We start from the raw sequence: 72089 nt of genomic DNA, 5'->3' as shown, positions 1-72089 counted from the left end.
AATTTTTTTTTTTTGAAATGGAGTCTCATTCTGTCACCCAGGCTGGAGTGCAATGGTGAGATCTTGGCTCACTGCAACCTCCGCCTCCTGGGTTCAAGCAATTCTCCTGACTCAGCCTCCTGAGTAGCTGGGATTACAGGCGCGCGCCACCATGCCTGGCTAATTTTTGCATTTTTAGTAGAGACGGGGTTTCACCATTTTGGTCAGGCTGGTCTCGAAATTCTGATCTTGTGATCCACCTGCCTCAGCCTCCTAAAGTGCTGGGATTACAGGCATGAGCCACTGAGCCCGGCCAAAAAATTTCTTGAAACAAATGATAATGGAAACACAACATACAAAACCTATGGGATACAGCAAAAGCAGTACTAAGAGGGAATTTTATAGCTATAAGCACCTACATTAAAAAAGAAGAAAAACTTCAAATAACCTAGTTTTTGTCATCACTGGTTTAGCTTTTAGTGTAGAGATGTTGAACATATTTCATTAAATTTGTCCCTAAATATTTTATGTTCTTGACACTACTATAAATGGCATTTTAAATGTTATTTTAATTTTACAATTACTAATTGCTGGTATACAAAAGATTGAATCTTGTATATTGGCCTCGTATCCTGTCACTTTACTAAATTCACATATTAGCCCTAGATTTTTGTTGTTTTGTAGATTACTTGTTTGTTCTTTGAAAATAGTTTTATGCCTTCCTTTCAATCTGCATGACTTTTACTTTTCTCATCTTATTGCATTTGCTGAAACCTCCAGTCACATAATAATATTGCATGAACTGATACCAGACATCCCTGCCTTGTTCCCAAACTTAGAACGTTTCAATATTTCATCACAAAGTATGATATATGGTATTTAGGGTTTTGTAGATTCCATTTAGCAGGTGGTTGAGGATGTTTTCTTCTATTCCTGCTTTTTGAAAAGTTTTTTTTTTTTTGGTCAAATATAGGTGTTGAATTTTGTAAAAATCCCCATGGTTTGTCTTCTATGCACGCTTGAGAAGAACAGTCATTCTGCAGTTACTGAGTGTTGTGTTCTGTAAATATCAATTAGGTCAAGTTGATTGATAAAATTTTTCAAGTCTTGCATATCATTTTATTTCCCATTATGTGTTACATGTTCCCGTTTCTCTGCATATTTCATAGCATTGGTTGAAAACTGGATATTTTAGATAATATATTCTAGCAATTATGAAATCTGACATTTCCCCTCTAGGGGTTGTTTTTGCTTGTTAGTAACTTGCCTAGACTAAATCTACGGAGTCTGTGGTGCGGGACCATTGATGTCTCTCACTTGTTTCATTTTTGTTCTTAAATTCTTGTCTTTATTTTTAAGCCTTGCTGCGAGGGCTTATGCCCATGTCAGTATTGCTTAGTGGTCAGCCAATGATTGATCAGAGGTTGTGCTCAAATACCTTGAGCCAGTAAGACTTCTACTTTCCACAATGTCACACATCTACATGTGGGTTGGGAAATGCATAAAAATTCAGGCAGTTCACAAGTCTGCCTCAGCATTTCCTTTCTGTTGGGCACTCTCACATTTCCTCTACCTGTGTGCATGGCCTCAAGTTCTACCAGGTGTATGTGGATAGCTAAAGCACTCTTTGGTCTCTCCTGCACATGTGCTTTGATAGGGATATGTGGCAGCTTATAGAGGCTCACTATGGCTCTCATTCCCATTATCTTGCTGGTCCCTTGCTTGCTCCAACCAGGACCTCAACTTCAGGCTAGCTGAATTGTTGGTTTTGCTTGTTTTTTGTTAGTTTGTCACTGAGACTGCTATTATTTCTTTCAATACCCCTGGGCGTGCAGTTTTTCAAATTCTGCTTCAAATCAAGTGAGCCCCTTCCCACAGCAAAGCTGCAGGTTTTCGTGATTTGTCTTTCCTTGTAGCACAATTACTATGGTGACCAAGCTGGTGGGGAGCAGAGGAGAGCAGGTGGGTTGGAAGCAGCCCCAGGTTAAAACACCACAGACTCCCACTATTTTTACCTGAGGGTCAGTAGTTTTTCATGAATAAATGCTTCTCAATTTGTTGTAAGCCTTTAATCAATTTTTTGACAATTTCTTTTTAAAGAGGATTTTCTGAGCTTCTTCTCTGTCATTCCAGAAGTCCTGCCTCATCATTCTATATTCCCCTAAATTACAGATTCATCTACTTGTTTTTAGTTCTGTTTTATTTCATGTTAAGTGTGTGCACGTTTACAAGTATTATATCTTCTTGATTAATTCTCTTATTATGTCTCTTTACATCTGGTAATACTCCTTGTTCTGAAGTCTACTTCATGTGATATTAATATAGCCACTCCAGGTTTCTTATGATTTGTGTACGCATGGTCAATCTTTTTCTATCCTAGTACTTTTAACCTATCTGCATCTTTATGTTTAACATGCTTTCTTGTAAACAGCATGATATAGTTTGGATGCTGTCCCCTCAAAACCTCATGTTGAAATGTGATCCCTCATCTTGGAGGTCGGGGCTGCGGGGAGGTGTTTGAGTCATCTGGGGGGATCACTCGTGGTTTGGTGCTGTCCTCTCAATAGTAAGTCCTCATGAGATCTGGTTGAGCAAAAGTGTGTGGCATCTCCCCTCCCCTTCTTTCTCTTGCTCCTGCTCTGGCCATGTGACATGCTTGTTCCTGCTTTACCTTCTGCCATGAGTAAAAGCTCCCTGAGGCCTCCCCAGAAGCTAAGCTGATGCTGGCACCATGCTTGTACAGCCTGCGGAACCATGAGACAATTAAACCTCTTTCCTTGTAAATTACTCAGTCTTAGGTATTTCTTTACAGCAACGCAAGAACAGACTAGCACACAGTATCTATTTATAAAAAAAAATCTAGCCTGATAATTTCTGCCTTTTAATTGTTCATTCCATTTACATTTAATGTTGATATGGTTAAGTCTAATGTCTTTTTATTGCTTTCTATTTGTCCCACCTATTCTTTGTCCTTTTTTCCTTCTTTTCTAGCGTTCATTGGTAATTTTAGTGTTCCATTTCATCTCCATTATTGGCTTATTAACTATACTTTTGAGTTACATTGTGGTTTTCAGTGGTTGCTCTCAGGTTTACAATATGCATATTTAACTTAAAACAGTTAAATTATTTAAAAAGTTATTAACTTAAAAATAATATACCACCTCAAGTATAACATAAGAAGAAGAGTATACTATACTTCCACACTCCCTCCTCCCATCCTTTGTGCTAGTTTTGTCAAGTATTTTATTTCTACTTACGTTATGGGCCACACTGTGTGTGTGTGGGGGTGTGTGTGTGTGTGTGTGTGTGTGTGTGTGTGTGTCTCTTAGGTATTTGAAATACAACTTTATTCTGTTTCTAAATGAAAAGGAATGGGAATGGCAGTCAAATAAGATCCTCACCACTGAATATTATGATGTGAAATATTAGGTTGGTGCAAAAGTTATTGTGGTTTTTTGCAATACTTTGGCAAAAATTACAATTACTTTTGCACTAACCTAATATACATGAAACTCCAGAAGGAAACAACCAAAACAGCTAAATATGCAGGTCCAAAAATTGAAGGTATTTTTGAAGTCCATTCATCTCCTTCAGCATCCCAAAGATAAAGCACATGTTCTGCTTAGCTACACAATAAAATGGCAAACACGCTACACCACTGACAGCACAGCACAGATGCTTGTAAAACTATACTTCTGATGCTGGGCTCCAGATTCATTTTCTTACAGATCATCATTCTCATTCGGGAGAACATCTGAACAACCTGTAAATCATGACATATTGTGCTGCCAAAGCTGGGTCCATGACAACCTCTGGTGGGGCAAGGGCAAGCATGGCAACAAACTCCAAGTTAGGATCTCCAATTAGTTTTCTAGCAAGCCAGAGGAAGGGCTTTTCCAAGTTGGAGTTACTTTTAGCAGAAATGTCACAATGCTGAAGATTCTTCCTTTAGTAGAATACAATCGAGTTTGCCTTCACTTTCCTGTCTTTAATGTCTATGTTGTGTGCCTCTTCACAGTGAACAATGCCTTGGGGAGTTTTCTGCCTCCTTTGGGCACTATCTCTATAGCTTCATCTTCTTCCTCAATTCAAATTGCCAAAGCCTGGTTGAGTTTCCTATCTCTAAGTGAACAAAATATGTACAATTAGAAAGTAAGCTCTATTCAGTTTTGCTTAAATTAGAGTTGGTCTCTACTACTTGAAGCACTGAGAAAGTCACTGTCATATACTGATGATGATATGCAACCTTTGGGAAGACAAGTTGGCAATATGTATGAAAAGTTTCTTAAAATGTATATCCTTTGACACAGTAATTCTATTCCTAACAATCTATCCTAACAATAATCTAAAATGGGCATCAAAGATATGGTTGTAGTTACCCAAAATGCAAGCATAATGCTCTGGAGGGATTTGTCGCTAACAGACTTGCTTAAAAGTTGCTTTCGAGACATTCAATTTGCAGATGAGAGCTGTTATTACAAGGCATTTAGGTCTAAAATTTGGCCATCTAGAGTATGTGAAGGGAAAGAAAACCCTCTCAACTTTGTAATGTAATATAGTATTGAGAAAAGTAGACTAAAATTTTAGAGATCAAGTTCTACCACTGACTTGCCTAGTGGTCTTGGTAAGTTACCTATCATCCCTGGGGCCTATTTCCTCAGCTACAGAATGGAGGTACTATCTGCTCTATCTACCTCTGACAGCCATGTAAGGCTGAGTCCAGTTTTCCCCTCTGTATGTACTAGTAAAGCCTTTGTAATGACAGGAATTGTTTTCAATGACTTCCCTTTGTCTTTAGATACGACAGAGTCCTTACCATAGCCGACGAGGTTCTGAACCATCTGGCCCAGCCTCCCTCTCTAGCCTGATCTTGGCATGACCTCCCTGTTGGTCACCAGGCTACAGCCACATGCCCACCCTGGACTTTCACAAATGCTCTTCCCTCTCCCTGAAATACTGTACCATCTTTGCCTGGTCAACTACTTGTCTGTAAAGTCTGACTTAAATGTCACTTTCACCAAGAAATCTCTGACAACCCCCAACATGGCCCTCCTATGTGGTTTTTCTCCTAGTGCCCTGTACAGATCCTTTTATAAGGCTTATCACAATGGTCATTACATAATTGTTCATGCAATTCTTTATTTGGTTGTCTCTCTCTTTCAAAACTCCTTGAGGGCACGTTCTGTTTCTGCCTTGTTCATGACTGTGTAGTTTTAGGGCTTGGCAGTACCCTCTATGGAGACACAAGGTAATTTGTTAAATGAATGAATTCTTAAACTCTTACAGCATCAGGGATAGAGACCTAATGCTTTCAACTGAGTTGATAAAACTGAAGCCCAGAGAAGAGAATGACTTTCCCAGGATCACATGGCCAGTGAGTATAAGAGGCAGTTTTATGATTCATTAATTCATTCAATAAATATTTTCTAAGAGCCTACTATGTTCTAGGCACTGTCCTAGGTACTGGAGATAGAATGATAGACAGTCCCTGACTTCCTAAAACTTATATTGTGGTGGAGGAGATAGCCAATAAGCAGATAAACAGATACACAATTAGCAGAGATAGTGATAAGTGCTATGAAGAGGTGCTCTGTAGACAGAAAGCACATAACGACCAAGCACTCAAACCCGTGCTTTCTGTGTCCAAGTGCAGGGCTCTTTCCACTACACCACGCTGTCTGCCCGAAGTAAACAAACAAAACCATAATTTATGAGGCTCCCTCAGCTGCCTGTGTGTGCACTTGGTGGGGTGAAACCCTCATGCTGTCCATGAAGAAGAGCCAACATCATCAGAAGCAGCAGCTGACTGGCTTGCCTGCTAAAGCAGGTGTCATGGTACTAGCCAGCCCGGCCTCTGCTGCCTTGAAACTTCACATCTGGCACCCAAAGAGAGAGAGAGTGTGTGTGTTTAAATAAGACAGCTATTGAATGAGTGGACTGAGGAGGGCTGGAGTTGGCTGGTCTTAAGGAATGATGCAAACCACAAGGGGACAGTGCTCAGGAGGTGAACAGAGAAAACAGATGGGCTCAAACTGCAGGCGTGACGATAGCCCAAGCACCCCATACATCACTGGGAGAGGCTTCTTTGCTGCTAAAGATCTGTTTATTTTTTCATTAATAAACAGCATTCTCTGATGTCTGTACTTGAGGAAATAGAATGCATGCTCAGACCTTTGGCTTTCCTCTAAATGACTTCAAGTAGAAATGTTGGTTGAAACAAGGGTGTGTTGTGTAGCACATAGAATGACACGCAGCCCACCTGAAAGGTAGGGGTGCTGATGGGACAAAGGGGAGTCAGGAATTTGACAGGTGAGCAGAACCGCAAGGAAACACTGGGTCCATTAGCTCTCCCTCTTCACTTTGTTAGAACCTCAGTTTTGACAGTCTGATGTGTTGTCTACAGCACAAAGTAGGCACTCCAATAAAGGTTAGTTGGCAAAAAAATTAACAAAGTATGGCAACTCATTTTTCTCACACAGGCAAGATTAAAGCCCAAAGCATTACTCTGAAACAATAAAAACCCAACCACTATAAACTGGGCACTTTACATTTGTTATCTCTAATCCTCACAATAACCTTGAGGTAGATACAAGCTTCATCTTACAGATGAGCAGACTGAGGCTCAGAGAAATTCGGTGATTTTCTGGGAGTCACACTGATAGTAAAAGGGCATGAACTCCAGTTTGCCTCACTCTATAAAGTCCAAGGACTTTCTACAACACCAAAAAGTGAGCCAGTCTGCTCTCCAACTGCAGCCACAGTACTTTCCAAAATGTAAGTATCTCTCTCTCTCTCTCTCTCTCTCTCAAATAAATAAAGATGGGGTTTCACCATGTTGGCCAGGCTGGTCTCGAACTCCTGGCCTCAAGTGATCTACCTGCCTCGGTCTCCCAAAGTGCTGGGATTACAGGCATGAGCCACTGCACGTAGCCAAAAAGCAACTGTCTCTTGCTGCTTTGCTGCTTCTAAAGTGTACAGGCTGGGAAGACACATAACACATATTATGAACTATGCACAATTCTAAGATAGAGTGGGGGGTTTCATGCAGGAGCTTCAGGATAGCTGTTCCTGTATTTTAGGGGTGAGCTTTGGAGTTCACAGCAAAACTTACTGCTAGAGAAGAATTAAATCATTGGTACATTCCTAAGTATAATGGTCATTCAATGTCTAATATGAATGTCACTTATGATATGTAAGAATGTTTACAACACTTCACGCCACTGGAAAAAAACTTACACTAAGAATGGATGACAATAGGATACTCTGCCTCTCAAATCCCAGCTCTACCACATGCTAGCTGGACAGCCTTTCTACCATTGAATTTCCTAATTCATCAAATTGGGCTGATACCTACACCTCACAAAGTTGTTAAGGGATCAAATGATATAAAGTATATGAAAGCATCTGGCATAGAATACGTGTATAGTAAGACTTGGGATGGATTTAGTTTATCAGTCTAGGACTATGGGTCATTTTTGACCCAAAGAATTCCAGGGAGATGCAGTCAGTTCCAGGTCTGAATCAGTGTGTGTATGTGCGTCAGAGGATGGCCTACATGAATCCTTGGTGAAACTGTGGAACCAATCCCATCTCCATGGTTTAACTAGGACCATGGCTCAGGCAAGAGCCAGAGAATTTCCAAGCATGAGACAACCTAGCAAAAGGCTAATCACTCCACATTTGAAGTCACTCCTAATACTCTCCTCTCCTGAGTTTCCAAGGGGATCAAAGGAGTCATCTGCCTAAAACAAAACTAGATCTAACTTCAAATTATTTTCCTCTGCTTGTTCTAACTCAAGATACAGGTTCAATTTGGCTCTTACTTATGATCTACTTTATACCTTTAGGCTACTAAAGCTGATCTTTCTAATGTACGAATCTGACATGTTAAAATTCAGTGGCTTTCTATTACCTATAGTGCAAGGTCTAAAGTACTTGGCAAAGACCTCTGTGAGCTGGCCTCTGCCTACTTATATGGCCTCACAGCCAACCATTCTGCCTCTCACTAAACCACTTACAACTCTCTAAACAGTCTGTGCTTTCTCGTGTGTCCATGGCTTTGCATGTCCTGTTTCTTCTGCCTGGAATGCCCTTCTCACTTTCCATCTGGCAAACTCCTATTTTTCTCAAGACCTGTTTAAGCACTTCCTCCCCTGTGAATCTTCCCTTAATCCCTCAGGCAGTCACAGGCAACCCTTTCTTGGGTCCACACTGACCTATGGACACACACCTCCTTTACACAGGAGGAGGAAGGACATGGTACGGTAGTCAGAATATAGACTTGAAGTCAGAAAGACTAGAGTTCAAATGTGGCCCTCTCCCCAGGCCAGCTAGAACACCAACCAGAGGGGAGAAAGCCTTCATCTCTAGCCTAACATATAGTCCACTGGTGTGGTTTCCTTATGTGGAGATACAAGCTGAAGATCATAGCCAAAGGACTCAGACTTACTGGCAAGATCACACCTACCTGAGAATGACAATTGTAAAGGTATAATTCATTTTGCTCCTTTTGATCCACCCAAAGGGAAGTTGACTTCCATGCAAGTTTGCTAATCACAAGCGTTCAAATATACTAGTTTCTCTAACATTTCATTATAAATTATTAAACAGAGACATGTCTCACCTTTGCCACTTATTGGGCAAATCATTTATACTCTCCGAGCCTTCCTGTCTTTATGTGTAAATAAAGTGTTGTGAGGATTAGAGAAAGTGTGTTAAATATCTAGCAAAAATTTGGGCCCATGGTAAGCACTTTTATAAATATTATTATAATATAATTATAGCATATTTGTCTGTCTCTCTCCTCACTAGATAGTAAATGTATCAAGGGCAAGAAATTCATGTTTGTATCCCCAGTATTTAATGCACCAGTGCTGGGTACATAGTAAACTTTTAGTCAAAAATCTGTGAAATGTACAAATATGTACATGTTTTTTTGCCTTCCCAACAGATGGTCAGTCCCCGGAAGGCAGAGAACTTGTCATGTACTTTTCTTGAATCCACAGTAGCCACCACAGTTGTTGGGCAAATAAGCAAGCATTTAATGACTCAAGCCACATTTGTAAGTGGACCAATATATTCTTCCTAGGGGTTGCCATACTGTGGGAACGTCACATGATGCAGAGTCTGAAGACACAAAGTCTCAAGACCTAGGTTCTAGCCCTGGCTCACTTTCTCACTGTGAGATGCTGGCCATACTAGCTCAACTCCCTGGGCTTGGTTTCTGCAAAATGTGGGAGAGAAAGACCTTGCAGGTTATCATAAGGATGAAGTAAGATAAAGTAAAGCACCATCTAAATACATATAGAATACAACGAAGAGGGACAAGGGAAAACACTCCTATCAGGTTTGATGGTTTGCAGGAAAATGGTTCTGCCTTCTGTATGTCCCATTCCAGGATAGAACTTTAAAAAGTACTATACCAGCGGTCCCCAATTCCCGGGCTGCGGACTGGTTCTGGTCTGTGGCCTGCTAGAAACCTAGCTGCACAGCAGGAGGTGAGCAGCAGGCAGGCAAAGAGCATTACTGCCTGAGCTCCGCCTCCTGTCAGATCAACTGCAGCATTAGATGCTCACAGGAGCACAAACCCTACTGTCAACTGCACATGCAAGGATCTAGGTTGTGCACTCCTCTGCAAATCTAATGCCTGATGATCTGAGGTGGAACAGTTTCACCCCGAAACCATCTCCCCTATCTGGCCATGGAAAAATTGTCTTCCATGAAACCGGTTCCTGGTGCCAAAAAGGTTGGGGACCACTGCACTGTACCATCGTTATGCTATGTTTATGTAATCTTCACATACCTTATAAGCTTGAAACCAAGTATCCTAGGAAAACAAGGTTTTGACATTCAAAGTGGAGAACACCACCCTAGCCCTAACCCACTTGCAAGCACCCTAGGACCACTTTTCAACCTATGAACCTGCAGCATGGCTTAAACAGGGCACAAATGCCAAATGTCCTCTTGATTTTCTTCTAAATGTTAAGTCAGAGGCAAGGCCAAAAATCGGACAAACTTTTTCAAGGAAAACAATGTTCTCGACTTAAACTGAAAGCAATTAAATGGACTGCTTACGGCAGTACGCTCTAGTTGGAAGTTTCCTGGTGATCTAAAATTAATCAGAAAACTTAATTTTAGTCCAGCCTCTCTTTAAATTCTTAACATTTATTAGCCTACTTATCTAACTTTGTAATTTAGTTAATATGGTATATTGAACATAATTGAATCTTGGTTTATAGATTCCAGACCACTTGGCAGGGATGCTATGGAGAAGATGCAGACATCAGATGAGAGGTTGATTTAGATAAACATTAAGATTGCCTTCAAATCTGACAATCTGGGATCTGAACAACCAGCTGCACTTTCACTTATAAAAATGAAAATCAGGCCGGGCGTGGTGGCTCACATCTGTAATCCCAGCTCTTTGGGAGGCTGAGGCAGGCAGATCACCTGAGGTCAGGAGTTCGAGACCAGCCTGGCCAACGTGGTGAAACCCCGTCTCTACTAAAAATATAAAAATTAGCCAGGTGTGGTGGCATGCGCCTGTATTCCCAGCTACTCGGGAGGCTGAGGCAGGAGAATCGCTTGAACCTGGGAAGCGGAGGTTGCAGAGAATCGCTTGAACCTGAGAAGCGGAGGTTGCAGTGAGCCAAGATTGTGCCAATGCACTCCAGCCTGGGTGACACAGCGAGACTCTGTCTTAAAAAAAAGAAACATCGATCATCACTGGGTGGTATGGAAGTATGAACTAATATATAGCCAAGAGGCGATATGGCACAGTGGTTAAGACTGAGGGCAATGAAGCCAAATTGTCATGATTTATATCGTGGCTCTGACCTTGGGCAGGTTACTTAACCTCTTTGCCGCAGTTTTCTCATGTGCAAAATGGGAATAAAAGTGCCTATCTCACAGGGCTGCTATGAGAATTAAAAGAGGTAAATGTGAGTTACTCTGCTTTGTATTAGTTTAATATGTGTCAAAATACTGGGGACTGCCCATGCATTATTTCATTAACGCCCTAAAGCAGCCCTTTAAGGTAGGTGGGTAGCTCATTTTTAAAAATGAGGAAACAAGTTCAGAGGATGCATACCTTGCTTAAGGTCAGGGCCTCAGACAGGGTTTGCATCCAGTGTCCTCTGTCTCTAAAGCCTGTGTTGTTTCCATCCCGGCATCCTGCCTCCCTAGTAGGTCAAAATTGTTGAGTGTGTACAAAACTGAGTGGAGCCTATACAGACTTTATATTGTATAAACTGCCTTTTGAAGTAATTCCTGTAACTGCTTGCTTTCTCGTCAATACTCTCATGCTTAAAGCACAACATAAATAATTCCATTAATTAAAGATTCACTAAATCATGGTTTACTTACACCATGAATGTACAAGTGGCAAGTGAAGTTCAAATAGCTGAATAACACCCAGTAAAATGGTGAGCCTACCTCAGCCTGTTTCTTTCTTTAAATCTTTTATTGTTCTTTGCATAGGAATATAACATTTTGCCCATAATGATTATCCTAATTCATTCCTAAATTATTAAGTCCCATGTCTATCACTCATCTAAGCATTGTCTCAAATGCTAAATGCTATATAGTATGTTTGTCTTGTCACTCCAGAATGGTAACTTATGCGCTCTTACAATCCCCGAAGTATTTTATCCAGGACTAAACATAACTAGCTTCCAATAACTGCTTTATGCTTTGGATCTGACTGATCCCAAACAGACACTAAACAAAGTAGTTTTTCCATTCTTCAAGAGAGTCCAGTAAAAGATATGCCACGAAGAGCCTTGAGAAAGCCTAAAACACCAAAAGAATGAAGCTGAAGAAGCAGCCATGAAGAACTCTGAATATTAAAAAAGAAGGTACGGGGAGCCAAGGTGAAACCTCAAGAAACAGGGAGTCTGGAAAGAGAAAATGAGAACAGTTAAGGGGAGTGGGTGTTCAGAAAACATTAAGGGTTTGAAGTAGAAGGGGAATTGTAGAGTTAAGGTGGATTCTGATCCAATGGAAAAATATTGGATCAGAGCCTTACCAAGTTTCTCTGGCTAAAGAGCCTGGGTGGCAATCTGTGGGTGGTCCCCAAGTAAGAACACAAAAAACTGGACACAGATACAAGTGGAGAGAAGTGTCATGCAGCAAGGAGTGGTAAGAGTCAATCCTAAACGCAGTCATTTGGGTACAATGTGCCCTTCAGAGAGGGCATGGTGACAGCATGGGCTAATTTACAGAGCTGCCAGGGCAGTAACTCAGAAAGCAATACTGCCTTCTCACAACAAAACGAGGCAGCCCCAAAATGTTTCATGGTGGTAAAAGCTGCATTACAGCATACTGAGATCCTGGAACCAATGAAAGGAGACAAGTTTACCAAAACGAGTCCTGACACAGAGTACGTTTCTGGCAAATACATTATTAGGCACTCATTCTACTCATGTCCTGGAGAAACTATTTAGTTTCCTTATATGGCCCTTCTCTTCAGCCCTCTCCTGTATAATAACTAATGTCTTCTTAAAGAAACAAAGATAGAAAAGGAATAGAGAACTGTTTCTCTCGTTTACCAGCCCCCTCTGCCCCCAAATTCCCAGTTTTTTCCAGGGAGGTGAATGGAGGCTCATCACTGAGAGTGTCAAAGAAGAAATACCAGCTTTTGAAATCACTTTAAAAAACTGATTCTGCTACAGAAATCTATGTTGACGGGGGAAGACAAGGGAAACACTGCAATTGTCTATGCTGACTGCCAGAATTATACAGCCTTGTTTTAACCAAGATGGTTTTCTTTAATCCTGCTAGAATTTTAAGATACAATGTGCATATGCAAGGGTAGAAATACTATCATGGATACAAAATCAAAGTAAATACTGGCTGTCACTCTTAACTGAGAACCAACTTCTGTTACTCTTCTTAAATTTCTTCAGTTGGCCCCCATTATCTACAAATCAAATCCAAACTGCTTAGCAAGGCCGCAACTTCATTTCTGAATACAGTTTCCTCCCTATTCTCAAGTTCTACAGCCCACCTCTCCCAAAAGCCATGCTCCTCTGCCTGGAAAGTCATTTCCATTCCTCTTTGCTTGGTGAAATCCTGCTCATCATTCAAAGAACTGCTTGCTCCAGGAAGACTGCCTTGATGCCCATCCTCCTGGGAACTCTTGGAGGACCCTGTACATTGCACTCACATATGGCACTGTCATTTCATTTTACTGGCTTTCCCTTCCACTAAATTGTGAGGATCAAGTGCCAAATTCTATGGTTTCTATTATATCCTCTAGTCCCCAGGTCATGGGCTCGACACACAGTAGATACACAATAAATGAACAGTAAATATAGCCATCTATAATTCCTTCAATAGGAAAATATCTACTCTCTTTAAACCTTTCATGAAATAGGACAACATCTTCCCCTTTTTACTACATGTACAGCCAGAATGACTGAAGAATATACCACCTGGGTCGTATAACTGATAACATTTCAGGAAGTTGCTAGCTGATTACATCACTTACGACATCAGAAAGAAAGCCACCATTTGTAAAGCGCATATGTGACCGCCATCACGGACCGAATTCATGCTACATACACTTGACTTTAGTCTTGACAACCCTTGGTAACTCATTTTAGTTTTATTTTGATAAAGAACTTGAGGCTGTGAAACTTGCCCAAGGTCATACAGCTAGCAAGTGATGAAGCCAAACTAATACAATGTGCTAGATTTTCTTCTAGATGAACTAAAAAATGAGGTTGGCTGAAACTAACATTTCCCCAGTGCTGAAAAAAACAATGAAGGCAGCAAATAACTTGTTCATCTCAGACTATGGGTATCCAGTTTTAACAACATCAACTGAAAACCAGCCTTCTTCCCATTCAGAGTTTAAATAATTGCAACACTGTTACCATCCGTCAAATAAGAGACTCATCAGATACTCAGTTTGAAGCCTGTTTTAAAACAACTTCTCAAATTTATTTAACTCATGTGGTTAACATGGTATTGTATAAAAAGAAAAAAAAAACCACCACTCAATACTTACTAAGCCTTGCAGACAACTCTGAGTTGAGGCAGCATATTGGGCATAGAGATCATGGGATTTGTATTATCCCTTGCAAGATGGAACTCCAACCAGCACCAGAATTTTCCAATTCAAATTCAGTTTTAGTTGAGACCCCAGCATAATTTTTAGAAAAAAGATTGGATTGTTGCTTTTAATTTTCCATTCCTATTTAGACAAATGACCAGAGGCAATGACAAAAATAACTGTTTAAAAGGGATTTCTCTCCAGAAGTTTTTTCTAAAGGTTTAAGTCCAGGCTTTCCATCCTTCTCTCCATCCTTTTTCATTTTAAAAAGAAAGGGTTTTGGATATGTCAACCTTTACTCAGCTTGCTATACAAAGCCACTGCTTTAGTCCTAGACATAATGCCAGGACTCATCTCCCAAACTTCTGGTCTTAATCAAGTTAATGCTTGGTTGCTAAAGAAGCTCATGTTAATCCCAAGGTCAGCACAATCCCAACCTTAAAAAGGAGACAGCTGATTGCATCACTTACGACATACACCATCCTGAGGTGGAAGAAGCCGGTCAGACACCCCTTGTCTGCTACGTGTGAGACACATCAGCAGTTGAGCCTGACCCCTTCCACAGAGCTCACTGTGCAAAATCACCAGCACACCACTGCAATCCACTGAGCTCACCGCCTGCCCAGCCATAATGGAAGTCACTTGAAGGTTATCACTATAATAGATGATTTTCCATAAGTAACTAATAAAAATGTTTTCTTTGATATTTAGACCTATTAACAATTCAGTCTCTCCCTCTCCATCCTCTCTTGGGGAGCCTGTACTTTTAAGCAAATAGGGGAGCTAAAAATACAAAGGAGCAACATCCATTTATAAATAAATGTGTGCCTTATCTTCCTCACTAACTTCCTGGAAAAGTGCTGTTTTTGAATATTCTGTTTTCTTAAGAAGGAGAAATTTTATGTAAATGTAGCACACTGTATATAGGAAGGGATTTCTCTTTTTAGTCTTTATCTCATTGTACGGGTTTCACTCTCTAGGTACTGAGAGTGGTGGAGGGGGGAATCAACAAACCGCAAAGAGCAGCATAAAGCACGCCCCGTGTCAGCAGCACGGCAGCTCCTCCAATATCGTCAATGCTGACTCGAGGTAATTTCTGGTGGAGTTGAACACATCATTAAATTTCTATTTGTGTTCTGCCTGAGGCTTTTCCCTAACCACTAATTGCAAGTGAAGGTCCCAGAGAGCTTTTGTGAAAGGAACAGAATACAAGCCATGTCCTGGTTTGTAGCCAGGTGTCCGTGTACTGCATAATGGAGGAAGAGGATTACAGGGAGATTTTCACTTCAGCCTTTAGTCCAATCAAAACTTAAAAGATTTACAGAGAACAGCCTCAGGAGGTTAGGGGACAGAAGTGTGGTACTGGAGGAAGACAAGAGGGGTAAATGTATCCAGCAGAATGTAAGGATAAGAAACACCCACATGAATTCTCAGAATACAGAGGAACAAGAAGGAACAGTTCCTGTGCCATATGCGGACCAGGGCATAGGGTGAGTGGGGCACAGTGGATTAGCCACTAAATGGCTTCAGTGAGAATTCTGAAAACTGTTCCAGTATAATTTTGGAGTAAATCCTTCTCCTGGACAGGTCAAAGATTGTGCTTTTTAAATGTCATTAGAAGGTAACAGCTTTTTGCCTCCTGCTTCCAGATGATTTCCTTTTGGTTAAAAACCAGAAATAGTATAAACCTCACAGGATGAAAGAACAGTCTTTTGATACAGGTGAGGTGGAGATCTAGATGAACTTACATAGTAAGTGAGGAGTACATTTCTTGGTCTTCTCCCTTGACCACTCCAAGTCTCTGATCTACCAGAGATGGCAGTTTATTTCCTCTGGAAGAAGCCAGTAATGGACACCTGTCTGTTGGCTTTGCCCAGAGCAGCAGTCCCTTTCTTGGGGCCCTTTCGTTCCTCTTTGGGTTCTTTTTTCACAGTCATGGCAGGGGGTCTGTGTACTGAGGATGTCTTCATCTTAAGCTCCTCTTCACTATCTGTGCAGGATTCACTCTCGTAGACTTTTTCAGTCACTGGTAGGATGAGAAAAAAAATGGAACATGGGTGGGTTGAATCATTTACTCTATCAAGAAAATGGGATGTCTTGCTAACCCCAATCATTTCAGACTCTCTGATCAAGGCAAATATGCTTACTTATGACTGAATCTTTCTCCCACTGGGAGAGCAGATCTAGCCTAAGGTAGGAAGTATGTGGGATCCTGAGCTCACACAGTCTCTATTTGATACTTAGAATTAACATTCACTTTTCTCCCTCACAGCTATATCCCATGCCTTTAAATGGCCCTTTATCAGTGAATTGCCTAAATCCTTTATTTGGGTCCTGGCCTATGCTAGCTAACTTCCTGAACTCTATATCCGAATTGTCTATATCTCAAATACTTACTTCTAACTCCATGCTTTAACTGGCTTAAGTATCACCTCTCTGACCCACAATGCCTGCCTATTCCCGTTACTGGTCTTAAACTGCTGGCCTATCTGCCTGCCTCCATTCTGTTTAGCCAAGCTCACCATGGACCCTCCTGTCTAGCTCTATCCTGATGCCACCCACTCTCTGCACATCCTAGGTACAGAGAATTGAAGATTAGTTACTCAACTGCTTGGTTCTTAGTTCTTAATGGCTGCAAATTAACCCAAGATTTAGTAGTAGTCTATATCATGAAGGTTAACTATCTCAAGCAAACGCTATCGGATGACACACGTGTTAGTTTTAAGGAATGACAGTGATAAAATGAGAAAAAAAGTTACCAGTTTTCTTACTCCCTATCAGCCAAAGGCAGAAATTGCCTTTCCCCTGCTATTAAAACTCACTGAACTCTTCCCAAGGGAAACTTGGAAAAGAGCTATAATAGTAAGCAGTCATTATGAGCAAGCCCCAAAGGACACAGGCACCGATAGTGGCTTCCAGCCATGACGTCACATAACCGAGGAGGATCTACACTACTGCAACACATACACCAACCACAAGAAACAGCACGCCACCTTTCTGTAATTTTAGAGAGCTGTGGCAGCTGTATAACCAATGCTATCTAAGTTCTTTCTCAGCCTTCCTGATTGCAGCAAGTGATAGAGAAACATTGAAGGCAAAGAGCTCGTTCTTAGCCGAAAAGCGTAACCTAATATGCATAATAAATGCTCAAATGATTAAAGTAAAAGGTGTTTTTTTTCCATTAAAGAACAATGACAGTCTCAAGCTTTTATTGATAATTCTTTCTAATAAAATATATCAAATTGTTCTAGAGGCATAAGCTTTGGAATCAAATGTATCTGTGTCCTAATACCTACTCTGCTACTTAAGATATCATCTCAAACTTTACTGTGCATCAGAACCACCTGGAGGGCTTGTTAAACCATAGATTGCCAGATTCTGTTTCCCAAGTTTCAGACTCAGCAGATCTGGGGTGGGACCTGAGAATTTGCTTCTCTAACATGCTCCCAGATAATGCTGATGCTGCTGGTCTGGGGACCACACTCTGGGAATTAATGTTCTCTCCTTCCCTGTTTTAAATGTTGAAGTGCAATTGCCACTGGAGCATTCCTTCCCTCTTATCCAGCTAATCCCATTAAGGCTGCATAATCAACAGTCCCTTCCCAGAGAGTTCCCAGAGTTTGTCTTTAATTTTGGAAGAGCCCAGAATTCACTTTGATGTTCACTTAGAGGCTAAAAAATACTGATAAACTTTAGATATATATTAAGTATTCTGAAAGGCCTTACTACTCAAATTATGCTCCACACACCAGAGGCAACGGAACCTCCCATGAGATTATTAGGAATGCACTCTCAGTTCCCACTCCTGGCCTACTGATGCACAATTTCAATTTTAGCAAGATCTTCAAGTAATGCACATAGTCGGCAAAGTTTGAGAAACGTTGCTCTAGGATAATTAGAGAATTCCCATGGCATACCTATTCGTTCAGCAATTAGACCCCAGAACACCACCTCCGTCTCACATGCATCTTCAAAAACATTATGTAACTGAATTAATGGGACAAAATTACGAGCTGTTATTTATTCAGTATCTTAAATTAGAAAAGTCTGAAGAGCCATCTACAGATACAGAAAGGAAATTACTTTCCACTAGTTTGTGGTATAAGACTTTGCTCCTTCATAAGCTATATTCTGTACTCAAATGGTAGCATGTCTACATTATACTTCAGCATCAATTAGCTTATTATTACATTACTTATTAATGAAACCAATGGCTGTCTCATTGCCAATTTTGTGTGAGACATTGCTCAGGGGAGTTAAAAAACAGTCAGGGCAGCACCAACAAAATTTCTTTAGCAGCATATTCAGTATACTGTAAGAGCTAAAAGAAATATTTCTATATTCAAAGCTGTAGCTACCTCAAACCCCAGGAAAAAGGAGGTCTCCATTAAAAATATAGGGCCTTTATTTTAGCTGAACAACATGCCACTTTTCTGGGTTGCCATTAAAAAAAGGCAAACAAACCTGGTTTTCGTAGGTAACATCAGATTTCTTTTCCATTTAACTGCTTTGCTCTTAGAAACCCATTCCCTTGTCCAGGAGTCTACTCCAAACTTATCTCAGGGGCCCAACTCCCCAGTTTCTGCTGCAAACTCACAAAGAAAGAAAGATGAGCTTTCTAAACCCACAGAACAAATCTGACCCAGCACAGGACAGGGCAAGCCCCCTATGCTGGTACATTTGGAACAGTCTGAGCAGAGAGAGGAAAGCAGAACTCCTTTGTTGGTAACCAAAGCCAAGATTCATTAGGTTGAGCTTGGACCAAAAACCTTTTAAAAAAAAAAAAAAAGTGCAATGTGAGCACTGTTTTCACTGTTGCATCCAAGGCTCTTAACAGTCCTGTCTGGAGACAGGAGTGCAAAAAAGTCCACATCACACACCTGGCCAAAAATCGAGTACTATATTTTAAACAAAGCAATAAATAATTACCCACAAATTCCCAATGAACTCTCACTCTCACAAAGACATTTGACTTTTTTCTTTTGGGGCAGAAAGAGGAGGAAAAAACTTCTGTCCTCTTAAATTTAAAAAATACACTGTTGAATTAAGAAATTCAACAGTAAATACATATCACCCATGGCCAAACCAAGAGGCTTGAAAATGGCAACTATTAAAAGACTGAAAGCCAAAAAAAAAAGAAAGAAAAAGAAAAAAAAAAACCCATTCAAAGTCCAGAATTCACAGGTTCACAAGAAATTTGGCACTGAAAAGACAGAATTTCCACATGTAAAGAATTTTACTCCCCAATCACATGCTACAATTAAAATGGCAGAGGCCTTTTCAGAGGACTGGGAGGTGGGGAATAGTGGGACAGGGAACACAGATGACAAAATGTCTTCACTAGTTTTAAGAACCTGGAAAGGTTGATTCTTCAGAGCCAATCTTTTAAAAACAAGTCTGAACTAGAAAAAAAAAAAAATCAGTAACAGGGAAAATAACCTTCTCTGAAGATCCAAGCTGTGGCAGGTGCCACAAAAGGCAAAATGACAACCATGGGCTATCCAACTAACAAAGGTAAGAGCCTAAACCCACAACTCTTTTCAAACACAAAAATACAGTACCAGGATCTGAGCATCCCATCAAACCTCAAGTGCTAAATCTTAAAAGCTCCACAGAAGTCTGGTTTGATTATGGAAAGGGTAGAAGAAGCTAAAACATGGCTGAAGAACTAGCCAAAGACTCAAAGCCTGAACTCTAATTCCTCCCTAGGCCTTCATAACAAGCACATGCTTTTACCTAACATGGCTTACAAATAGGAAACATAAAGGAAGCAATCTGGATGAGTCATACCCTTCTGAAGAACAAATGGAACCAAATACCAAAGATGACTCTTGATTACAGTCTAATCATTGTAGCTTCTTTTCCACTGTTCAAATTTATAAAAACAAACATTCTAGAAAAAAAAAAAAAGCTTCTCAATGTCTATGATAACATCTTAAGCCCGTACTGTGGTTTCCATCTTGTTTTTGGATATATTTATGCCACCTGAATCTTCATAACAACCGCACATTTAGGCAAAACGGATATTCCATAGATAAGAAACTCTTCACCAGAGACGACATAACTTTTAGCCAAGATCTCTGTGCTTATTTTTATAGTGTACGACCTAAATAAGAACCTAGGGGTTCTGACTTACACTGTGCTACACAAAGTGTATGCCATAGACAAACAGCATCAGTACCACTTGGGGATGATTCACATGTAAATTAAAGTTTGAGATGTACCTGTTCTAAAAGGGATTATGGTGCCTCTGTGGTAATAAGAGATTCTATCTCTGGATTTGGAGCCAAATATTTGTCTTACCTATGCAGCCTTCCCCATCCACATAAGTTTTAGATTTTAGTACGCGTTTTCGTTTTCTTTTGTTTTCTCCACTTGAGCTCTAAAAGATGACAGGATACAATGTTAAGCTGATCAATTATGTTATACAGAAAAACAACAAAAGCTTTTACATCTATACTAATCACTCTCCAATACTCCATTATGATAAAAAGTTTAAAGAGAAACTCTACATTAGTTTTAGACAACCAACCCCATCACACAGACAAGTTACGCCCACTATATACACAGGCTTGATACTTCATTGTTCATAAGAAGCAAAGTAGCACACTGAAGAAAGAACTGTGTTCTGTTCATTCAGTCAATAAACTATTGTTAGGTAGTGCAGGCAACATGGTTAAAAAGACAGATAGGAAAAGGACTTTAATGGAAGAAAGAGATAAGGAAAGCAGACCACTGCAATACAGTGTGGTGAGGGCTGAGGCAGATATTATGGGAGTACACAGGGATGGCCCCTAAACCACACCAGGGATTTCTGTGGCATATGCCCTTGCTGTAGATACTTGCTATGTCAGCCTTCACATTTGTCTTCTTTTTTTGTCTGTTTGTTTTTTAGAGACAAGGTCTCACTCTGTTGCCCAGGCTGGAGTGCAGAAGTGCAATCATAACTCACTGCAATAGTCCAACTCCTGGGCTCAAATGATCATCCTGCCTCAGCCTCCCAAGTAGCTGAAACTACAAGGCATGTGCCACCATCCCAGATATTTTTAAAGTAGAGGCAAGGTCTCCCTGTGTTGCCCAGGTCTCAAACTCCTGGACTCAGGCATTCTGCCCACCTCAGCCTTCCAAAGTGCTGGGATTACAGGTGTGAGCCAACACGCCTGGCCAGCCTTGACACTTCAACATTATAGCTGTCTAATTTAGTCTCAAATAGGTATTACTAATATCAACTTCCTTTTATCTCCACTGGTCTCTTTCATCCCATTTTCTCTTCAGCTAATGAGGAATCAGCGTAAGATTTAAATGATGGTCTTAACACAACGAATTAAGAAAAACTAACAGAAACGAAGGAAAAAAAAATTGTCAGCAACTATTTTTTCAACTCTTCATTATCTACACTAATGGATGTAGATAAGATGCAGCTGAAGAGAGTTCAAAGCTGTATTTCCCCTTTGGTTGACAGTTTTCCCATCCAGCCCTTTTCCAGAATTGCTTCTGAAGAGCAACAAACGTGTTAAGTTGTTTGTTCCCCTCTGTCTTTCACATGTTGCTCTGATGCAGGGGGGATCTCTTTTTACACCACTCTAACAGGAGCTGTACAGCAGAGCAGAGATGCTGAAGGTCATGAAAACAGAACAGCTCCCAGGTTCCACCTCTGCAACGTTCCTGAGACTATACCCGCTAGCGAAATCTCCCTTCATCTAAGAATGGAGGGAACGCCCATTCCGTACAACCTGTAGGAGAGCAGAATGAGACAAGAGCCATCTACTGGCATTTGTGAAGTATATAGCAAGGGAACTGATTTAGCATAGTGGTTGTAGGTCCTTAAGACATAAAGGATACATGGATATGCAAGAATCCCAGTATAATTTTACCTTGACAGAAGGAGGTTCAGGCTCAGTCTTTGGCACTGGTTCAAGAGGTGGAGACGGAGGAGGAGGTGGGGATGGTGACTCAGCTTCATAAGCCGCAGGAGAGTCTGGGAAGACTGAAATAATGAAACAGACTTAGATCAGAGAACTGCAAGCACTATCTGGTATAATGCCTTCTCCATTGGTTCTCTAAATTGACATGTCCAGCAAAGGGGATTTAGCAAGCAGTAATTCATGATAACCAAGAACTTTGCAGTTATATAGTTATCTCTAAAATACATATTTTATTAATTTTATACAAATAAAATCAGAGAATCAAGAATTATTACAGCCAGAAGTATCTTAGCTAAATTTTTCTTTTATAGCTAAGTCAGATTATGAAGTTGGTTTACAAATATCCACTCATCGCCTTCCATATGCCATGTATTTCACTTTATTCTTACAACAACTCTAAGAGACAGATTTTCTTATTTGCACATTACAGTAAACAGAGGTTCAGAGGGGTTCCTAAACTTGCCAAGGTCACACAGCTTATAACTGAGACAAGAGGTTTCAAGCCTAAGTCAATCCAATTCTACAGCCTTGCTATTCCAACTATCCCATGCTACCTTACCATTGAGGACAAGACATTCTCTCTCAAGATCTACGTGCAGATAATCCTCAGGTTATAACAAATGTTCCATGCCAGAGTCTTTCACTGTGACCTAAGGGTTACTTTTAATCACCTGAGATGTTTGTTAGACTGAAAATTTCCAGCTGATGTTAAGAGTATAAACTTGGAGGTGGGTGAAGTCATCTTTTAAAGGATTATCATTATTTAAGCTCTAACGACTAGGACCTGCTTAATATTTTGCATATTTCTAGTGACTGCTTCACTGATAAGTCTTGTTCTGCTACAGTGAGGTTAACAGGAAAGAACGCTTTTAGGAAAAAAATACTGCTGTGGAAGTGGCATCACCCAAGATATGAGCACCACCAGAAGGATCCCATCATTTCTCAACAATTGCAGAATTGGTGGTCTTAGTAAACAGCCCATGAGAGGGGAAGTAAAAATCCTCAACTGACCTACTACTCAATCACCACAAAGAAAGTGCTGGTCAGGGGACTGGGTAGCAACTTAGCCTCACCTGCTCCCTGAATCTCCTGGCTGTATTCAAATTCTTAACACAAGTCTTGGATCTGAAATTCTCCCAGCTGATTAGGTCAGTGTTAAAAATTATGACAGTGAAGAGTTCAAGGCCAAATGGCCTAAAGAGGTGAAGCAGAACAAGAGCCAGAAAGAACAATAAATTACACACTTTAAGTATAAAATGGGCCCCCAAAACTTTATAAGCTCTAGGAAACAAGAGAGAGAAACACAAAAGGAAAGCGGTCCGGCTATTAGCCAGCTCTGGGAGGCTAGAACATGATGGGAGCTCAGGCAAGAGAGAAGTCAAACCCCAGAAGCAAGCCTCCATTGTTCTGAAGGAACAGCTATGAAGAAAGCTGGGCCACAATGGTAGATGTGTTATAATGGGAGGAGGAAAATTTAGGCAATGAGAAAGTCAAAGGAATTTTGAGACTCACAGTAATAAACTTAGGCGTTCTTATTCTATTTCCAGTTCTGAAACCAGTTGACTTAACCAAAGAAAACAATCCTAGTGACACCCTCTAAGACCCCTCTCACAGCACTGTAGTCAAATGTTTATCTAGATCCCCACTCTAGACTCGAAGCTCCAAAAAGGCAGAGACACCACGATTTCCCTGGCATAAACATAGAGTAACTGTGTGTGTGTGTGTGTGTGTGTGTGTGTGTGTGTGTGTGTATTTACTTAAATAAAGGAAAACCACCACTTTCTGAACTAAATTTGGGATGAGGAACATCCAGGTCAAGGAAGACAACATATATCTCTCTCTTCCTTCCACACACTCCCTGAGAGAAACACTGTGATAATAAACGAGTAAAACATTGTAACTCCCCCAAACAGGGAAGAGAATAGTAGAAGAGTCAAGAGCCCTTAATGATTAAGAAATTTCAACAAATCCCTGGAAGATGGAAGGCAGATGGGAGAAAGTTGACAAAAGAAGCATCAGTCAAATTAGATGAGCCAGAGAGTAGAGATTATTATCTATTATAAAACTTCTATTTTTATCTGACTTTTAAAATTGTAAATATCTACTACTTTGTTTAAACTTGCCGCCATTCATGTACTAGAACATATGTCTGTCTGCCTTAGTCTTTACCAAGCCAAACATCCCCACTCAATACATTTTTACTGACACAGACATAAAGAATGTTCGATGCACTGGTGTATTTTAAACAGATTTGTAGCCAATCTGCAGCTCTTCAAGCAAAAGGTAAGTAATGAAATATCACTTATTCCAGGAAAGCAACCTTTGTTGGGATAGAATAAAAACTGCGATGAAACTAATTTCATAGATCCAGTGTGTCAAAGAGTTCTCTGGCAGAGACAGGTAATTAGAATTCCTGGAAACCATTCACAGCTTCCTAGGACTATTTTTTAAAAATACCTATCTTTACCTAAAAATGGGGATCATTTGCTTAACATTCTCCATAAGCAACTTGCAAGGACTGAAAATATTAGCAAAGACTTAAATATATCAGTTAAAACTACATTTCTTCCTAGCAATGTAGATGTTATTCTTAACGTTATTTCTTTCTGGGTCTGGCCTTTTTTTTTGTTTCAAAAAGAGAGTATATAGAACTACTAAAGGTGCTTATGACCCTGCAGGGGTAAAAGAGAAAGGAACAGTCCCTTGGGGAGAGAGTTACAAACAGAAGTGGAAGGGAATTTTCTGAAAAAACTGAAGGTACTTGCAAGTATGGGCACCTCAGCAGGAAGAGTAGAATGAGTAATAAGAAAACTATCTGAACTTGTTTCCAGACACAGGTAAAAGAAAAAACAGGACAGGTGCAGTGGCTCACGCCTGTAATTCCAGCACTTAGAGAGGCCAAGGCAGGTGGATCACAGGGTCAGGAGTTCAAGACCAACATAGCCAACATGATGAAACCCCGTCTCTACTAAAAATACAAAAATTAGCTGGGCGTGGTAGTAGGCGCCTGTAATCCCAGCTACTCAGGAGGCTGAGGCAGAGAATCGTTTGAACCCGGGAGACGGAGGTTGCAGTGAGCCGAGAATGCATTGCACCACTGCACCACTCCAGCCTGGGCGACAGAGCAAGTCTCCGTCTCAAAAAAAAAAAAAAGCAAGACAAAACAAAAGAAAACCATGTACCAAGCACTGTCTTGGCACTTCTGACACATCATCTTATTTCATGTTCATGAAAAGCCTATACCATCTATGATAAAAATCCCCATTTTAGAGATGCATAAACAAGGAATTAAACAAATTAACTAATCTGCTTAAAGTCACACAATAAGTGGTCAAGGTAAAATTTAAACCCAGGTCTGCCTGACTCCAAAGTTCTTGTATTTTCTCTACTCCTGCTGTTCCTTTTCTAACTTCTGGCTGAAGACAGCATATTGAACTAATATGACATATTCAGTGTAACAGAAATAAAGCAATAATAAGTTAGAGACTGTGTAAAGGTTTAAAAAAAAATCCCACTGGCTTTGAGACAAAGACGAAATTTAAGAATAAAATGGCAGAGGTTTATAAATTTAGTCAGATGCCAAAAATTATCTTTGCCAGAGGAAAAAAATCTAAGAGCTTCTGCTCTATATCATCTGTTATTATAGGCTGTGCACCTCTATCGCATTTCTTCACATTCCTTTCAAAACTAAATAACCCCACTCATATTTCTAATCACCCAACAGTATTATTTTTGTAGGCTACAGATCAGAACTATAGGGAATATTTCAGAAGGATATAATGAGTGCTCAACCAACCATAGTCATTCCTTAACTTAGAACTGACTCCTTTACTAATACTAGAGTATCTAGTTCAGCTTTTTAATGTACATTAGGTTGATAGCTTCAAAGACCTTTCCAAAATCTTCCCAAGGTCTTTTACTGATTGGAAATAGGGAAGACTATTCCAATTAGCACCTATTCCTACATTTACTTCCTAATTATTTTCCCATGTGTCTACATGGAGTTGTTCCTTTCAGCAGCCTTGGCCAAAGCATTCTGATAAATGACAATGGAATGAAAATATAGCATTTGCCTCTCTGGGATGCTCACGTGTCTTACTCCTACCCATTCTAAAGAGCCACTAAAAACCACGGAAGGACATTGTACCTCTCACAGGATATCACGGGCTGTAATTCTAAACACATAGCATGAATGGTAGAATCTAAATCCACAGAAGTGTCAAAGATGCTACACCTCTATCACAGATTCAACTTCCTGCTACTATTTCTTGGGTCTGTTCATTTCTTTTGCATTACTGTCATCTGTATATACAATTTGTTTTTTTTCACTCACTTGTATAGTTGAGCTAATATCCTTTTTTCGGAAGCCTCTCTTACCATTTTCAATTCCTCTTAGAGTAGTTTCTGGAAAAAGTAGAATCTTACAAGTTTCATTTTGTCCTTTGATAGCTCAGTAGGTTCCTTTTTTGCATTCATTATTCTTCTTTACTCTCCCTTTTAGTATCTGTTTGTGTTTGTCTCTGTATCTTTATGTGATGCTGAAATCCTTTGGACTGTATTTCCCCTCATTACCTAAAATGTTTTATACCCATTATGCCACGAATTCATGGACAATTGATTAGAGCAGTTCAAACTTTTCACCACTGTGTCTCAAGGTGGGCTTTTCAAGATAGAGTCGTCCAGCATATCAGTTCAACCCATTTAACTTTCTTTTTAGCCTCCTTCTTTTTCTATATACTTTATACAATTTGGGGCAAGATCTTGGCTCTTCAAAATACTTGATATTTTTTAAAAAGCATATTAATGTTCCCAGTAAGACTCTTGCCCTTATGAGGTTTGCTTATCTTACAACATTGCCCACAGCCTAAAACTAGAAGGGTCCACAGTGTCATTCCCTTCTAACAATGACACTGTAGGTTGTTCCAGTTAACCCTAGTTTTACCTGTGTGGACCACCACCAGTAATACCCTGGCTGCCTAGAATGTCACAATTCTTAAAAGATTCACATGAAGGTAGCTAAAGGAATATCCTCCCCTTAAAAGTAAAAGAAAAGAAAAGAAAAGAAAAAGTCTTAGTATGTATAATTCTTTTTTTTTTTTTTGGGTCTGATTCCTCCTTTATTGGTGCGGAGTACCACCCCTCCCCCTCTCCCCCAGCCCGCCCCCCACCCCAAATGCCGCTGCGCTCCTCAGCCGCGCAGGTGGTGAGGGGGTTCCTTCCTCATCTGGGCCGCAAGGTTCCTTCTGCAGCAGTGCCGGCTGGTTCTGAAACCATAACCCCAGGCCTGGGCCCAGGGGGCAGCCAGGGAGACCAGGCCCGGTCCAGGGCCATCCTGCGCTTCCCCACCAGGCCCTGCAGCAGCCGCTGGAGCCGCGCGCCCTCCCGCAGGCGGCTGAGCTCGCTGGTGAACGTCCCGTCCGAGTGTCGCCGGGCCCTGGGGGGCGCGGGGCGCGCGGCGGAGCCCCCGAAGAGCAGCAGCAGCAACAGCAGGAGGGGCCGGGGGGCCATGGCGGGGTCGGGGCGCGGGAGCTGAGCGCTGCGGCCACGGCCCAGGCCCCGCGAGGCCCCTTTATGGCGGCGCCCGGAAAGGGGACCTGTATAATAATAATTCTTATCCTCTTTCCCGCTGTGTTATTTTGACAAATTTCCAAAAGATCACGGTTCTAGTCAAAAGGCTAACGCAGATTTCAAACAGAAAGAGGTGCTATGGTGTCTCTTAATGTTAGAATTACTACCTCATGGTGATCCTTAATCCATTACTTTTTTAGCTCCTTGAACATTGAAAGTAAAATTGATCCTCCTAACCCAAAATGAATGGTAATGCCCACCTTCATCTTCACTGCTATCAGATTCAGGAAGTTTGATTCTTCTCCTCTTTTTCTTCATGTTTTCAGTTTCCTTTGTCTCATCATCAGATAACGCTACTCGCTTCCCCCTGTTGCCATCCAGAAATAAATTAAGTGTGTTACACAGAACAAAAATGTAAGTATTCACACGCTCGTATGGGTTTTGCTTTATAACTCGTGCTCTTAATTCCAGAGGGTAGAAAAGGACGGCCAAATAGTCCAATAAGGACTCTTGTTAAGGATACTCTGCTAACTGACTACAACTAGGTCACTTCATGAGGTGACTTGAATAAAAAAGTTCTAGAGTTCTCTAGAGACTGCTGGAAGCCACAACCAGGTTATCAAGAATCTTTCTAAATTCCTTCTTACTTCCCTGATTGGCCTTTCAATTATCCAACAAGCATTAAATAAGCAGCTACTACATACCTACAAGGCTCTTTGCTAGCCATTGAGAATGCAACGATACAGAAGAAAATACTGTTTTCAAGAAGCTCTGGCAAGCACCACTGGCTATAAGGCAATGTGGTAGATTTAACTGGACAAATAAAATGTTATGGAATATAATTCATATTTGAAAAACTTAAAAGCTAAGTAGAAGTTCATCATGTAGAAAGGGGAAACATATTTTAAAGAGAAAGAACGATATAAGCAAAGGCAGAGATATCCTTTTAAGGTGATTCTAATGACATAATAAAAAAAAAAACAACCTAGACTCCATCGTGACATTATTTAGCTCCTCTGGATGAATGGATACTCCATCACACTCCTCATGCAACCAACAAGTAATTTATCAAAGGCCTACTGAATATTAGAGAAACAAATATATACAAGACATAATCTTTGCCATCAAGTATGTCCTATATAACTTTAAATACCAACTTTCCTTTCTACCTTGAACTAGAAAAAGAACAATTAAACCCAAAGTAAAAGGAAACAATAAGAGCAGAAATCAATGAGATAAAAAATAAGAGAAAATTAACAAAGCCAAAGTTGTTATTTTTGGGAGATTAATAAAATTAATAAGCCTTTTATAAAACCCATTTCGAAAACAGAAAAATATAAATTATCAATCAGGAATGAAACAGTAAAGAAATCCGTATTGAGTACAGGTTCTACAAACTCGAAGAATAAGGTTATATAATGAACAGGTTTATGCCAATAAACTCAACACTTTAGATCAAATTTTGACTGAGTTTTAAAAACACAACTCAGTCAAAACTGATCCAAGAAGAACTAGAGAATTTGAACAGCTCTAGTTAAATCAAATTCACAATAAAAACCTTTCCCACAAATAAAATCCAGCCCTGGATTCACTGGTAAATTTTATTAAACATTTGAAAAATATACACGTATATATAAACTCCTTCAGAAAACAGAGGAAACTTCTCCCAACTGCGGTCATGGATCACTTAATGACAGGGACATATTTTGAGAAATGTATTGTTAGGTGATTTCACTGTGTGAACATCAGAGTATACTCACACAAACCTAGATGGTATAGTCTATTGCTCCTAGGCTACAAACCTGTACATCATTGTTACTGTACTCAATACTGTAGGCAACTGTAACACAACGATATTTGTGTATTTAAACATCTAAAAAGAGAAAAGATACAGTAAAAATACTGTATAAAAAAGATTAAAAATGGTACACACGTATAGGGCACTTACCATGAATGGGGCTTTCAGCACTGAAAGTTGCTCTGACTGAGTCAGTGAGTGAGTGGTGAGTGAATGTGAAGGCCATAGGATGTTACTGTACACTACTGTAGACTTTATCAACACTGGATACTCAGGCAACACTAAATTTATTTTTAAATGTTTTTCTTTCTTCAATAATAAACAGCTTACTTTATTTTCAATTTTATAACTTTTTGGCTCTTTTGTAATAACACAGCTTAAAACACAAAAAATTGTACAGCTGTACAAAAATATTTTCTTCTTTATATCCCTATTCTATAGGCTTTTTTCTATTTTAAAAATTTTTTATTTACTTTTTAAACTTTTTTTGTTGAAAGCTAAGACCCAAACATACATTAGCCTCGGCCTACACGGGATCAGGATCATCAATGATCATTGTCTTCCACCTCCACATCTTGTCCCACTGGAAGGTCTTCTTCAGGGGCAGTAACACACATGAAGCTGTCATCTCTTATGATAACAATGCCTTCTTTTGAAATATCTCCTAAGGGCTGCCTGAGGCTATTTTACAGTCAACTTTTTTTGTAAGTAGAAAGACTACCCTCTAAAATGATAAAAAGTATAGTGCAGTAATTATAGTAGCATAGTCATTTTTATTATCAAGTATTATGTATACACAACTATTAATATACATGATATACTTTCACATGACTGGTAGCACAGTAGGTATGTTTATACCAGCATCATCACAAACACGTGAGGAATGTGTTGCACTACCATGTCATGACAGCTATGATGTCACTAGGCAATAGGAATTTTTCAGCTCCATTATAATCTTATGAGACCACTGTCATATATGCGGCCCATTGTTGACCCAAACATCGTTACACAGCACATGACTAATCTTATGAAGTCAGCACAATTTTGACACAGCAACTTGATAAAGACATTACCAGAAAAGAATGTAACTGACCTATAGCCCTCATAAACACAGGCAACAAATGCTTAGTGTAATATTAACAAATCTAATCCTGCAATATATAAAGAAGGATAATACATCATAACCAAGTGGAGTTTATCCCAAGAACATAAGGTTGGCCTAACATTTTAAAATCAGTGTAATTCACCACATTAAGAAAAACACCATCTGAGCATCCAATAAATTCAAAAAAAAAATCTGTCCAAATTAAATACCCACTCATGATAAAACCTCTTAGTAGACTTGGAACAGAAAACAACTTCTTCAATCTGGTTAAGGGCATCTATTAAAAATCTACATTTAACATCACATTTAGTAGTGAAATACTGAATGCATTCCTGGCAATAAGCATCAACAGTGAGTGATGTACCCATGGTTGTGGACATTTTAATCCATACAAGTCGTATGTTCCTAGGCGGTGAGGCCCACTGGACAGAGCTTTAATACTCTAAAATTTCACCATTTTGTTGATGTTTTCAACGAGAGTAGTCCCAACTTTGCCACAAAAGTCGTCTTTCTAGGCCTATCAGCGTTGACAGTGTCCTTTAGAATTTCTTTCAACAGACTAATTCTACCAACTATGAGGTAGTGTCTCCAATTGCTGGATCTAGGTTTAATAGCTTATGTGCTTTTTATTTTCTTTTCTAATTACATTTTACCACTTGAAAAATAAACCCATTGATATAAAAAGAAAACAAAGAAGTTTTTCTCTTAAATTTGACTGGAAACAGTAACTGTTCATTTGGCAATTTGAAGTCAAACACACACACACACACACACACACACACACACACAACTAGGCACACTTATGCCATGTCCACAAATTTAAAGCAAAAATTAACAATCAATTTAGATCAATAAGGCCAAAAAAATGACTTTGGTCCTTAAATCATCCAAACTGGCTGATCCCACAGTCCTACTCCACTAGATAAGCTACTGGGATTCTCTTTCCATTTTGGTTGTATAGTTGTATCCCTAAGGCATTAAGTGGGATTTAGTACTTAACTGAAAACTGCCTGCTGTCAATAAGCCCAAAGAGACCTTCTCACTCACAGTAGAGACTCTTCCCCAACAAGCAACAAAATTTTCCTACCTTTTTTTTTCCTTCTGCAGCACCTTAACAGGCTCTGCTTTTTTGCTGGATTTTTTCAGGCCTGCAGGAGTTGCCAGCTTTGGTTCAGTGACAGACACTGTAGGCTGCTCCACTATTTTTTCTTCTTTCACTGCTTGTTCTGAGTCCAAATTGACTTTAAGTTTATCTATAAATAAAGTATAGCAGACGACATATGACCCCATCATGCAATATTAGTATATCATTCTTTTGACAGTCTACCATGTGCCAGGTAATATGTTAGGAGCAGGGGCAAAAAGGAGCTCATGGACTATTCAGAAAACATTCCTCCTTTCCAACTACCACTCTAACTGTATAACTTTTCATTTCTGCCCCCTGCTAATCCCTCATTGTATCACAGCCCCCAGGCTAAATGATAGTAAAAGCAAGGCTTAGAAAAAACAAATACAACTTTATGAGGTATCATCCTTCTCATTTTCAGATGAGGAAAATCAAGAATCAGAAGGATTGCAAGATGTTTCCCAACAATACACAATCACTGGTGACAATGATTTGCAGCAAGACCTTTACTTTCTATATACTATCTTTTAATGCCTGGATACCCTTAATATCTCACTACTACCTTAATGATAAAATTTAAAGACTATTTTGGAGTCAAAGAAGTTTGGTTCAAACCCCGCTTCACTCTGGGAAAGTTATTTTATCTAAGTCAGTCTTTTCTAAACCTGGGATAATATTTACAAGATTATTATAAGGATTAAAAGAGATCAGTATTGGTTAAATGATTTATCCAAGGTAACACTGACAGAAAAGAGTTGGGATTTGAACCAAAGTCAGTTTAACTCCTCAAATCCTTAACCTTTCCCTACACCAAGCTGAAGAATGACTACTGTGCACCAGGGAGAACTAAGAAATGCAAACAGGCCTAGCCATCTGAGGAACTACAGAAGCATGTCATCTAGCCTTCACGCTGTACTTAGTGATAGCTTTTCACAAGTAAAGTCACAAAATACTATTAGAAAGCTGTCAATAGCTGGAGGTGCTTCAATAAGTAGTCTTGGTTATATGTTGTGTAATAGCTTAAACCATCTACAGTGTAGAAAAAAATTGGCCTCATAGTCTGGGCTATTATGCATAGCTTAGTATAATAATTTATAAATAATGTGTATTATTTGAAGGTGTAGGTGATGGACCAAAGTGTAAAATGCAATCTATTTATACTTTTCTTTTTCCTGAAGACTTGAATGGAAAATGCGAATGGTGGAATCCACCTTCCCAACGATGGCATACTCTTGCATTTTCAACTGTTGTTCTCAAGTATCAGTGCCTCTCAAATATCCCAAATTGTACAGGAGAGTAAACATGCATCTCCAGGGGTCTAGGGGTCAACAGCCAATCCAAAAAATACAGTTCACTGGAGTCACATGTGTAGCTTTAAAATTTATGCAAATTTTGCAATCTATCACATAAATTATATTGTTTTAATAGCAATTGTTTTAAAAATTGCATCATTAGGAGAAAAAAACCTCCAAATACTTCCTACCTATCTATGGATTAAGGAAAGAGAGGCTATTGCATTGAATTTACCAATTATAGAAAACTGATCTGAATTAAAATGCCACTGATCAAACATTAGATTCAGCATCCAGAATTTCTTCTCTCTGTCTTGGTTTCACAGAATTTTGAGACCTCCAACTTAAACACATATGCAGCTACCAATAGCCAATTAACTGGTAAAGAGGTAGTTCAATGCAACATTTTAAGGCGATTATTAAGGAAAATTTAATGACATTTTTTTGTTACCTGAATGATCAAGTCACCTATCTTCTAGCTGATTAAAAACATTTCCTTCTTATACTCAAGAAAACATGAAACCTTTTCAAGCAAATAAAGATAACCAATTATGACCTTTAAATTTTGTCATCAATGCTGAATTTTATTACATATAAAGCATTACTTTTAAAAATTGAGATATAATTCACATACCATAAAATTCATCACTTTACATTCAGTGCGTTTTAGTTGTATATCCACCATTGCTGTCCAATTTTAGAGCATTTTCATCACCCCAAAAAGAAATCCTAAACCCATTAGCATTCCTCCTCAACCCCAGTCCAGCCCCTGACAACCTTTATTTATTTATTTATTTATTTATTTATTTATTTATTTTTGAGACAGAGTCTTGCTCTGTCGACCAGGCTGGAGAGCAGTGGCGTGATCTCGGCTCACTGCAAGCTCCACTTCCTGGGTTAACGCCATTCTCCTGCCTCAGCCTCCTGAGTAGCTGGGACTACAGGCGCCCCCCACCAGGCCCAGATAATTTTTTGTATCTTTTTAGTAGAGATGGGGTTTCACCGTGTTAGCCAGGATGGTCTCGATCTCCTGACCTTGTGATCCGCCCGCCTCGGCCTCCCAAAGTGCTCGGATTACAGGCATGAGCCACCGCACCTGGCCCCTACTTTCTGTCTCTATAGACTTGCCTATTCTGGACGTTTCATACAAATGAAATCATATGTGATCTTTTCTATCTGGCTTCTTTCACTTAATATTTCAAGGTTCATCCATGTCATATCACATATCCATCTGTACTTCATTACTTTTTATAGCTGAATAACATTTCATTGTCTGGATATACCACCTTTGTTTATCCATTCATCAGATGACAGACTTTTGGATTGTTTCAATTTTTGGCTATTATGAAGAATGCTGCTATGAACATCTATGCACAGGTTTTTGTGTGGACATACAGTTTTAATTCCCTTGGGTAGATATCTAGGAGAGGAACTGCTGGGTAAACTCTATGTTTAACTTTTAGAAGTACTGCCACATCATTTTCCAAAGTGAGTACACATCATTTTACATTCCCTACAGCAGAGCACAAGGGTTCAATTTCTCCACATCCTTGCCAACACTTGTTACTGTGCAGTATTAAGTTTTAAATGGTTCAAGTCCCCACAATGAACTCTCTTCATCCAATTCTCGAGCTTCATTTTCATTGTAATGATCTTGTCACGTGTTGAATACAATAAAAAAAGTCATAATTTTACTCTGAACATTCAGCCTTGAAGAAATGTCAAATAAATTAACTTTGTAAGCAATTCTTTTTTAGATTAATATTTAATAGTATTTTATTTTATCTAGGTTTTCCCCCTCACTGTGTCATGTGCCATCTTAACACCCTATTACTCCTACCTAGCAATTACAATCATCCACTATTTAAATGTTTTCTTTCTTTCCTTTCCCTTTTTTTTTTTTTTTTTTAGAAATGGGGTCTTGCTATATTTTTGGCTGGATTTGAATTCATGGGCTCAAGCAAATCTCCTGCCTCGGTCTCCCGAGTAGCTGGGATTACAGGCATGTACCACCATGCCTGGCTTTTTTTGCATATTTATTTGTCCATCTCTCTCAGTAGAATATAAGGACTTGAGGGCAGGGACCTTGTTTGTCTTTTTCTCTCTTGTATCACCACTGCATAACAATGCCAAGCACATAGCAGGTGCTCAATCTATTTGCTAACTAAACACATGACTTAAATAAGCATACTTCTGTATAGTCTGATTTTTTTTTAACAATTCACAATCACATATTTTATGTATTTTAAAAATAAGAATTTTAAAATTCACTGAGTTTTTAAGGTTACAAATGCATTAAAAAATCAACCAACAAAAGGGTGGGTCTCATCAAAGTTGCCAAAAAACCATATTCTGACTGGGTACAGTGGCCCATACCAGCCAGGCAGGTCAGTGACAGCATGATGCTTTAACACAGCAGTCCCCAACCTTTTTGGCACCAGGGACTGGTTTCATGGAAGACAATTTTTCCATAGACAGGGGTGGTGGTGGGCGGCGGGAGGGGGTCGGGGGCGGTGGTTTCAGGATGAAACCGTTCCACCTCAGATCAGGCAATAGATTCTCATAAGGAGCCCACAACCTAGATCCCTCACACGCGCTGTTCACAATAGGGTTCGCAATCCTATAAGAATCTAATGCCACCACTGATCTGACAGGAGGTGGAGTTCAGGCATAATAACACTCATTCGCTGCTCACCTCCTGTGCCAGCCGGTTCCCAAGAGGCCACGGACTGCTACCCATCAGTGGCCTGTGGGTTGGGGACCTGTTTTAACAGAAGTAGGAAGCATTCCCTGTGCACCGATTGTGCCTGCCTGCAGTAATACAATAATGCTTTCCAGTAACCTTTAAGTATCACATTTTCCATTCACTTTTCTAGTTACCCATTCTGAGCTGCAAGAACACAAAAATGTTCTCTGATAGCTTTTATAGCAAACACAAAAACTGTCACCCTTACATAAGCAGAATATGAAAGAAAAAAAAAAGTCACTCCAATCCCTCCCGTGACCACCAAGTTAGCCATCATGGAAAGGCAGAATTCTAACTAATTTTGCTTGCATAGGCATGTAACAAAATGTCTCCTTGAAAAATCTTTGTAAAACTGATGCTCCAAGAAAGTGTGCCATAATTATCCTGTGGCTCCTGCATTCTTCCTGGTATTCTACCACATACTCTCAGGGGATGTACACTTGATATGAGAAGTATGAAAATATGTGACTACTGGTTCTTTCCATACGAAAGAATTCTTACTTAAGTATCTTTTTAAAAATAAAGAAGATTTTTGCTTTCTCAAAAAAGATTTTTAAATGTCCATTACTACTTGGGCCCTTCTAATTCACACTGGAAGTCTAATTCATTACTGTGAGTAATCTGCAAAAAATAACCGAAGAAAGGCAAAATATTTGCTTTTGTGGACCCTTGAGAGATAGAAGAAATAAAGGTCACACCAGGTAAACTGACTCTAGCATCCACGTTATTAACCTCAACACTATACTGCATAGCCAGGCAGCCTCCCTTTTATTTTAATCACCCATTTTCAAGGGCCCTATGAAGCAAATAGTTCATTATCTTTTCAAGGCAGGAAGTTAAACCAGGAATAATAAACTGCTCTTGAAGAGCTCTCGACTGAGCCTAACTCACTCATAAAGTTCCAGCTGAGTTACTTTCATCAATATATTGGGCAGTACACTGTAAATTTATGTTAGAATGCAGGTAGTCTCCTGAATAGGCAAAAACTAGACAAAGTGGCTTTCACTTCAGGTATAATATGTCATTACATTAACATTCATTCATTAGTCAAAGTAAGGTAAGAATATGCTTACTCATAGCAGCTTTTCCAAAAAAGTTGCTCATCATATTCCCTTTCCCTGGTGCCTTGTTGCCTGCTGAAGATGCCTACAAGCACAAAAAACACATATGATTTTTTGCTGGCATTTAGGCTGTTCATGAAGTAGCAGTCTCAAACAATCTCTTCTATAGCACACTGTTGTGATGGTATAGTCTCTATATAATCATGCCAAAACGCATAGGTGTTAGATATAAGAACAAATCTAGAACAATAATCCATACCAGATAGTAACTGGTGTTAATCTCTAAAGCTTAGTTTCTTACAGATCTTATAAAATTAATTATCCATGGATATATCTAAACTTTTCTTGAGCACATTTAAAAACTACTTAATTTGACAGAATTAAAAAAGATCAGAGGCAGTATGTACACAAAGCGGGAAAACCTAAAACATTACATTTTTAATCATCAGAAGTAGATCTGAATTCCTGGTTCCCACCATTTAGTAGCAATATGGGCTCCAGGCAAATTACTTAAGTCTAGGTTTCAGTTTTACCATATGCAAAAGGGAAATAGTTAATATCTCCCTCACAGAACTGATAAGAGGATTTAAACAAAGACATTGGCACACAGTTGAAATTCAATAAACATTACTGTTTTCCTCCATCCTTCTTCTTTCCCAAGATAGATGCTTGAAAATGACAGTGATGTGAATTAAATACACTTGACACTGGTAAATGACAGTGATAATAATAATAGTAACAACAATAATTATACTTTTCTGGATTTTTAAAATAGTATCTTAATGATACTTTTCTTAAGTCAATGCCCTTAAGTTAGTTCAGATGACTGAACAACAAAAATCTAAGGGAAGCAAATAAAGCAAAAACAAAACAAAAAAACCCGCATAAAGAATGGGAAATACACTAGGAAGGAAGGTATATATTGCAAAGCCCAGAATATAAGATGTTCCTCAGAATGACATATTGCAAATAAACATTTTTTTGAACGTTAACAATTCTCGAGGTGTTTTCACATGTTTTCATCTGGGTCTCACAACAATCTTGTAATGTGCACAAGGTAGGCATTACCATTTTGCAAAGGAAATCCAAGGTTTGGTGAGAATCATTACCAAAAGCAAAAGAACTCTTTCAGATAACAATATCAAGTATTAAAGGGTTCAAACTAAAGTAGAAAAATCAGAACTGAATATCAGAATCTTATATAAATAAACTACTACCACTGGAACCATTAATGCTTTTCTAGTTACCCACTCTGAGCTGCAATGAAGGGGTATCTTCAAAGAAGACTTACATTTGTTACTTCTTTAGCCTCTGTTTTCGCTTCCTTGTTGGTTTCTTGGGTTTTAGCAGCAGCTTTGGAGGCAAACATTCCCATAATTCCTTTGGGCTGCTGGGAAACCTGCTTGGATGCAGGTGGGCCATGACCATTGGTGGTCAGCTCATTGTTGGCTTGTGTCTCACTCGACATGTGAAGATGTGACTGCTCAAACTTTTTGGAAGATGAAGAGGAGTCAGCAGGAGATCTAGGGACTGCAGCTGCACATTGTATAGCACTAAATCTGGGGACAGAAATGTTACATTAAGTTAATGTCAGCATATGCATTCTTGGGTGGTTCAACAAAAAAAGAAAAAAAAAACTAATGTCAGTATAAAACTTTATTTTCAAACTCTTGCTTCTTCCACACAATACTTAACTCTAATATTGTTTAGAATCAACTTTAGAAAAATGTTGTATGAAACTATTACATAAAGAAACAAATATTAGAGAGAAGTGAGTCACTTGTACTAGGTTATACATCTAGTTAGTAATAGATAGGATTGGAATTAGGTGCCTTCTACCACCAATTGAATATTCTTGCTTTTTTTGAAAAAAGTATCCTAATTCAAAAGAGTAGGAATGCAACCAACAATAATAAAAGATGCAGTAATTTCATTATCCTTGGGAAATGAAATAGCCCTTGTTTTTAAAGACCTTCCGCTGATAGGGCTAGATTTGCAATAAATATTGACTGAATCAAAACTAAGCTTTAAATATTAACAAATTTCCTGGCAACTCTCTTGGCCAGAGTAAATCATGCTGTAGGGTTGGGTGCATTGGCTCACGCTTGTAATCCCAGCGGTTTGGGAACCTGAAGTGGGCAGATTGCTTAAGCCTAGGAATTTAAGACGGGCCCGGGCAACATGATGAAACCTTGTCTCTACAAAAAATACAAAAATTAGTTGGGTTTAGTGGGGCATGCCTATAGCCCTGATTACTCAGGAGGCCGAGGTAGGAGGATCACCTGAATCCAGGAGGTCAAGGCTGCAGTGAGCCATGAGCTCATCACTCAACTCCAGCCTAGGAACAGAGTGAGATGCTGTCTCAAAATAAATAAATAAATCATGCTTTAAAACAAGGAAGAGGCCGGGTGCAGTGGCTCACGCCTGTAATCCCAGCACTTTGGGAGGTCAAGGCAGGTGGATCATGAGGTCAGGAGTTCAAGACCAGCCTGGCCAAGATGGTGAAACCCTGTCTCTACTGAAAATACAAAAATTAGCCGGGCATGGTGGCACGCGCCTGTAGTCCCGGCTACTCAGGAGGCTGAGGCAAGAGAATTGCTTGAACCCAGGAGGCAGAGGTTGCAGTGAGCCAACATCACTACTGCACTCCAGCCTGGGCGACAGAGCAATACTCTGTCTCAAAACGAAAAACAAAAAAAAAATGGGAGAAGCTGGGAGCAGAGCCACTGGCTCCTATAACCTATAGTCCTTTACAGCCATTTGTTAATAATTTCTAATAATACTAATGGCACCGGACAAGTAAGTATGCCCAAGGCCAAGAGAAGAAAATTGGTGGAACAGATTGTGTGGCATATTAAAGGGAACATACATCTCTCTCTAATCATTATAGAAGTGCCGTTTCACACAAATCCATAATGTAACATTCCACATTGTGAATGGGTAATTGATTTAGCCTTCTCAAAGGATTGTACTTAAAGCAAAGTTCCCCAGCTTTTTCTAACAAAGAAAAATATTTTGTTTTTCCCAGTCTCGCTTATTGAGCATACGTAAGACCTCCTTGAAGTCTTATTTATCTTTTTTATTTCGGGCACCCAGCTCAAGACCTGGCACATAGAAAAGTGTTAGAAACGACATGTTGAAAGAATGACTAAGTGAATGAAAGTGAGGCTTCTGGCTTCTCTCCCTTCTTTAGTGTATCACCTTCAACTTGGGGTGGGAGATTTCTAAACTATGTGGTGATAGCAATTATCTTAAAGATCAACCAGGCACAACTTCAAGATTAACTGCTAGAATACCTGGCCTAATGAAAAAAAAAAAATCCCTGATACATCATTTCATCTCAGAATTTACTTTAGACTGGGCAGCCCCAAAGCTAGAGTCAAAAGCTCCAAAAATCTTCCACTGATTTATTATGGTCTTCATCAGAAAACTCTGTATTTACACACATCTTTTATGCATCAGAGTTAAGAACAGACGGAAATCATTTGCTTTCACCCACTGCTCTTCCTCTCTGACCTTGCAGTGCTTCCACATACAAGGAAAAGGGTAATGTTTTATTTCACTGTCAACGTCTAAAGTTGGCCTTGAAACAACTCTTTCTCCTTCTGGTCTGAATTCCACACCTTAGGGTCAGGACCAGGAATTGGCAATGAGGAAGAGACCGAGTTAGGCTAGGAGTATGTCTGATGACAAGAGATCTCTGCCCAATCCTAAAATTTCAACTTTCTGCACGTCACGGCACTTCTTAAAACACACGAAATCATAAGTCAGATCTCAGTTGGCCCATAATTCTCAGGACCAAATACAAACTCATTTGTTGGAGATAAATTCCCTTTTCTACTGAGGATACTTTAAGTATTTAGGTAAAGTTTCACTGAAGTGCTTCCTATTACCACATTTCTACTTGCCATGTTTATTTTAGTGGGCCCTGGCAGATTTCATTTTGAACTTTTGCGTCACTTTTATTCTTGTTTGCTTACTTGCTAGATACAACAAGGGAACTGATTTTTAGAGCCTGGAATACCCAATTAGATTTTAAAATTTTTTGAAATCTAGTAATATATTTCAAATAAACTTATCAGGGTGTTAATATTTTCTTGAAATCCTTCCCTAAAAGACGAGACTTGTAAATTATTACTCTCTGGCCATATATTTGTTTATTTAATAAATATTTGTATGCTTATTATACTCAAGGTTTTGAGCTAAAGAAAAAAAAAAGAATTAATGTCTATCATTAATTCACTCAATAACTACTTATTGGTGTGCCAGGCACTATTTTGGGCATATAGTTAACAATTTAGACATGATCCCTATTCTCATGGAACTTACAGAAACTACGGCAATTCTACATCTCTCTCTCCTTGAGGAACCATCTTTATCAGTCATCCCACCTCCCCAGGATTTTCAACCTTTTCTTCCTATAGCACCTTTCTAACAACCCAAGTTCAAGTCATTCTCAACTTGAGAAATGTATATATCCTTCCCGTCTCAATCCCTCCTTAGCTACCACCCTCTTTTCTGCTTTGCAGTCGAATCTCTTGGTAAGAGCTGTCCATATTTGCTGTCTCACTTCCTCTGTCCCCATTTACTTAGCTCACCAGAATCTGGTCACTCCACTGAAAATGCTCTTACCAAGGCTATCACTAAATGCCATGGACAATTTTCACTTCCTAACTTACTTGGCTTCTCAGCAATGTTTGACATTGTTGACTGGTTCCTCCTACTTGAATCTCTTTCCTTAGGGGCTGAAACCCCATATACTCTTATCTCTGGTGGCTCCCTCTTGGGCCCCTCTTTTTCTATTCTTCCCTTGAAAAGCAGCTATCATTAAATAGTGCTTACCATGTGCCACGTGCTATTCTAAGTGCTTAACATATAATAGTCCATTTAATCCTCTACAACCCTATTTGGCTGGTACTACTGTCAGCCTTACTGACAAGAACAGGGAGGCACTGGGAGGTTAAATAATTTGCCCAAGGTCACATAACTAGTAATTTGGCCTAGAGTTTTACTTTCTGCCCTTCTTTCATTCTATACATTCTCTCTGATAACTGTATCTACTGCTATGGCCCAGTTACTATTCTGATTCCAAAATCTCTATCTTTACCCCAGATTTCTCTCCTTAGTTCTAGATTCACCTATCTTTTGCGATGGACATCCTCACTTGGATTTCTCACAGGCTTCTCAAACTCAACATCTCTAAAACGCAATTTGTCATTTTTCTCTCTCCTAAAGCCTGCTCCTCCTGTTTTATATTCTCCTTCTTAGTATCCAGCTGCCCAAGCCAGAAGCATGGGTATCAACCTTTCAATACCAAGAAAGGCTGTCTTCCACCATCCCCTACCCCCACACACCTTGTCCCCAACCACTACCATACATTGAGGTGTTTTTTTTTTTTTTTTGAGATGGAGTCCTGCTCTGTCGCCCAGGCTGGAATGCAGTGGAGCGATCTCTGCTCACTGCAAGCTCCACCTTCTGGGTTCACACCATTCTCCTGCCTCAGCCGCCTGAGTAGCTGGGACTACAGGTGCCCGCCACCACGCCCAGCTAATTTTTTGTATTTTTAGTAGAGACAGGGTTTCAGTGTGTCAGCCAGGATGGTCTCAATCTCCTGACCTCGTGATCCACCTGCCTCGGCCTCCCAAAGTGCTGGGATTACAGGCGTGAGCCACTGTGCCCGGCCACATTGAGGTTTTTTGATGGTCATGACTCATTAACCTTCATACTTCTCCATCCCCAACAGCACAACTTTACATCAGAAAACTGTCGTATCCACCTGGATTACTGCCACATTTCTCCTCCCTGATGGCCTTGCCTCCAGATTATTCTCTTCTGATCAATACTGTAGCCAGAGCAATCTTTCTAAAATGCAATTTTGATAATTTCACTCCATCTGCTTAAATATTTTCAGTGGCTCCTCAGTGCTCTCAGAATAGAGTCTAAATTTTTATCCTAGTAGTCAAAGCATAATGTAATTCCTGCTTGGCCTCTTTAGTCTTCTGTCTAATTATTTCCTACCTTTCACTCTAAGTTGCAGCCATAGAAAACGATCGTGGTTCCGCATAAGCATGTTTTCTCTCTTAGCTGTCCTTAGTCTCTCATTTTTCCTTTGCCTGGCTATTTCTACTGGGCCGTCAGGCCTCACCTGAGATATCATGACCTTCAGTGTCATAAGTTATAACAGTCTTGTCCCCTCACTCTATCCATCCAAAAGTGGGAGATAAGTGCCCCCGCCAACGTCTTCTCCCAATATTCCTCCTATTACAGCACTCTTACACTGTACCATAACTGCCTGTCTCCCATCAGTTACATGAAAAGGCACGCGGGCACATTCACTCTATACTGTATGGTATGTCATAGGTACTCATGAGATATGTGCTGAATGAATTCAAATGATTTTGCTCAGTACCTGTCAAAGTAGTACGTGCTCAATGTATGTCTGGGGAACTGATCTGAATTCTCAATACAACCCCACAAAGGAGACATTATTACATCAAATTTAAAGGCGAAGAAACCAAAGCTCAAAGAGTTCAAGTAATTTGTCCAATGCCACTGGGCTACTAAGCAGCAAAGCCACAACTCAAGCCTGTGACCACCAATTTCCAAAATGTACATGCAGTATAGTCCATTACCTCCTTGTGCTGTTAAGGATACAAAAGATTTAAAAAACCTGATCCTGGCTATGGAAGCTCAAGAAAAAGTTGCTTTTGGATGAAAAGTAGAGGGATATCAAATTAGGAACTGTTTTTTTAAGGACAACATTTGAACTGGTTCTTGAAGGATGGGTAGGATTTAGACAAGCAGAGACTGGGTAAGGGAGTTAGGGCACGACAAACATTTCTGGTGGCAGTGACAGGATAAATACATGAGAAATAGATTTATGGGGAGTCCACTGGGTTTTCAATATGGGTTGTGGCTGCTATTTTTCACCTTATGATGTACTAATAAAACCAGGCATGTTTCTTACTGCAAGATAAATGGGGTTTTACTAGACTTGGCATTCACTCTTAAGAGGCAGCCACTGTGTAAACATCTTACAAAATCAATTCGTAAAGAAGCCCACAAGGAACATTAAGAAGCTTACTTGCTGCAGTTCTGCAAGTTGCTTTTAAGGATGTCATAGTCAGTATTGAACAGAGGCCCACTGTCCTTTAGCATGGCTTTCTGGATGCTGTACACATGGATGCTGGCAGTCACAGCTAGCTTGGACTTCACTGCTACAAGTCAACAGGAAAAGCAGTCTGTTAATATACAAACTTCATAGCATGTGGGGACTTTAACAAGAAACCCTTCTGCATTAAAGCATTTGTAATCTGTGGTGGTCCAAAAAACTCTAAAAGGCCACACAGCCAAATATACAGTAAAACATCAACTCTTCTGTCTGCAATGGGGACATTATGACAAAGTAGGTTGTGGTGAGTCATTTCTAAGGACAGCACCTGTGAGGGTATCACTCATCCAGTGGACACTTTTAGTAAATATTAATGATTGATGATGACTACGATGATCTTTTTCTTTCGGTCAGAAAAGAGCCTTACACTATAGCATATAATTAAAGAGGACTAAGTAATTTCTATCTGAGAATACTCATTTATATATTTCAATTTTAGTTTAGAGAAAGCAACTCTATAATAAAAACAATTACTAACTAGGTAATTCTACGGAGGAGAAACACAACACCACAACAAATGTTAGGTTCCGTGAAGGAAGGGATTGCAGCTAACTTGTTCCATGTCCCCAGTGCCTAGTATAGAGCTTGGCACATAGTAGATAATCATTACATATCTACAGAATAAAGAAATTTTGCTTTGCTTAACACTGTGAGAATTCAGAAAGTAAAAAGTGGACAAACCCACCACTCTGAATACTTCAGAGTTAAATTTGGTAAAATACCCCCACCCTACCCCTATGGGCAGGAGCTCTTTCTTTTTAAAATACACATATTTTTTGTGTCCCTGGCGTGGGGCTGCCCTCCACCTTCCTCAGTCCCAATCTGTGAAATGGGGCCTGCAGGCCAAGGAGCCTTTATATACAAAGTACAACAGTACAGGTTTTGTCTTGAGATATAGGTCCAAGATCATGAGGACCCTGACTGTTATTAAATTCCTTTGAATTGGGTTTTTAAACAATCGAATGGTAGCACTGATAGTCTTGAAACAGTTAGACAAATTTAATTTAGAAGTTATTTAGAAGTCTTTCTGACTTCCAGAAAAGCATTCTTTAACTTGTTTCCTAAAAAAACTGCCACTGTCTTTTTACAGTTGATGAGGTAGCTCATATGGTATTCGTAACAGTTTCTGCATGTGTCACGAGTTTTGAAATTCTGTGATAAAAATGCTTTATAAATGTCAGCGGCTATTGGCCCTAAAAATGGGAAGTCAGGCAGATGTAGTATCATATTTTAACATGCTTTAAAAACTACTAATAAAATGAATATTGGGCTATTCAGTTAAATAGCTAAATATATTATACGCAGATGTTAGAGGCAGATTTTTTATTGCACCTACATTGATGCCATAAGAGGAAAAACTTGCTAAGTCACTAAAACACTTACCTTCCAATTTATCTTCTCTCACTACTGCAACCTTGTGGCACTGTAAGAAAATAACACTTTATTAGTGCTTAATGTAAGAATCTCCAATTTCAGTTTCCTTGCCCCAATAATTCAATTGTGCTTGGATGTGAAATTAGGAAAACAGCAGGCACTCCTTAAAATATATGTTATAATTTAATAAAGTCAGACTCACTTTTAATTTGCTTACTTTCAGGAAAAAAATAATAATTTGCTTATCTTAAAACTTCTCAATAAGGTTAAGGAAAGTGATCTAGCACAGATTTCAGTACTACAATTAAAAAAATACAGCATCTCAAATCAGTGTGAGCAAAGGCTTTTTAGTGAGTGATTTAATAAGAATTACTGTATAATCACATGGAACCAGATAAAAATTGGATCTGTTCCTCACATCATATACCAAAATAAATTCTAAATGGATCAGAGATTTAAATGTAAAAAATAAGGCCGGGTGTGGTGGCTCACGCCTGTAATCCCAACACTTTGGGAGGCCGAAGTGGGTGGATCACCTGAGGTCAGGAGTTCGAGACCACCCTGGCCAATATGGTGAGACCCTGTCTCTACTAAAAATACAAAAATTAGCTGGGCGTGGTGGCAGGTGCCTGTAATCCCAGCTACTCAGGAGGGTGAGGCAGGACAATCACTTGAACCTGGGAGGCGGAGGTTGCAGTGAGCTGAGATTGTGCCACTGCACTCCAGCCTGGGTGACAGAGTGAGACTTGGTCTCAAAAAAAAGAGAAGAACACACATATGCACACGAAAACATGTGTGAATTCTATAACCTGCTATAACCTAAGAAAGAGGGAACATTTCCTAAGTATAATTCAAAATCCAGAAATAACTGAAATAATCTATTTAAAAAAAAAAACAACTTTTAAATGAAAAAAAAATTTTAAGTACAAAAACAAACGATAAAGCGGAAAAAAATCTGCAACTTACATCACAAAGGGTTAATACACAACTTCTAAAAATAAAGAAAACAAAGACTAACAACTCTTTAGAAAACGGGCAAGAAAGGCCAGATGCGGTTGCTCATGCCTGTAATCCCAGTACTTTGGGAGGCCAAGGCAGGCAGATCACGAAGTCAAGAGATGGAGACCTCCCTGGTCAACATGGTGAAACCCTGACTCTACTAAAAACACAAAAATTAGCTAGGCATGGTGGTGCGTGCCTGTTGTCCCAGCTACTCGGGAGGCTGAGGCAGGACAGTTGATTGAACCCGGGAGGCGGAGGGTGCAGTGAGCTGAGATCACGCCACTGCACTCCAGCCTGGTGACAGAGTAAGACTCCGTCTCAAAAAAGAAAAAAAAAAAAAGGGCAAGTGGCAGGAACAGACAGTTCACAGAAAAAGAAATATAAATAGCCCTAAAACACATTAAAACATAATGCTATATGGAAACAGGCACTCTCATACATTGTTGGTAGGAACAAGAAACAGAGTGATATTTGGCAATATCCAACAAAAGTACACATGCACTCACCCTTTGACCAAGCAATCCTACTCTAGGAATGTAACCCTGAAACACACTAGCAAAAATATACAAAACACACAGCCACTAAGCTATTCACTACAGCACTATTAATATTTGTAATAGCCAAAGATCGTAAATAACAGCTACCAACAAGGGATTGCTGAATAAGCTAAGGTATCTCTATCAATGTGGCACTATGTGGCTATAATAATTAATGAGGAATATTTCTATAACTGCTGTGGAGTGATGCTCTGAATCTACTGTTATGTAAAAAAAAAGCAGAGTGCAAAATAGGTTGCACATATGAAAACACTTATCTAACAAAGAGAGGCAAAATGAATATATATTTTCTTATATTTAAAATATATACAACGGGCCAGGCGCAGTGGCTCACGCCTGTAATCTCAGCACTTTGGGAGGCCGAGGCGGGTGGATCACGAGGTCAGGAGTTCAAGATCAGCCTGGCTGAGATGGCAAAGCCCCGTCTCTATTAAAATACAAAAAAAAATTAGCCAGGCGTGGTGGTGGGCACCTGTAATCCCAGCTACTCGGGAGGCTGAGGTGGAAAACTGCTTAAACCCGGGAGGCAGAGGATGCAGTGAGCTGAGATCACACCACTACACTCCAATGCTTGGCCAACAGAGCAAAACTCCATCTCAAAAAAATAAAAATAAAAAAATAAAATAAAATAAAAATATATATATATATAAAACAATGGAAGGAGAAGGCAAACCCAATGTAACAGTTACCTGTAAGGGAAAGGAGGGAACCTATCAATTGAAAGCAAAATGGAAAAAAAAAATTGAATTGAACTAGATATGGGTGTCTTCAGTACAGTGAGGAATTATTTCAAGTGATTCTAAAATACAGGATGACTGTGCATCCTTAGCAGGACATATCCTACAGACAAAGAACTGCAAAGAAATCTTATCTTCAGTAATCAAATTGTTGGTAATAATACTGGTTTTGCTTTTCTAAACCTCGTATATTTGTCTAAAGCAAATAGGTATTTTTGTTAATGTTCGGAACCACCAAAATTCACAACACTAAAAAAAACAGCAATCTAAACATCAAATAAGTTTTTTAAAAAGTGTAACCATAAGTTTGAGCTGGGATTATTAATGTTCTCATAATGTGTTTTCTCTTAAAACTGGCACTCCTAAAAATGTCATTTTCATTGGTTTATTCAAGGGAATAAAAAAGTCATGTTCCGTAAAACTGCACACTAAAAATTACAGAGCTTATTATAAAAATTACAGACCATTAGGAATGAATCACTCAAAACCTATGCAGTTTGCAGTAAGAGCCCTAAAAACAGTAATTCGCACCTCATGAGAAGATCCAAATAGACCACAGGTCAGTGTGGCTATATACTGCCTTGGGGGATACTGAAAGTACATAAAAACAACAGAATGGAAATGCCAGCTGGTGCTAAAACAATGCAGACCAGAGTGGAGCTCTGATTCAATGGGTTCCTATTAAAGTGGACACGGGAGTTAGGGAGCATCCACAAACCCAGAGCCTAGGAGGGGGTAAGCCCTCTGTTCTTAGCATAACAGGGAAAACATGGCTAGTTGATGAGAGAAAACTATTCATAGAAAAATTACAGCTAAAAAAACAGAAAGGCCAGGTGCTGTGGTTCATGCCTATAATCCCAGCACTTACGGAGGCCAAAGGTGGAGGATCATTTGAGCCCAGAAGTTTAAGACCAGTCTGGACAACATAGTGAGACCTCGTCTCTAACAAAAATAAAAATAAAAAATTAGCCGGGCATGGTGGTGCATGTCTACAGTCCCAGCTACTGAGGAAGCTGAGGCAAGGGGATCGCTTGGACCCAGGAGTTCAAGGCAAAACATCACCATTTTGTAACCTTTAGTGAATTAATGATTTAGGCAATGATTAAAACTAATCTCAGTTAAAATCATTAGATGAAAAGCTAATAGGGAACCCATAAAGCATAGATCAGATTGACAGTTCTTCACATTACAGAAAGAACCAACCAAACATTTCCTTGAAATTTTCAAATAATCCTCTGGAAGAATCTCTGGGATGAGATTTGAAGAAAGCTTTCCCGTTCTATATGTTGTTAAACATTTTTTATAATAATCATTGGAAAAATAAAAATTATTTACATTTAAAAAAATCCAGGCCAGGCACAGTGGTTCACTTCTGCAGTCCTAGCACTTTGAAAGGCCAAAAAGGGCAGATCACTTGAGCTTAGAAGTTCAAGACCAGCCTGGGCAACATGACAAAACCCTGTCCCTACAAAAAATACAAAAATTAGCTGGGCATGGTGGCGAGCACCTGTAATCCCAGCTACTTGGGGGGGTTGAGGCAGGAAGATGGCTTAAACCCAGGAGATTGAGGCTACAGTAAGCCGAGATTCTGCCACTGCACTATAGCCTGGATGACAAAGTGAGACCCTGTCTCAAAAAATAAATAAATAAATAAATAATAAAAACAAGGCTGGGTGCGGTGGCTCATGCCTGTAATCCTAGCACTTTGGGAGGCCGCGGCGGGTGGATCACGAGGTCAGGAGATCGAGACCATCCTGGCTAACATGGTGAAACCCGTCTCTACTAAAAATACAAAAAAAAAAAAAAATTAGCCGGGTGTGGTGGCGGGCGCCTGTAGTCCCAGCTACTCGGGAGGCTGAGGCAGGAGAATGATGTGAACCCAGGAGGCGGAGCTTGCAGTTAGCTGAGTTCACGCCACTGCACTCTAGCCTGGGCGACAGAGCAAGACTCCGTTTCAAAAAAAAAAAACCAATAATAATAATAATAAATTTCATACAAAGCCGCGTAATGTCTTTTTTCTTTCTAGAAGCGCTAAAAACTTAAAAAGGAAATTATTAATAGAGAATTAAAAGAACGAAACCTGATCATAATGCTTAATAATTTGCCTTTCCTTAGGAGGATTCCCTTTAAGGGAAAAAAGGCATAGGTAAGCATCCACATTTGGTCAGTTTGTTCTACAGGGTTCCACAGAGCTTCCCAGTGAGGCTATTGGGAGGGCAAGTCCAGGGCTCCGAAATCCTCACAACCACTTCAACCACAGCAACCCCACTCTTAATAAATTTTATATATAGAACTCTGATGAAGATTTTGTTTGAGAAAGCATTCTCGGCCGGGCGCAGTGGCTCACGCCTGTAATCCCGGCACTTAGGGAGGCCGAGGCGGGCGGATCACGAGGTCAGGAGATCGAGACTATCCTGGCTAACATGGTGAAACCCCGTCTCTACTAAAAATACAAAAAATTAGCCAGGTGTGGTGGTGGGCACCTATGTCCCAGCTACTCGGGAGGCTGAGGCAGCAGAATGGTGTGAACCCAGGAGGCAGAGCTTGCAGTCAGCCGAGATGGCGCCACTGCACTCCAGCCTGGGCGACAGAGCAAGACTCCGTCTCAAAAAAACAAACAAAAAAAAAAAAAAGAAAAAGCATTCTCCTGCTAAAAAAAGATAGGCAGAATTTAAATACCATCTTATACTTAGAAACAGAAGAACTTTTTATAAGCAAGCCATGGCTTAGAAGTTTTTAACTGATTATAGGTTATACATCATTTTGAAAAATGGTCTCAGAAATATGCACTGAGGAACACAATTTGAACACGTTCAGTGTCATCCAAGAAAACCCTGGACTTTGAAGACCAACCATAAAGACTATCTAAGAATCCTAAATTAAGAGCCCCTGTTATAATGGGTCAGTTTGAGTAAAAATCTACCTTATCTTAAAACATAAATTCTTAACTTTGGATCCTATTCCAGAAGATCCATGAACTCAAAATTTTATGAATGTCAACATATGCATTTTTCTTTCAGATTCTCAAGGGGATCAATGACCAAAAAAAAATAAAAATCACTGCTTTAAAGAAACATAATGATTCCCAAGTAAAGGCTTGAATATGACTAGATTGAGGGTACTGACATAACTAAAGAAGGAGACGGAAGGTCAGTTGACCCTGGAAACAGAAGAAAATATGACAATCAGCTATAAACTTTGACAGTATCCATTCAAGAGCTCTACAGTGGCAGAACTCTGGAGACAGGTTTATCTCTGCAAGTAAATGAGTCACATCTGTTTAACTTTGCTTCAGAGATATAAATGACATCTTATTTTACACTTGCAAATATCTTGGTTATCTTTTGGCTTGCCAAATAGCTTGCAAACAAGAAAAGAATATGTTGGCTAAAGAGTATAAGGATCGGATCCCTCTAGCAGTTTTGTTGCTCCTTGTAAATTACTAAATTGACATTCCAGTTTTATTTTATATCACCCAAGCTGGAGTGCAGTGGCGCAATCACAGCTCGCTGCAGCCTTGACCTTATGGGCTCAAGTGATCCTTCCCACTTCAGCCTCCTGAGTAGCTGGGACTACAGGCGCATGCCACCATGCCCGGCTAATTTTTGTATTTTTTGTAGAGATGGAGTTTCGCTAGGTTGCCCAGGCTGGTCTCGAACTCCTGGGCTCAAGTGATTCTCCCAACCCAGCTTCCCAAAGGGCTGGGATTACAGGAGCAAGGCACTGTACCCAGCCTGACATTTCAGTTTTAAATCTCACATGCTGGGGACTCAATCACTAAAAAACAAATCCAGTCAATATTTTGACAAATCAGGGCTCTGAACTTATGATTCTGAGGGGAAATCAAAGGAAAGAGGGAAACATAGTGGATCTCTGAGAAGCGGCCACCTGACCTTTGGGCCAAGTCCCATGGGGCTTTTTATGCCCGAAAGAACCTTCAGATAGGAAGTTTGAGGAAGTGAGAAAGGAGCAGGTATGCCTTACTTTTGGGAGGACGCCAGAGAGGGGGAATTATTAAAGTTCCCAAGGCCCAGTTTGGTGCAGGAGAGGGAACAAGATATCTTAGCAGAGCTTCTGGTAGCCACCAAGGCATGGGAGTAATAGAATGATCCCTGTGCCCCTGAAAGGGACATGAAAATAGCTAAGAGAAAAGTCAAGCAGACCTGAGAAAGCTTTACAGTCAGGATGATGAAATCTAGCAGTCACCTGTGTTGCCCGATGACCAGATACCAGGTGGGACTACAAAAAGAAGAGGAAGGAGAATAAAATGTTCCCAGCCTATGCACTGCATTAGCTATGCTCCTGCCAAAAACTCTTACCCTTCAGGCACTTAGACATAAGCCTACCCAAATGAATGTTCAAAATTAAAAGAAGTTCAGTTAAAAAAATTATAATTTTTGAATACTTGTATTCATGGTTTGAAATTTGAACAGGTGGAAAATTAAACACCATTGTTCTCCATATACCTTCAAGGGGAAAAAATGAGATATAGGGAATAACAGAAGCAGTCTCCTAACATCTTATTGCATAATAATGATACAGTCTCTGCATCACAGCCAAGATATTACCCAAACTTCTCAGTTTTAGATTTAATCTAAAAATCCAAAATAATCATCACCATCAAATAGCTCTTTAAAACTACTATAACACAGAATCTTAATTTTTTCTCTCCCCTGAACTATGTTATAACACTCTTCATAACACAAACACATTTAAGCTCATTACAAGGCTCTGAGGACTTACAGAATGTCCATTCTGAATGAGACTGCCAGACACCAAATAGGTAACATGCAGTTGGGCTCCTGAATTTTCTTTTCGTTTCCTTTCAACATAATCATACAGCATCCTATTCCAAAGAAAAGAAGGCACAAGTAAGTCACCAGTAAGAGTTTTTACATGATCAACTCTTAATTAATGACTTAAAAGATATATGAAATCTGGTAGTCCATCAAATTTTCTGAACAGCAGCATTTTTCCTTGGCCTATGGACAGTTGAAAAAAAAAAGGATGGACTTTAGACAGGACATGGGGAGTAGAGTTCACGTGTTTGGAGCTGGCACAGTGATCAGTACATTAACTGAAATAAGATTAATAATAGACCAAGAGGGACTGAACCTGCATTAAAACAGTGGCAATGATACATAATAAATAGAACACTGAATCAAGAAGTAGTTTGGTAACTGTCTAAGCTCTGGATAAGTTAATTAATTTGTCTAGGCCTCTTAATATCCCAAGGCGTAAACAGGAGTGTTATATTAGATTAGTGATTCTTTTAACCTGGGATTCAGGTGGCCATCTACAACCCTTCAACCCTAAAGTTTCAGCAAATGTTTATGTGCTTTTTTGGAAGGAGATGTGTGAGGGTTTTCAATGGATTCTGAAGAGTGAATTACTCCAAAACATTAAGAACTACTAAGTATATGATCACAAATGTCGAGCTCTGAAATTCCAATTTTATTATTCCTCAGATTTAATGCTGGTTCAGAAATGCAGAATGTAACAGCTTACTCACATTGCCCAGTATTCAGAATAATTCATTAACCTGAGATAGCCAAATACTAAATGCAGAAATAATGTTGCTTTTAGTAAAATCTCTAAATTCATTTTTACTCTATGATCCAGCAAGTATCAGAAGTTGGCTCCGTTCAATAATCTAGTTCAAAAACAACAAAAAGAGACATAACATGTCTTTCATTTCGAGAAACATTTACAGTCTCTCTATAATATACTTCTGCCAAGCACAGCTAGAAATTAAAAAATCCCCAGAGAAACTCAACCTACATTGCTGTTCACTCTCTTCTTGAAGAGCCTGCTCTCTCAGCTTCCATAAAACCATGCCCCACTGAGTCTCCTGCTACCCCTCTCCCTGCTTCTGCTTCACTTTCTGAAGAGACTTCTCTACCTCCTCCCTCTCCTTAACTCTTAGTGTTCTGTCTTTAGCTGTTTTTTTCACTCTGTGTATTAGAATGACTGACCATTCCTGTCTGCCTGGGTCTGAGGGGTTTCTTGGGATGTGGAACTTGCAGTGACAAAACCGACCATCCTGGGCAAACCCAGGGTGGCTGGTCACCCTACTACATATTTTCCTCGGTTTATTTCATCCATCCCTGACAACAACATCATCTGCTGAAACCACGCAAGCCAGAAATCTGGGAGTCATTATCCTTCACTTCTTCCTATCCAGTGAGTTGCCAAGTTTCATCAGCTCTCCTTCCCAAGTAATTCTTGACTTCACGCCCTCCAAATCTCTTGACTAGACTATTTCAATTCCAAGTATCAATTCCTCTTCTCCTCCCCACCTCACCTTCATTACCCATGATGCTGCCAGAGTGAAGATTAAAAAATGCAAATCAAGTCATTCAGTCAACAAAACTTTACTGAGTGGTTACTTTATGTTCTATGCCTTGGGAAAGAACAGTGAATAAAGCAAAGTCTGTTCTTAGAGCTTACATTCTAGAAATGAGACACACAATAAACATATAATATATAATCTCAGATGACAGTAAGTCTATGGAAACAAAATTAAGTAAGTTAAGGAGGACAGAGGGTGCCTGAGAAGTTTTGTTATTTTATATAAGGTGATTAGGGAAGGCCTCATTAGCAGAGCCCTGCAGGGAGGGAGGGAGCCAGCCAGCAAGGTGGATACCTTGGGAAACAATGTTCTAGGCAGAGAGTCCAGCAAATGCCAAGGTTCTGAGGCAGGAAGGTCAGCAAGATCCAAGGAACAGAAAGGAGGCCAGTGTGCTGTAGTGGAATAAGGACAGTAGTAGGGGAGAGAGGGCAGAGTACCAGGCACATAGGGCTTTGTGAGTACCATAGGACTTTAAGAAGCCATTAGAAAGTTGAGAGCAGAGGTAACGTGATCTCACCTTTCAGAAGGATCTGAGAAGGTTATGTGGACAATATACTGTAGAGGGGCAAGGGAGGAAGCAAGGAGACCAGTTAGGAGGCTATTGCAATAAACCAGCCTAGAGATGATTGGTGGCTCAGTTTGGGGCGGTAGCAGTGCAGGTAGTAATCAGTGAATGAATTCTGGGTATATTTTAAAGTGAGAAACAACAGGATTTGCTGATATACTGTGTTGAAGTGTAAGAGAAAGAAGAGTCAAAAATGACTGGACTAGGCAACCCAAAGAAGGAAGCTGTAATTCACTGAGATGGGGGAAAAGCAGGAAAAGCAGGTGTTGAGGGAAGAAGTCAGGAGTTAGGTTTTGGGGCATATTAAATTTGCAATGCCTATTAGTCACTGTTGATGTTGAAAAGGTTGCTAGAGAGTCTTGTCTGAAATATAATTCCTTGTTATAAAGCTTTCAGTAGCGCCAGGCGCGGTGGCTCACGCCTGTAATCCCAGCTGTCAGGGAGGCAGAGGCGGGAGGACAGCTTGAGTTCAGGAGTTCAAGACCTGACTGGGCAATATAGCGAGACCTCGTTTTCCACAAAAAGGGAGGAAAAAAAAAAGTGTAACAAAGCTTTCAGTAGCTTCTCATCCCCTAAGGATCAACTTCAAATCTCTAGCAATGACAGGTAAGACCCTTCTTGTTCTGGGCCCTGTATCTCTGACCATTCCCCATCATACCTACACTATCTTCATCCTTATGAAATATTCTACAGTTCTCTTTATTCCTTTGTATATGCCCTTCCTTCTGCCTAGAAGGCTCTTCTCAGGCCTCAACTACCTAATTTCTCATCAAGACAGCAGCTCAGTTGTCACCTCCTCTATGAAGTATGAACCCTTCCCCAACACCATCAGGTTACCAGGGCACATCTTTTTTTTTAAAGAGATAAAGTCTCACTCTGTCACCCAGGCTGAAGTGCAGTGGCACAGCTCACTGTAACCTTGAATTCCTGGGCTCAAGCCATCCTCCTTCCTCAGCCTCCTAAGTAAATAGGACCACAGGTACATGCTACCATGCCTGGTTATTATTATCATTTTTTCTTCCTGGTAGAAACTGGCTCTTGTTATATCTCCCAGCCTGGCCTCGAACCCCTGGGCTCAAGCGATCCTCCTGCCTTGGCCTCTCAAAATGCTAGGATTACAGGAGTGAGCCATCATGCCTAGACAATGAGCCTTTGCCGTCCAAGCTCTAACAAATCTTATCCCATATGTATTATTACAGCACATATCACCCTGCCTTCTAACTACTTATTTTACATATGAGGCATCCCTTCTAGACTGTTAACACCTTGAATACAAAAAGGTGCCCTAGTCAGGATTTTTGCTGATTCCTCCTCTTTGCCCTCTAATGTTTCTTTCCATTGCAACAATTGTGTTAGAAGGATAAATGAGCTAACAGATCCATGAACATTTTGGTTTATTGATGCTAGTTTGGACCATGCTAAAGGAAGACATGACAGGCAGGTACCATGCCCAAGATGCTCGCAAGCTTGCTGGCCAAATGCACTATCTTTTTTCCACAACTAATAGTCCTGCCCATATCATCAGTCATTGTCCTCTATGCACTTGTCTCCCCAAATTGACCCCAGTTCTTCTCTCTTATATTATTCACAGAAAATGCAAAGCAAACTCTTATTTTAAAAAATAATTCCTACAGCCGGGTGCGGTGGCTCACACCTGTAATCCCAGCACTTTGGGAGGCCAAGGCAGGCGGATCACCTGAGGTCGAGAGTTTGAGACCAGCCTAACCAACATAGAGAAACCTTGTCTCTATTAAAAATACAAAATTAGCTGGGCACATGGTGGCGCATGCCGGTAATCCCAGTTACTCGGGAGGCTGAAGCAGGAGAATCACCTGAACCTGGGAGGCAGAGGTTGAAGTGAGCCGGGATTGTGCCATTGCACTCCAGCCTGGGCAACAAGAGCAAAACCCTATCTCCAAAAAAAAAAAAAAAAAAAAAAAAAGAAAAAGGGAAAGAATTCCTGCCTACTTTTTGAATCTTTAAAACGTGTTTTATCTAATTTAAGCCAAACTTTTTTTTTTTTTTTTTGGAGATAGAGTCTCACTCTGTTGCCAGGCTGGAGTACAGTGGCGCAATCTCAGCTCACTGCAATGTCTGCCTCCTAGGTTCAAGTGATTTTCCTGCCTCAGCCTCCCAAGTAGCTGGGACTACAGGCACATGCTGGCTAATTTTTTGTATTTTAGTAAAGACATGGTTTCATCGTGTTGCCCAGGCTGGTCTCAAACTCCTGAGCTCAGGCAATCTGCCCTCCTCGGCCTCCCAAAGTGCTAGGATTACATGCATTAGCCACTGTGCCCGGCCTAAGCCAAATATTTTTTAATAAACAAAATATAAAATATTCTTAAATAAGAATGACAACAGGCTGGGCACAGTGGCTCACAGCTATAATCCCAGCATGTTAGGAGGCCGAGGCAGGCGGATCACCAGGTCAGGAGTTCAAGACCAGCCTGGCCAGCATGGTGAAACCCCATCTCTACTAAAAATACAAAAAGTTAGCCAGGCATGGTGGCATGTGCCTGTAGTCCCAGCTACTCGGGAGGCTGAGGTAGGAGAATTGCTTGAATCCCGCAGGCGGAGGTTGCAGTGAGCCGAGATTGCGCCATTGTACTCTAGCCTGGGCAACAGAGTGAGACTCCATCTCAAAAAAAAAAAATAATAATAATAACAACATATATGACTTCTTACATGATACACTTCCTACACATATGATTAATTACAGCTTCCCATTTTAATTCATTAATCTTCCCTCCTGATAAGTTCCACCCATAATGTTCCCCAGGATGAGTACAGTGTATTGCCCATACTGCTTTCTTTAACCCAACTTAATTCTTTCACAGCATTTTCACAGTCTGAAATTATCTTGTTTAAATCAACCAGGGGAGGGACTTTGTCTGTCAGGTTTACTGTTGTACGACATAGCCTGAAATAATGCTAAAAAAAAACAGTATGAGGCCGGGCACGGTGGCTCAAGCCTGTAATCCCAGCACTTTGGGAGGCCGAGGTGGGCAGATCACGAGGTCAGGAGTTCAAGACCAGCCTGGCCAAGATCGTGAAACCCTGTCTCTACTAAAAATACAAAAATTAGCCAGGCGTGGTGGCGGGCGCTGTAATCCCCACTATTCGGGAGGCTGAAGCAGGAGAATCACTTAAACCTGGAAGGCGGAGGCTGCAGTGAGCCGAGTTCTGCCACTGCACTCCGGCCTAGGCAACAGAGTGAGATGCCGTCAGAAAAAAAAAAAAAAAAAAAAATTACGTGAGAGAAATGTTTGTGAAAATACTATAGTGAGGCCGAGCATGGTGGCTCATGCCTATAATCTCAGCACTTTGGGAGGCTGAGGCAGGAGGACTGCTTGAGCCCAGACATTCAAGACCAGCCTGGTCAACACAGCAAGATCCCATCTCTACGAAATAAAAAAATCAGCCAGCAAGGTGGCATGTACCTGTGGTCCCAGCTACTCAGGAGGCTGAGGTGGGAGGATCCCTTAAGCCCAGGAGGTCACGGCTACAGGAAGACATGTTTGAACCACTGCACTCCAGCCTGGGTAATCGAGTGAGACTCTTATCTCAAAACAAACATAAACCATAGTGCTTGGTATTCATTCAGCATGTATTGGCATTCATTGTGTGCCTGACACTGAAGACAGAATAACTGTGGCATATTATATTTTCCAAAGATGGCTGAGACAGCATCTTCCATTCCATATGCTCTTCTACATTCTCTCATTGAGAAGTAGAGCCCACTCCTTGAATCTGGTATGGCCAGTTATTCACTGCTTGACTTCTGAGGCTAGTCAGAAAAGGCAATTGGCTCTACATTGTGCTGGAACACAAGCTTTTGGAGCCCTGAGCTTCTATGTAAGAAGTCTGACTACCTGGAGACACCAGGCTGTGAGGAAGCCCAGGCCATACAGATAGACCACATGCAAGCACTCTAGTCCACTGCCCCAGCTAAAGGCCCAACAGACGGCCAGAATCAACAGCCAGACATGTGCATAAAGAAGCCTAAAGATGACCAGGTTCCAGTTATTGGGACTTTCCAGCAGGGATGCCAGACATCATGGAACAGACATAAGCCATTCCCACTGTGCCCTATCCAAATTCCAAAGCAAAAGAATCTATGCACATAATAAAATGATGTTTCCAGGCACTACATTTTGGGGTGATTTCTGACACAGCAATAGTAATCAGAACAGTGATGAACCTGACAAGTTTCCTGCCTTCATAGAGTTTATATTCGAGTGGGGAAAGACATATAATTAGCAAGAAAATGCCAAGACAATAATATGAATTATAAAATGCTGGGATAACTGTATACCCATGTGCAAAAAAATGACGCTGGACCCTTTCCTTACACCATACACAAAAAATCAACTCCAAGTGATTCCTAGAAGACATAGTCAATATTTATATATTTCAGTGATTCATTTAAAAATTAGCTTGAACTAACACCTAATCTGAAAGCTTTAGTATAGTCTTACTGTAGGAACTAAAGCATTTCCTTTTCTTTCTTTCCTTCCTTTTTTCTCTCTCCTTTCTCTTTTAGAGACAGGGTCTTGCTCTGTCACGCAGGTGTGATCATAGCTCACTGCAGCCTTGAACTCCTGGGCTCAGACAATTCTTCTGCCTCAGTCTTCCGAGTAGCTACGACTACAGGTGCATGCCACCACACCCAGCTCATGTTTTAAAAAAACTTTTTATAAAGATGGGGGTCTCACTATGTTGCCCAGGCTCGTCTTGAACTCCTGGGCTCAAGCAATCCTCCTACTTCAGCCTCCTCAAGTGTTGGGACTGATACAACTGAGCCACTACAGCCATCCAACTGAAGCATTTCTAATGTTAACAAGTACATGGCCAGGTGCAGTGGCTCATGCCTGCAATCCCAGCACTTTGGAGGACAAGGCAGGAGGATGGCTTCAGCCTGAGAGTTCGAGACCAGCCTGCACAACACAGCAAAACCCCGTCTCTACAAAACATGCAAAAAGTAGCCAAGTGTGGTGGCATGCGCCTGTAGTTCCAGCTAGTCAGGAGGCTGAGGAGGGAGAATCACTTGAGCCTGGGAGGCCGAAGTTGCAGTGAGCCAAAATTGCGCCACTACATTTCCATCTGGGCAACAGGGTGAAACCCTGTCTCAAAACAATAATAATAATAATAATATGTTAACAAGCACATGATCTGCAGAAAACTTAAATATAGTGATAACAATGATTTCTTTAAACTCTAAGTGGATTACAGAATTAAATGTAAGTGCAAAAACTAAAAAATCTTAGAAAAAAGCACAAAAGTAAATCTTCACAACCCTGGGTTAGGCAAAGCCTTCTTAGATATTATTGCAGAAGCACAAGCAACACATCAAAAAGAAAACACAACAAGGGTATGGAGAAAAGAGAATGCTTATACACTGTTGGTGGGAATGTAAATTAATACAGCCATTATGTAAAACGGTATGGAGGTTCCTCAAAATATCAAAAATAGAGCTACCATATGATCCAGCAGTCCCACTACGGATATACATCCAAAGGAAATGAAATCAGTATGTCAGAGATATTTGCGCTCACATGTTTACTGCAACACTATTTACAACGGCCAAAATATGGAATCAACAAATGTCCATTAATGGATAAATGGATAAAGGAAATATAGTGTATTACACAATGGAATACTATTCAGCCATAAAAATGAATAAAATCCTATCATTTGTAACAAAATGGATGAAACTGGAAGAGACTATGTTAACTGAAATAAGCCAGACACAGACAAATACCACACGATCTCACTCATTTGTGGAATCTGTAAAAGTTGATCTCACGGAAGTGGAAAGCAGAATTTTCTTTCCATAGGCTGAGGTGGTTAGGGGAGGGGGAATGTGGAGATGTCAGTCTAAAGGATACATAATTACAGTTAGACAGGAATAAGTTCAAGAGCTCTATTGTATAGCATAGTGATGATATACTATATTCTTGAAAAATGCAAAGATGATAGACATTAAATGTTTTCACCACCAAAATAACTGTGTGATATAATACATTTATTAGCTAGATTTAACTATTCCACAGTGTATATATACTTCAAAACATAATGTTGTATACAATAAATATATACAACTTTATTTGTCAATTTAAAAAATCTTGGCTGGGCACGATGGCTCACGTCTGTAATCCCAGCACTTTAGGAGGCCGAGGCGGGCAGATCACTTAAGGTCAGGAGTTCGAGACCAGCCTGGCCAGCATGGTGAAACCCCATCTCTACTAGAAATACAATAAAATTGGCTGGGCGTGGTGGCACATGCCTGTAGTCCTAGCTACCTGGGAGGCTGAGGCAGTAGAATAGCTTGAACCAAGGAGGTGGAGGTTGCAGTGAGCTGAGAGCATGCCATTGGACTCCAGCCTGGGATAGAGCAAGGCTTCTGCCTCAAAAAAAAGAAAAGAAAAAAAAATCTTCTTAGGCCGGGCACAGTGGCTCGTATCTGTAATCCCAGCATTTTGGGAGGCCAAGGCAGGAGGATCACTTGAGGTCAGGAGTTTGAGACCAGCCTGGGCAATATAGCGAGATCTCGTCTCTACTAAAAAAAAAAAAATAGTAAGATTTAAAAAAATTTAATCATTTTAAAATTTAAACTTAAAAAAGCATAAGCAACAAAAGGAAAAATAAATAAATTGGACTTCATCAGCAATAGAAACTTCCATGGGCCAGGCATGGTGGTTCATGTCTGTAATCCCGGCACTTTGGGAGGCCAAGGCAGGGGCTTGAGCCTAGGAATTCAAGACCAGCCTGGGACCAGCCTGGGAAACATGGCGAGACTCCATCTCTACAAAAAATAAAAAAATTAGATGAGTGTGGTGGCACGCACCTGTAGTCCTGGCTACTCAGGAGGCTGAGGTGGGAAAATCACCTGAGCCCAGGGAAGTCAAGGCTGCAGTGGGCTGAGACGACACCACTGCACTCCAGCTTGGGCAACAGAGTGACATCCTGTCTCAAACAACAACAACAACAAAAAATGTCTGTGCTTCAAAGCACACCATCAAGAAAGTACAAAGACAATCCACAGAATGGGAGAAAATTTTTGCAAATCATTTTTCAATCAGGGTCTTGTATTCAGAATATATAAACAACTCTTAAAACTCAACAACAACCAAAAATACCCAATGACAAAAATGGGCAAAATTTTGAATATCTATTTCTCCAAAGATATGGCCAAGCAGCATATGAAAAGATATTCAGCATCATTAATCATTAGGAAAATGCAAATCAACATAATTTATGAGATACCACTTCACATCCACTAGGATGGTTAAAATAAGACATAATAAAAAGTTTTTGCCAGGTGTGATGTACACCTGTAGAGCTAGTTGGTAGGCTGAGGTGGGAGGATCCTTGAGTTCAGATCCAGCCTGGGCAACACAGTAAAACCCCATCTCAAAAAAAAAAAAAAAAGAGTTCATCCATGAGAAGTCTGAGGGAAAAAAAAGTGTTAGTGTTGACCAGAATGTGGAGAAACTGAAATACTCATATACTGTTAGGACTGTAAGACAGAGCAGCCATTTTGAAAAATAGTTTGTCAGTTCCTCAAAATGTTAAATACAGAATTATCTCATGACCCAGCAATTCCAATCCTAGTTTGGCTGTGTCCCCACCCAAATCTCAACTTGAATTGTAATAATCCCCACGTGTTAAAGATGGACCAGGTGGAGATAACTGAATTATGGGGGCAGTTCCCCCATGCTCTTCTCATGACAGTGAGTTCTCACGAGATCTGATGGTTTTACAAGGGGCTTCCCCCTTCGCTTGACACTGATTCTCTCTCCTGCCACCCTGTGAAGAGATGCCTTCCGCCAAGTCTCCTGAGGCCTCCCCAGCCATGCGGAACTGTGAGTTAATTAAACCTCGTCTTTATAAATTCAGTCTCAGGTGTGTCTTCATAGCAGCATGAGAATGGACTAACACATATACCCAAGATAACTGAAAATATATGTTCATATAAACACTTATACATGAATGTTGTATACATGAGTGTTCATAACAGCATCATTCATAGCAGTCAAAATATGGAAATAACCCAAATGTCCATTAATGATGAATAAACAAAATTTGTTGTATCCATATTATAGACTGAATCATGTCTCCAAAAAGGTATGTTAAAGCCCTAACTCCCAATACCTTAAAATGTGACCTTATTTAGAAACAGAATTATCGCACATGTAATTAGTTAAGACAAGATCATATTGGAGTAGGCTGGATTCGTAATTCAGTATGACTGGTGTTCATATATGATGGACATGCAAAGATACAGACATACAGGGAGAATGCCATGACAATGAAGGCAGAGATTGGAATTAGGCAGCTACAAGCCAAGAAATGCCAATGATTGCCAGCAAACCAAATTAGCTCTAATCTATAGGCTATCTGTAGAGTTAAAAGCAAAGCATAACAACAACAACAACAACAAAAAACTCCAATGTGATTAAAATTGGTAGTAAACTGGACTTACTGTTTGGCCTGGTTAACATGAACCCCTAGTGTATAGCTCAGCCATTTGTATGTCACCTGTAAGAAGAAAAAATTTTTCAAATGTTTTATTAGATGACTCCAGAGTGCAGATCAGAACCGAGAGTCTGTTGCTAAAGATTCCTATTCTTAGATGATTAGGCCTTATAAATTAAAATAAATGCCACTGCAGTTTTGCCAAGAACTATCTATCTGGGTAGGCAGGACCTATTTATCTTAAAAATGCTAAGAAGTTTGTTTCATGAACTAATGAAAAGTAATCTAAAAAGACAGGCTGAACATACCTAACAGAAAAAACTCTCATTTTCCTCACATTCCTTGTTTTACTCGGGCCCTTTCCTCATGATGTCTTTTTTTGGGGGCCACCAGCCAAAGCCATCCTAAAACTCATCCAGAAGCTAGATGACTTTGAAGTGTGATGTCTCAGAAACTTCTAAAGAAAGTTGCACCCATGCAAACATTAAAGGGCACAGGTGGTGCAGGGGTCAGGAAATGAACAAAGTGGGTAAATATTTTTATAAGAGATTAGATTGGGAACTACCAGCATCAAGCCTTCATTCCTCCTAGATCCAGGATGCCTGCACTCTCTTCTCTCAAAGTCTCTTCCAATTCCAAATGTCAAGCTTCCAATAGTTAGAAGACTTGCACAGGTTAGGCAAAGGCAGTGTGATGCAGAAGAAAGCATTAGTAAGAGAACAGACCTAGGTTGAAAAACTGCCTATCCCTTACCAACCGCAAATAAACAACTTATTTGGCCCCTCAGCTTCAATTTCCTCATCTCGGGATACCACCACCGACCTGGGATGGGGTGCGGGGAGGTCACTGTAAAGATTAAAGTGCCTTGGCACACAGCAAGCACTCAATCATCACGGTTTGCAAAGTGCACTCACATCCATCATCTCGCTTGATCTTTTCCTCACCCCTGTGAAGCGGATCAAACCTCTATCAATGCTTAAATTTCCAGGAAGAGGAAACAGTATCTGGAGGTTACGCAACTTGTAACTTAACACAGTTAAGACACAATTTCCTCAACTGTAAACTTAAAACTTTAAACGCCAACCACCTTAAAAGAAAAGTGTAGGGACGCCTTAGAAATACTCTCAGCCAACGGCCCTCCCTCCGCGCCCGGTCTCCGCGGCTCCAGCCCCAGGCTCTGTTCCCAGCACGCCCACCCAAGGGACGCGGACTTCCGTGTGTGCCGGAGGACCTTCCCGACGAGTCCTCGCTCGCTCTGGGGCACAGAGCTCGCCCAGGTCCCCTCGTGGGGACCTGTCTCCCCTGGTCCCCACGAAGCCACAAGCAGAGAGGGGGTCAAGGCTCCCGCCGCCCTAGCCGGGCCCAGGACCCCGGTCGCACGCCCGCGTTCCCCAGTAGTAGCTGCTCACGATCTTGTTTTGGTCCGTGACGAACTCGTCTATATTTTCCAGATAAAGCTGGTCCGCCATGGTGCGGCAGCGCTGGGACCCGCCTCTAGCCCCTCTCTCAATCACAACCACAGCTCCCGCCGGCGGGAAACGTCTTTGCTCCCTCCCAGGTCCCGGGTCGTTTCCGCGGCAACGGAGGCGACGCACTACGGCGGCCCTCGGAGGGTCAAACTAGTCAGGGAGACGCCGTAGACTGAAGTAGGCAGAGCTAGCAGGAAGCACCGAACTGCGGGGCCTCCTGGCTGGTTTTTTCCTATACCTACGTACCTATGATAAAGTTTAATTTAGGGCCGGGCGCGGTGGCTCACGCTTGTAATCCCAGCACTTTGGGAGGCCGAGGCAGGCGGATCACGAGGTCAGGAGATCGAGACCACGGTGAAACCCCGTCTCTACTAAAAATACAAAAAAAATTAGCCGGGCGTGGTGGCGGGCGCCTGTAGTCCCAGCTACTTGGAGAGGCTGAGGCAGGAGAATGGCGTGAACCCGGGAGGCGGAGCTTGCAGTGAGCCGAGATCGCGCCACTGCACTCCAGCCCGGGTGACAGAGCAAGACTCCGTCTCAAAAAAAAAAAAAAAAAAGTTTAATTTATAAATTAGGCACAGTAAGAGATTAACAAAAATAACAAACGATAAAATAGAACAATTATTATTATACTGTAATAAACATTAGTGAATATGGTCTCTCAGCAGATGTCTTTGGATATAATATTTCCCTACTGAGGTTGGCTGCGGGTGATGAAACCCGGGAAAGCCGGGATAAAGGGGAGACTATTGAAAACAAGTAATTTTAGTAGTGCTCCAACTGGGGAAAAGTACTGCCTGTTATAATCCCTCAGAGTTGAGAAATTAGGGAAGGTTTTTCCAGAGGGGATGAGGAGAGGCTGAGTGTTTCGGATAGAAGCAGGAGAATTTGCTGGAAAAGAGTTCATCATCTCTGGATTGTTAGGAGAAGAGGCGGATGAAAGAGACTTGGGAGAAACCAAATCGTTGTGCCTAGGAGACTGTGAAGAGGCGCATGAGCTGTGTTCTCAGGAAAACTTGGAGAAAAGTTATCAGATTGGGGAATTTCAACTCTAATTTTTCCTAGTATCACCCCCCAAAAATCTTTAATAATTGACTTCAGCATAAGCCGGTGCAGTTCAGTACCGCAGCTGTAGTGCGTAAGTGAGTGGGCTCTAGAGTCAGACTTACTGGGTTTGAATCCTGGTTTTGCTGTTGTATAAACTTAGGTAATTCTTTAGCCACTAGGAGCCTATTTCCTTATCTATAAAATGGGAATAACAACAGTACCTGCTTCAAAGGCTTATTGCGGCATGCATTCATTCAAAGCATAGCAAAATCCCGAGAAAGGCCAGATACTTTTCTGAGTGTTGAGGTGCTGGGGCTGCAGCTGTGAGCAATAATAAACCGAGTCTGTTCACGTGTAACTTACATTCTGAGATTTTTAAGTGAAAGATAGTGGTGGTTTAAAATAGGGTAGCAGACCGGGCGCGGTGGCTAACGCCTGTAATCCCAGCACTTTGGGAGGCCGAGGGGGATGAATCACCTGAGGTCAGGAGTTCGAGACCTGCCAGGCCAACATAGTGAAACCCTGTCTCTACTAAAAATATAAAAATTAGCCGGGTGTGGTGGCACATGCCTATAGTCCCAGTTACTCCCAGGGCTGAGGCACCAGAATGTCTTGAATCCAGGAGGTGGAGGTTGCAGTGAGCTGAGAACATGCAACGGCACTTCAGCTTGGGAAACAGAGGGAGACTCCGTCTAAAAATAAAATAAAATGGCTCGGCGCAGTGGCTCACACCTGTAATCCCAGCACTTTGGGAGGCCGAGGCAGGCAGATCACCTGAGGTCAGGAATTCGAGACCAGCCTGGCCAACATGGCGAAACCGTGTCTCTACTAAAAATACAAAAATTAACCAGGTGTGATGGTACATGCCTGTAATCCCAGCTACTCGGGAGGCTGAGGCAGCAGAATTGCTTGAACCTGGGAGACCGAGGTTGCGGTGAGCTGAGATCGTGCCACTGCACTCCAGCCTGGGAAACAGTGAGACCCCCTCTCAAAATAAATAAATAAAATAAAATAGGGTAGCAGTGCCGGGCACAGTAGCTCACACCTATAATCCCAGCACTTTGGGAGGCCAAGGCAAGTGGATCGCTTGAGCCCCAGGAGTTCGAGACCAGCCTGAGCAACATACTGAAACTCCATCTCTACTTAAAAAAAAAAAAAAAAAGCCATGGTGGCGCAAGCCTGTGGTCTGTGGTCTGTGGTCCCAGCTCTGAAGTGGGAGGATGGATTGAGCCCAGGAGGTAGAGGCTGCAGTGAGCACTTGATCATGCCACTGCATACAGCCTGGGTGACAGGGTGAGACGCTGTCTCAAAAAATAATATATATATATTTTTTGAGACAAGAGTTTTGCTCTTGTTCCCCAGGTTGGAGTGCAATGGCGTGATCTCGGCTCACTGTAACCTCTGCCTCCCGGGTTCAAGTGATTCTCCTGCCTCTGCCTCCCAAGTTGCTGGGATTACTGGCATGCGCCACCACACCTGGCTAATTTTGTTGTATTTTTAGTAGAGACGGGGTTTTGCCATGTTGGCCAGGCTGGTCTCGAACTCCTAACCTCAGGTGATCCACCCGCCTCGGCCTCCCAAAGTGCTGGGATTACAGGCGTAAGCCACCACGCCCGACCAGTACATTTTTTAAAATAGAGTAGTGGTAGTAGAAATTGAGAGAACTGAGTGACTTGAGTTTTCTTTTAGAGTCGGCAAAACCTGCCGATGAATTACACGAGTGGAGTGTGGAAAAAACAGGAATCAAGGAAAATACCTAGATATGGAACATAAATCTTTAGGTAAATGGTGATGCCCTTGACTGAGACGTGAAAGACTGGAAGCAGATGAGAAAATCAAAAATTCTATTTGGCCAGTTATAAATGAGATAATATACATAAAACCCTCATGCAGTACCTGCACACAATGAAATCTACGATCGTTGACTATTACATTATTATATACGAGACATACTATACCAGGTACTTTAAGAGCAATATTTCATTTAGTCCTCATAGCAATGCTGCAAATGTGTTATATTGTCCATATTTTATTTTATTATTTATTTATTTATTTATTTTGAGACAGAGTTTTGCTCCTGTTGCCCAGGCTGGAGTGCAATGGCGCAATCTCGGCTCACTGCAACCTCTGCCTCCTGGGTTCAAGCGATTCTCCTGCCTCAGCTTCTTGAGTAGCTGGGATTACGGGCATGCACCACCACACCCAGCTAATTTTCTATTTTTAGTAGAGACAGGGTTTCTCCACGTTGGTCAGGCTGGTCTCGAACTCCTGACCTCAGGCAATCCACCCACCTCAGCCTCCCAAATTGCTGGGATTATAGGTGTGAGCCACCATGCCCAGCCTATTTATTTATTTTGTTTTATTTTTTGAGATGGAGTCTCAATCTGTCGCCCAGGCTGGAGTGCAGTGGCACGATCTCCACTCACTGCAACCTCTGCCTCCCAGGTTCATGCGATTCTCATGCCTCCACCTCTTGAGTAGCTGGGATTACAGGTATGCACCAACACACCCAACTGCATTTTTAGTAGAGAGGGGATTTCGCCTTGTTGGTCAGGCTGGTCTTAAATTTCTGACCTCAAGTGATCTGCTGGCCTCGGCCTCCCAAAGTGCTGGGATTACAGGTGTGACCCACTGTGCCTGGCCATTGTCCATATTTCAGAGGCTGGATTGTTGCGGCTCAGAGAGAAATAGATTTTTCCAGGATTATTAGGTGGTTGCTGTGGGATCAGAACTCAGGCTTCTTGTCATTGCTCCACAGGAGTGGGAAGTAAGTCAAGATAATTGGTCAGGGAAGAGTCTTAATACTATCCCTATGCCAAATGGAGCAGATGACAATGAGGTGGCTACATTGTCTGGGCTATATACCCTGGGGTTGGTAGTCTGGTGCCAGGAAAATTTAGGACACTAACACGAAGAGTTTAAGAGCGGAGGTTTAATAGGCAGAAGAGAAAGAGAAACAGTTCTTTTTATATATATAGAGAGGGGTCTCCTAGTGATCATGGTGGCAGATGCGCTGGACTTTATAGTCCAGCTTGAGGAGGCGGTGTCTGATTTATGTAGGGCTCACAGATTGTTTCAATTAGGTGTGACATTTACATAGCCCAGGGGGAAGGCTGGTATCCCCACCCTAATCTTATGATGCAAATGAACCCTCCTTGGCTGGCACCATCTTGTCTGCTTCTTATTGTACACGCGGCTGGCAGAGAAGGGATGATGGAGCCGCCATCTTGAACATGTCTAGTCCCTAGTTCCTGCCCACATTCACCGGTGCAAGCTCCCAACTTGCTTGTCTATGTCTGCAGCTCAACTTTACAGGCTGGTCTTTGTTAGAAAGTGATTTGGGGCAGCTTTTCATTAAAAAGAAAAGCCTTACCGTGAACTTCTATACCCTTACTATCTGCCTAAGTAATTTCTTCTTAACTCCTATATCAACCACACTGTTTAGAGCACCCAGCTCAACCCAATGGACCTGCCAATACTAGGGTTGAATGACTTAGCTGGATTAGTGGTTACCCTTGGAAGGGTAGAAACTGGAAGGGAGTATGAGAAGGCTTTTGAGATGAAGGTAATATTCTTGATCTTGGTGTGTTGAGTTTGTGAAAATGATTTGAGGTATATACTTTTGGTATGTATATATAGTTTTCTATATGGATGTTTGCATTAATCAAAAGTTTAAGGAAATTGATTATTTGAGGAATCTTAACTACAGTGTCAAGCCTTTTCAAACTAGGAAAATAGAAAATAGGTAGAAGTATTAGAAAGAATGGGTTTAATCTTAACCTTGGACAATAGAAAGGAGATTCTGTGAAGAAGGGATCATGGGCAAAAGTGGTGCAAAGCAAGGCAGTAATTGGATTATCAAATCAAGATAAATAATGAAAGGTATCTCCAAGTCTGGGTTGGGATAATGGGACTAGAAAGGAATGACTACAGCTCCGCACAGGATTGGGTAGGCTGGGGGTTGGGTGTGTACATTAAGGGCAGGAGAGCTGGAAGGGGAAGAGAAGAGATAGCTTTTCTGTTTCTGTGTCTAAGGCCTACCCAGTTTGATTTTTCCTTTTCCAATTTGGAGGGTAATTGAATGAAAAGCATATGGGCGTTGGAAACAATTTTTCTTGTAAAAAGCAAGAAAGCAAACAAACAAAAATCTGGGCCTGATTTCCAGCTTTACCACTTACTAGCTGTGTGGCTTTAGGCAAATCATTTAACTTCTTTTATCATCTTAAAAGAAGAGAGACAATAATGTCCAGCGATGTACAGATAAATGTGTAATAACCAACTTGCTAAATAAAAAAAGCCCTGATTTGAAGTGGTTGCACTTCTGTGGTATAAATACTCCACATAGCAGAATTCAAGCTACAAGATATTGATGCCGTAGAATGCAGAGTTAGGAAGAGATGCACAGTATCACACCATTATTTCCACCATACAGACCCAATAAACATAAATAACCTCAAGAGCATAGATAGGCCAGGCATAGTGACTCGCATCTGTAATCTCAGTACCTTGGGAGGCAAAGACAGGAGCATCCCTTGATCCCAGGAGTTCAAGTCCAGCTTGGGAAACATAATGAGACCTGTCGCTCTAAAAAAAAAAACCACAAACGAAAAAAAGCATAGATAGTAGTAAAACACTTAAGAAGTGATGAAATTTGAATATCGGCTTGTGTTTAATATAATTTGATTTACATTTATATAATTTAATTTTTAGTAATGGCTCTGTTTAACTGACTTGCAAACTTTCTGAAAATTTAACATTCAGCTCTCATAAGCAAGTACCAGCCAGCTCTCGTGCATCACTGTAAATAATTTATCTACCTTGCATGATTGACAGGGTTGAAAGTAACATGTTCTGTGCCTTGGAGATAATTAAGTGCTCCATAAATGGCAACTATTATTATATAACAAACACTTATATACCACTGACTATATGACAGGCTCCATTCCAAGTGCTTTACAAATATAAACCCATCTAATCTCCATAACAACCCTAGAAAGTAAAGCATGTTATTATTCCCTTTATTCAGAAAAGTAAACTCCATCACAGAGAGGTTAAATAACTTGCCCAAGGTCACAAAGCAACACAGCTAGAATTATAACCCAGGCAATCTGGCTACAGCATCCATGATCTTAAACATTGTGTTTTGCCATCTCATTATTAGTTTACAACTGTACATATAAAACCAATAATAAGTACAGTGAACTCTAACACGTTTTATTGCAGAATTTTGGGATTCCTGTGCACATCAGTCAAGTGAGAATTGCTTTCAGTAGAAACCAAGTAACAAACTGGATATGTTGAGTATCACATGGTATGACAATATAGAGTCCAGGCAAATAAAAGTTAATCTTGAAAGTTTTTGAGTCAGGTATTGGAGGTAAGGGAAGTTTGGGGGGCGTATAGACCTTTGATTAGATTTAGAAGGGAACTACAGCTAGCAAATGCCAGTGAAGAAGCCTAGGACTGTGTCCAGGAGATTAGTATTTTATCTAGATGATGCCTGAAGGCTTCATTTTAGGGTCAAAAGTAAACCAGAAAAGAGAACTCCTCTGTACTTTTACTCCCATGAATCCTAGATGAAGAGTCTTTTAGGTTGTATACATTGCTTGGATGATAATAACTATCATTGATTGAGCACATACCGTGTTTTGAGTACCTTGCCTAGAGTGGCTCATTTAATCCTCAGCCAATCCTGTTAGATTCAATTATCCCTTCACCAAAAAAGGACCCAAATTTGAGGTCAATTTTATGTTAATGGGAAGAGTGAGTAGAAAACAATTCCATGTAAGTTCTAAGACAAGGTTTGCTTAAACAAAGAACTAAGTAGGACTTTACAACTAGCCTCATCCTAATATAATAATAATAATGACAACACCACCACCAGCATTTAATACTTCTTAATAAATATTTACTGATTTAGTCTTTTTGTTTGTTTGTTTGGTTGGTTGGTGTTTTGAGACAGAGTCTCACTCTCTCTCCCAGGCTAGAGTGCAGTGGTACGATCTTGGCTTGCTGCAATCTCCGCCTCCTGGGCTCAAGCAATCCTCCTGCCTTAGCCTCCCGAGTAGCTGGGATTACAGGCACCTGCCACCATGCCTGGCTAATTTTTATATTTTTAGTAGAGATGGGGTTTCACCATGTTGTCCAGGCTGGTCTTGAACTCCTGACCTCAGGTGATCCATCCGCTTTGGCCTCCAAAGTGCTGGGATTACAGGCGTGAGCCACCACGCCTGTTCTAACTTAGGCGTAATTACACTAAAAGCAGTGAGATTTAAGGGGGAAAATATAGGATTGAGAAACAAGGAGACCTCAAAGAGTGTTCACTATGAATTATCTATCATTCACTGCATGTGTAGGCACTATGCTAGGCCTTTTACTTGAATATTTTCATTTAATCTTTGGAATGACCGATAAAGTAAGTATTATTACTTACCTACTATTACCTCTATTTTATAGACGTCACTTAGCTTAAATTATTATCCCTATTGTACAGATGAAGAAACTGGAGCTCAGAGAAATTAAGTAACTTATCCTAAACCATATAGGTAGTAAGTGGTAAAGATGTGTTTCCAGCCCAGGTGTGCCCAAAGCCCATGTTCTCAACACTGTGGTTGTCTTTACACGATAGCATTTGGCTGATTTTTGTTATCTTCTTTATATCTATTTTTTCTTATATGTGTT

The 72089-nt window shown here is 40.5% G+C and overlaps 2 protein-coding genes across 3 annotated transcripts; both read right to left on the bottom strand.

Moving 5' to 3' along the window:
* Positions 1-13899: 13899 nt before the first annotated feature.
* Positions 13900-64458, bottom strand: POLD3 (DNA polymerase delta 3, accessory subunit). 2 transcript variants are annotated; one of them, XM_032166937.2, is made up of 12 exons: positions 64302-64458; positions 62900-62955; positions 52241-52343; positions 45211-45250; positions 43741-43873; positions 37948-38215; positions 36669-36741; positions 31519-31684; positions 27789-27895; positions 21910-22022; positions 20339-20417; positions 13900-16061 (listed from the first exon to the last, which is right to left on the bottom strand). In XM_032166937.2, exons 1-12 carry the CDS (start codon positions 64359-64361, stop codon positions 15859-15861), a joined length of 1401 nt encoding a protein of 466 aa, XP_032022828.1. In that variant the 5' UTR covers positions 64362-64458; the 3' UTR covers positions 13900-15858. The 2 variants fall into 2 exon arrangements, with proteins under 2 accessions (XP_032022828.1, XP_058302789.1); XM_058446806.1 differs by lacking the exon at positions 64302-64458 and adding an exon at positions 63807-63923.
* Positions 27181-27468, bottom strand: LOC116476686 (secretin-like). Its single transcript, XM_032761539.2, has one exon. It carries the CDS (start codon positions 27466-27468, stop codon positions 27181-27183), a length of 288 nt encoding a protein of 95 aa, XP_032617430.1.
* Positions 64459-72089: the final 7631 nt, after the last annotated feature.

The sequence above is a fragment of the Hylobates moloch genome, unplaced genomic scaffold (assembly GCF_009828535.3).
Source record: "Hylobates moloch isolate HMO894 unplaced genomic scaffold, HMol_V3 SCAFFOLD_11, whole genome shotgun sequence".
NCBI classification, from domain to species: Eukaryota; Metazoa; Chordata; class Mammalia; order Primates; family Hylobatidae; genus Hylobates; species Hylobates moloch.
Note: the sequence above shows the minus strand (reverse complement) of the source record. Positions and strands in the feature narration are given on the sequence as shown.

Bases quoted from the DNA above. Each gene is read 5' to 3' on its own strand.
- LOC116476686 (XM_032761539.2), bottom strand. From the start codon at position 27,468: ATGGCCCCCCGGCCCCTCCTGCTGTTGCTGCTGCTGCTCTTCGGGGGC.
- POLD3 (XM_032166937.2), bottom strand. From the start codon at position 64,361: ATGGCGGACCAGCTTTATCTGGAAAATATAGACGAGTTCGTCACGGAC. The intron at 31,685-36,668 runs GTAAGCATATTC...CTTTATTTATAG, and splicing joins TTTTGGAAAAGCTGCTATGA to ATAAACTTAAAGTCAATTTG. The intron at 27,896-31,518 runs GTAGGAAAATTT...GGATGGCAACAG, and splicing joins CTGCAGAAGGAAAAAAAAAG to GGGGAAGCGAGTAGCGTTAT.